Below are 72089 nucleotides of genomic sequence, written 5' to 3' on the forward strand. Positions count from 1 at the left end.
AAACCCTTTGCTTGCTTAACCTATGCGGCATCCTTGAATTCTTTCCTGTGATGTGGCCAAGAACCTGTAAACTACACCCAGCAACATTATTATCACTGCCCATTTTACAGATGAGGAAACCATGGCATGGAGAGATCAGTGAACATGACCTTAGTCACCCAGCTACAAAGTGGCAGAATCAGGATTCGAACCCAGGCAATCTAACTGCAGAACCCATTATATTAAAAAATTTTTCTTTTACATATTTAGATGCCTTAAAAAACAATTTCAAGGAGCAAATGTGGCTCAAGTAGTTGAGTGCCTGCTCTCCACATGAGAGTCCCCAGATTCAATTCCTGGTGCCTCCTTAAAAACCAAAAACCAAAAACCAAAAACCAAAACCAAAACCAAAAAAAAAAACAAGCAAAACAAATGAAAAAACCAACTCAGGGAAACAGACGTGGCTCAGTGGTTGAGTGTTAGCTTCCACATAAGAGGTCCCGGGTTCAGTTCCCAGTACCTGAAAAAAAAAAAAATTCACAGAAGTACTCCCATGTAGTTCACCTGATGGTTCTAATTTGTCCTAGGTTAGACATACCTCAGTTAGACCTTTTATCCAGAAATGTCTATAAAGAACAAGTTCCTGCAAAACTTATCTGTGAAAAAGATCCTAGCTGGAAAATAAAGAAAACAGGAATTATAAATTCCAGCAGTGACTTTAATTTTATCATATCCCCAAGGATTTACAAATCAATATTTTTAAGCAGGCATTTTGGAATCAGTAAAACTAAGTTAAAATCCCAGTATTTCTTCAGTAAACTACTTAAAAGTTAAAGAGTAAAGAGACGCTACAATAATTTCCAGTTGGTGTCCCAGTTTTCAGGATCTTCCCACTCTCATTGATATTCAGTTCCTCGAGCTGATGAACCTTCTTAAATACTATTTTTAGCACATAGTTCCTTATTCAGAAACTTTCAATGGCTTCTCACTACCAGCAAGTTAAGGCCCAAATTCTGAGCCTGAGTACTTAAGCTCCTCTATAATCTCGCTCCTTGACCCTCCACCAAATGAGCTAAGTAGTCCCCTCAGCAAGCCCCATGCAGTGCACCCTCCCTCTGCTGAACCAATGTGCTTACACAACCAGCGAGCGTCAATACACTTTTGAAGTTCTCATCCAACTAGAAGGCAGAGGAAAACTAGAACAAAAGAACAATTGTTTCAAAAACTTCTTATCAGTACAAAGATTCAGATAGCAGAGAAATAAAGTAGGGTTGGATAGAACTGCTCTGAAAATGCAAGGTAGCTGCAAAGGTCTCATTCAATAATCAAATTTTGAGATATAATAAAATATACTGTAGCTCTTTGAAAGCAATGATCATTGTATAGTTTATCAAATACACATAAAATACTGATAGTACACAATATCATTGAAAGAATTAAATGATGAGAAATTTGGTTTAAGGAAGAGATTCACAGCATGTAAAATGAACTAGCACTAAAATCCACAGATGTACAAGATCATGTGCTTTAGTGACTATTTTAAGAATATGAGGCTCAAATGATACCACAGAATGGGAGAAAATATTTGCTTGTTATCAGAATATATAAAGAACTACATATATAAAGAACTCTTACCATTCAAAAATATGAAGTCAGATAACCCAATTTAAAAAAAGGGCAAAGAATTTCAGTTGACATTACTTCAAAGAAGATACACAAATAGTCAATAAGCACATGAAAAGATGTTCAGTATCCTTAGTCATTAGGGAAATGCAAATAAAAATCGTGAGATATCACTTCACACATACTAGGATGGCTATAATAAAACAGACAATAACAAGTATTGGTGAGGATGAGGAGGAATTGTAAATCTATGCCTTGTTGGTGGGAATGTAAAATAGTGCAGATGCTATGGAAAACAAACTGTCAGTACCTCATAGAGTTACCATATGACTCAGCAATTCCACACCTAGGTATTACTCAGAAGAAGTGAAAACAGGCTTTCAAAGAAAATCTTGTACATGATTGCTCATAGCAGCATTATTCACAATAGTCAAAAAGTAGGAAAAAGCAAATGCCTAGATGATGAATGGATTAATAAAATATGGCACATCTATGCAAAGGAATATTATGCAACCATTAAAAAGGAATGCAGTAGAGTTACATGCTACAAAATGAATGAATTAAAAATTATGCTAAGTGAAAAAAGGCAGTCACAAAGAAGCACATACATGATTCCATTTATTTGAAATGACAAGACAGGTAAATTTATAAACAGAAAGTAGAATAGTGATTGCTTAGCACTATAATGGGTTGAGATGAGGTGGGGAGTGACTGCTAATGGGTATAGGATTTCTCTGAAATTTGATAAAAAAGTAAACTATGTTGATGGTTGCACAACTCTGAATATACACACTAGTGAAATACCACTGAATTGTACACTTTAAATGGCAAATTTTATGGTATGTGAATTCTATCTCAATAAAGTGGTTTTTAAAAAAGAATATGAGGATGTCTAAAATAATTGAAAAGAAAATACACTTAATTTTCATACAGACTCCTAAGAATGTCACCAAAAGTTTTGGGATTGGGCCACCCTATTTTCCTCTTCTCCTCTTCCACCTCTGCCCTTTCTCCCTTTTTTTCCCACGTTTGAAAACCTATCAGTATACTTAAAATATATTCTTTTACATGAAGAGATCTATCAAGAATTTCAGATCGTCCACTGCACTAAATTAGGAAACACCAAGGTGCCACAAGAACTGGTGTTTCTCTACTAAGCTACTCAATTTACTTCATGAAGACTTTTTTTTTTTAAGTCCTCTAATGTTTATTCCAATATTCCCAGGAAGGTATATAGACACTATCATGGCTTTTATTTGACCTATTTTTACACCAAACACCTTCAGTGATAGTTCAAAGCATAAACAAAAGTTAAACTCAAGTGAACCAAGCCATTTAGTATTCTATAAAACATACCCAAATCTTTCTCAATTTTTTCCAAATGAGGAAAACTAGTTGTATAGTATGTTTTAATACAGGTAAAAGTATAAAAAAATAACCTATCAACATGGTCTCCCACAACTTTCAAAGGTAAACTTAAATCTATTTTAAGTGCGTTTTAAATATAACTGAAAAAATCAACTGTCTATAATGAAGTCAGGAAAATAAGACAAAAAATACCTGTGATTGCTTCTCAGCCTTTTGGCTGAGATCAAGTGTAGTGTCTGTTCTTGTCAGTTTGATGTCTGGTGCGTCCTCTGTCTGAGGACAATATATTGAACGGATTTTTGGAGCTGGGAGATGGAATGGAGGCTTGCTCTGTCCACCCCACGCTTCAACCTGGTGTTGCTGTATCTCCAGGAACGGTGCACCAAAAAAGAAAAAAAAAGAAGAAAAAAAAGTAACTGTGGAATAAAAAAAAAAAACAATAGCAAACTTTTCTGAAACCAATATGTAAAATATGCTTCATGTTTAAAATGTTTTTGAAAGAATTAAAACTTTAATTTTTGAATAAAAATATAGATCAACATGTTTACCAATATTTTTTATTAGATGTGAACTAATTCAAACACTTTGTTTTCTAAAGATTTCATTAGTTTTTGAGTACACAAATGAATAAGAAACTGAAAGCATAACAGATTATGCAGTTCAGTGGTTCTCTTGAAAAATTAGGATAATTAATCATAAGTAAGTTAGTCCAATTATTTTTTAAATGGACAAATTCTGAATATAAATTCAAGTTTTTAAATGGTCAAACCCTTAGTACTTACAACAGGGTAAAACTACCAAATAGGGCATAAAGTTGACACAAATATCTTAAGAGTACTAGGATAAAAACATTATATATCCATTGACTCCCAGTAACATTACTTTTCTCCTTTTTAGTAGCTGCAGAAGATTCAGGAGTTGGTGGTGATGACAGAAAATACAAAACATGTCTAATGTTGTAGTATAATAGCAGTGGTCTAATTTAAAATATTGTTTCCACTTTTGAAGAAAAGCAGAAAGCACCAAGAGTCTTAGCAAATTTCATTTACCAAACCATCAAGTAACTGAGGAAGAGAATCTTCAAAAAAGCTACCCTACCCCTGGCCCAAGAAAAAAATGTTTTGCTGGCTGGAAAACCCTAAGGTAAAATAAATTTCAGTTTTTCACAAAAGTGAAAAATAAAACAAAATGGGTGCAGTATGGGTGCCAATCTGTTGTAACTTAAAAGCATGCAATTCTGAAACTAGTCACAAGTTTTAAGTCTGTATTCTTGATTGTGGCTCATACCTCAATCCCCTTCCAGAACATCTATCGTCAACACATCTCAATTTAAGAGGAATATGCAATGTTAATACAGTATGTAAACCAAACATAAAGAAGCATGTCAAGTGGCATTCCATCTGAAATGAATATAGTCTCTTTCCTCTACCTTTTACCCTTGGTAATGGAATATAAAGACCGCACCATTTTTGGTAGACATAAAAAATACGTCTTTGGCCTATGCCTCTCCCCCAAACACCACCACCAAGGTCTGAAGTCAGTTGTTTTTCTACATGTAACTAAGAATACTTTTTAAATTTTCAGAACTATTTTTTCACTGAAAGAATTATCAATTGTTAGCCAGGTCCTGAGCCTCAACAGACTCCAGCACCTACAATCTGATTTATTGGACTTACCACACTCAGCTAAGATGGAGTTGAAGAAGGACAATCACCACACCATGGAGCCTAGAGTGATTACAACTGAAAATGGGAGGATGGCAGCCAGCATCCATGTGGAATCTGAGCCTCCTCTTGACATAGAGGTGCAATGGACACAACCAATCCAATGTCCACATAGAAGAGGTGGCATTGGATTGGGAAAAGTGGACATGGTGGACGATGGGTATGGGGAAGGGCAGGAAGAGATGAGAGGTGGGGGCGTATTTGGGACGTGGAGCTGCCCTGGATGGCGCCTCGGGGGTGATCACCGGACATCGTGGATCCTCACAGGGCCCACTGGATGGAATGGAGGAGAGTATGGGCCATGATGTGGACCATTGTCTATGAGGTGCAGAGGTGCCCAAAGATGTACTTACCAAATCCAATGGATGTGTCATGATGATGGGAACGAGTGTTGTTGGGGGGGGAGAAGGGGGGTGGGGGGGTGGGGTTGAATGGGACCTCACATATATATTTTTAATGTAATATTATTACAAAGTCAATAAAAAAAAAAAAGATAACATAAGCAACATATTAAAAAAAATAAAATAAAATAAAATAAAAAAAAAAAAAGAATTATCAATTGTAAGACACTACTTCAATAATCCTAGTGCAAATTAAGTCAGCTAATAACTTCATTATCAAAAGCAGTTTGGAAGAACTTCAATGGAAATCACTTTTTAAAAACAGTTAATGGAACTATCAGGCATTCTAAATACTGAATTGTCAAGAGAAACCAAGGACAATCAACATCAGCTGCTTCAATTACAAGTTGCATGCCTGAATTTTAGAGAAATTTTAGATTTTTCCCTTTACTTATTTAGATTTTATTATTCAGAGACCAAATCAGAAAACAAATTAGGCCACTGGGATCTCATTTGGTTCCCTGTGATATTAATTTACGTTGTAGTAAATTATCTGCAGACTATTTGATGATAACAAACTCCTGTTAAGTGGTACAGATGAGAAGGAAGCAAGAGAAGGCAAAAACAAAACAAAACAAAGCCCAAATTAGGTGGTAATGGGAAAAGTAGGTCCTTAAAATTAAGGGATAGCAGTGTATCAAGGGGAAGTCAAGAGGTTAAAGACATATTTAATCTACTTTATACTTTGTGGAACCTCAGTAATCCTAATAATTTAAACTAATTGAGGCAAGGGAAGATAAATATGGTTCAGTGAAAAAAAAAATTTACTAATTGTAATCTGTTCAGAGTACTCCCTAGGAGCTAGAGATGCAACAGAGCTGTAAACAAGCAACTGGAAAGTTATACAAGGAATAAGGACAAGTGCTCTTCATATACCTCTTCATTCCCACTTTTAATTTTTTCTCAACACTGGCTCTTCTCTACACTGTTTCATCAGAGTAATTTGGGGGTCTAGGTGACTAAGGGGAAGTTTGGACTCCCTGCCTCTACCTCCTTTTTCACAAATGTCATACAAAATCAGAAATTTCTAAACCAGATTTACTGTTACCAGATCATAAGCCATAAAAATAAGTTTTGCATAAGCCTATTTTTCAAGAGATTTAGCCAAATCAGCATACAGAAATGGCTCTTATGAGGAAAAGGCCTGTCTTTTTTCATCACACTTAGATGTCTGAAAAGACCAAGATTAATTATTGTAGAGTATATGGCATCTGGAAAGACCTTGAGAAAATATTTTGAGTTTTATTCTTTGACCTTTACAGCTGGGAATAAGGATGGTTAATTCAGGTGATCTGTGGTTTATAGTAGAGGAAAAAACTGCTATCTTAAAATTGCTTTCCTATTCTTGCTTCTCATATGCCTCCAATGTTAAAAGAGAATCCAAGTACAAAAGTATTACTATATTTCCACCTTTTCCTACCAAACAGCCATATCCAGGACTGAGGCGCCTGAGGATTCTCCCATTGGCAATCCTTATTTCCTACTTTTGAGAATCCTTCACATGGTTTTTCCTAGTGGGGCTTTCAGATGAAGTTAAATGAGAATTAGTTAGCAAGAAAATGGTAATAGTAGAGAAAGTTGGCGAGGGGCAAGAATTTATAGTTTTCTCCTTTCCCTGTATTTCCATGATTGAAAAGTTCCAGAATTCCTAACAATATCAGGTAATATTCTGCTATTGAAGAAAATGGTACTTTGAAAATTATGTAATATCTTCTCAAGTGACAGTGTTCTGGAGTGGCTTCATGGCTTGTGTTGTTCTATTCTGTACAGTAACTTGTCTCTAATAAAACTAACACATTTCCACAGCATCTGACATCCTGAGAGGAGCTGGTTGTTTATTTCCAGAGACACACCACTCAAGTTGCAACTTGTACATAAAACTTTTATTTAAAAGAGTTTCAAAGTATACTTTCACATTAAGGAATGTAGCTTCTCTCTCAAGTCTCAGAGAAACAAATCTTGAAAATATTCATCAAATTCTTCTTCCCTATTAAAAAAAAAAGTATATAAATTAAACAGATTAAAAAATTACTGGGTGACACATTTTATGAGATAATAAATATAAATAAAATATTTTATTACCATATTGGGCAATCCCTTTATATTAATATATTTCCATGCTTTCATCATCAGTCAATGCTTAGCTTACAGAATAATCAGAACTATACCCACACTGGGTAAAATTAAAATATTTTATATTTTGATACCTCTCCCTAGACTTGTTGCCTAAGATATTTCTTTTAAGAATTTTGTGAAATGTCATTGCTTCTCTTTACTTTTTCAGTTGACATTATATCCTCTATTCATTTTCATTTCAAATTAAAGCCAGATCAAGAAATGGATGTTACTAAATTTAAAAGGGCAAAATAGGATTAGGCTGTAGTCTTTTTTTTTATTACTCTTAGAATAGCAAATAAGTGATGCATTACAGCAGTAATGATTACATCTAAAACAAAGAACAGACCTCTGACAGGAAATCTTACATCAAAATTGTCAAGTACTAACTGGGAACCAGAGTGGTAAAGAGGAAACAGCATGCTTTCAAGTAAGAGAGTATTTAAGCCCTAGCTCTGTCACTTATTAGCTATGTGAGCAAGTTATTTAACTTCTCTGGGTTTAGCTTCCTTATCTATAAAATATAGATAATTAAATTTCTTCAGAGAGGAATTGTGAGGATTATATCAATGTACAGTTCCTCTTCTTCCTTCTGGGCAATGAGGATCAGCTGGGTCTGTCAAATTGGACAGTCTACTAGTTTCTTTAGAAAATGTTCTTTTAGGTAAGATATTCACAATGGGACTCCACCATTTAGTTTTAAATAATTGTGAATGTATAAAAGCATTATAACTATGCTCAAATTTAAAGAAAAAAATAATTACATAATCAAATAAAGGTGATTTAAGAATTATCTGCAGAGAAGTGGATGTGGCTTAACTGATAAAGCTTCTGCCTACCATATAGGAGGTCCAGGGTTCAGTACCCAGGGCCTCCTAGCCCATGTGGCGAGGGCCCACGTGGAGTGCTGCCATGTGCAGTGAGTGTCACCCTGCACAGGGGTGCAACCCATGCAAGGAGTGTCTCCTGAGCAAGGAGAGCAGCCCTGCACAGGAGAGCAGCCCACCCAGGAGTGGTGCCGCCCACAAGGAGAGCTGACGCAGCAAAATGACGCAACAAAAAAAAGAGACACAGAGAAGAGACAATATGAGATGCAGCATACTAGGGAGCTGAGGTGGAGCAAGAGAATGATCACCTCTCTCCCACTCCGGAAGGTCCCAGGATGGGTTCCCGGAGCTGCCTAATGAGAATACAACAGACACAGAAGAACACACAGTGAACGGACACAGAGAGCAGACAATGGAAGTAGGGGGAGGGGGAGAGATAAGAGAAAAAAAAAGAATTATCTGCAATTTGATATTCCCCATGCTACCATTACTTTTCACTAGCATGACAACAAAGTGAAGGATTTTTAAGGTTGTAGTAATGATGTGGGCTATGGGTGGAAGGCTCTTTGTCTCTTCAGAGATAACTAAGTTGTTTGACTTGTGGGTGTGGAACGGTAAGAGGCTGCAGTCCTGCCCTTAGGGACTGGCAGCGGCTCCAGTCCCAGGAAATGTTTAACAATGCAAGGGCTGTAAACTTTAAGTATTTAGGGGAAATGCAAAAACCAAATATGCTAAAGGCTTATCTAGAATGTCTGGAGTCCATGCTAAAAGCTTACCTAAGATGTGGAAGATATATGCTAATTGAAGCCTATTGAGAACTGAAACAAAGGGACCATTTGGCCTTTCCTCTCTGTATAAAAGACATTTGAAAATCTTGTTCAGGGCTCGGGATTCAAACTGAAAGCTCCCGAGTCCGGCCGGCCGACAATAAACCATTTTTCCGACAATAAACCATTTTTCCTTCTCAAAATCATTCCTGAGTCCTGGCCTCTCTATACTCAAATAATTGAACTTCTCTTAAATTCCACAACAGTAAGAATTTAAATATTTGAAATTGGTTGAATTTCTCTGTGGACTTAAGATACTCAGTACTGGATCAATGTCAAGTTTTAGAAGCTCACAAAGAATTATGGATGATGAAATCTTTCCTAAGATTTACTCATGAATCTTTATTGCCTAAAAAGGGAAGACGACTCTAAGACTTACTTTGTCATTTTCAGCTACAAAGCTCTTTCAAGGAAGTTATACTGGTGAGAGTTTAGTTAGTATTTGAACTATGACAGCAATATTTTATTTCTACCAATAGCTTTTTATAATCTGATCTATAATGACCACACTAAAGGGAAACAAATAGGAACTTCTTCATTTGAATGAACAAAAATGTTAAAGTCACAGAAAAATTTTACCTCAGAGAAAATATCTAGTTGAAAACCTTTTTCCACCATACCTGAAATCTATTATTGTGAGGACATAGCATATAATTAGCAAGTGTTTCATAATCAGCTTAAATTAATGAATCACGATGGACAAGTCTCTTTCTATTAGGAATTACTATGCCTAGGGAGCAACACAATGGAACTAAATTTTCTTGAGCACTTACTGTATTGAAGGTATTATACCAGGTGCTATACATTCTTGATTTCATTTAATCTTAACAAACACTATGTGTGTGGTAAGTATTATTTTATCCTCTTTTTTACAAAATTCAAGTGGTGAATGTCCCAGGATATGACAAGAGTTGATAACATTCCGGCCCAAGGCCAGACAAGCAGCTTTTCTTGCAACTCCACAGAAGCGAACAATGAGCATACTAAGTTATCTGTCTTTTGGGTGCTAATGTGAGTATTGGCAAATAAAGTTTCACAGGAGTTAAATATTCAAGGGGCTCTCCTCTATGGTTTACGATAATCAGAATATCATGGAATAGGCTGCTCTGGAAGCTAGTTAACAGTCCTTCTCTGAAGGAATGTGAGCAAAGATCAGAGGGTCATCTGTTAAGGTAAGTTGGTGAAAGATTTATGCAACAAGAGGAAGCCGGACACTTGGCTGTTTATGGCCACAAACAATGACTGGGAATAAAACTGATCTCACCAAACTAGGTAGTCCCTGGCATTAAATAGACATTGATGATGCTAGATTTTTTTATTAACGGCTATCAAGAATGGTTGTGATCATCCTAAACTGATTTAAAGGGTATGCATTATCCATTAATGCTAGGACTTACTGTGATTTTTCATCTGTCTCTGGTAGTGGACCCTTCCAAAGTTCTGATTCTGAAGTACTTTCTTCCTCCTCAGAGTTTCCTATTCAAGAGATTTTTAAAAATATAAGTATTCTATTTAAAGCACATCTGAACTACATACCATTGCAATCAAATTAACTTTGAATTTTACTGCAGTTTAGTTTCAACTTTTACGGCTCTCAGAAAATTTAGTTTACTCTCCCAAACACAATAAATTTTAATAAATAAATAAATAGGCTGTGAAACCAAAGAGCCTTAGCAAAGAGACCAAGGATTTCAAACCTCACAAGAAATTTCTCTAAGTTACAGAGTTAAAGTAGCAATTCCAAAATGAATCTCTTATAATATGGTTGTCTTTGATTTAGTTTCTTCTTTCTAATGGTAATAAAAAATACATGCAAGATTTTTATAGAAAACAAATTTACATAAGGATCAAGATCTGAACTAATATGTAAGACAAGGTAATTAAACTATGAAAGAATATTTTCAGATATTTTAAAAACTTAATGCTGATTACAATAATCAGTGATGAAATAGGTATTCTCATACATTATTGAGAGTGCAATTCCTTAAACATTTTTTTTTTTTAAAGAAAATCTGGCACCATGGATTCATTTAAAATGTACATACCCTTTGACCCAGCAATGCTACTTTTAGGAATCTGATTATTTACTTAGAATAAATAAGTTATCTTCTCAGAATAAACACCTCTGATATACGTACAAAGATGGTCACTCCATAATAACAATACAAGAAAGCAACCTACATCCCCACAGATTAAGGACTAGGGATTGGTTGAATAAATACCACACAGCTGTTAAAAACAAAACAAAACAAAATCTCAGGCTATCTATACATGTGTTGCCAAGGAAAGATGTTTATACTATATCAAAGTTTTTAAAAGTTACAGAAATATATACAGTATCTAATTTAAGTTAAATATATGTATATATTAGTGATATGCATACAAATAAATGTATATGGTATTATAAATTTGTAAGGACCAACCAAATTTAAAAGTGATTGTATTTTCTGTGGGTCTGGGAAACTTTTACTTCTTACATAAACATTTCCAAATTGTTTGTATTTTAAACAATGAGAATGTATTACTTTTTTTTAACATATTACTTTTAAAATCAGTAAAACCAAAGATACTTCCACCTTGAAATATAACAAAATAGGTATGTTTCAAATGATCACTCTATAGTAAATAGTCCATTAAAATTCATGAAATACTGAAAAATGTATTTCGAGGCAGTAAAATTACATTCCATAAAGCAGCAAATACTTCCTCTCCAGTAATGGCTATTAGTCTAAAAAAGAAATGACATAAATTTGGCCTGTCAATACAGTATGACCTTACTTAAACACAATACAAAAATAAAGCAGCACTGATTTGCCACAGTGGTTCTAGCCTTTCACCTGTTGGACTTTGGTCCCTGAATCAGCATGAATGCCTGAACTTTGATCCTAATTGAATCTATTCTGGCATGAATTCTAATAAAAATGGCAAAAAAGCATGGCATTTCTAATGAACTACATATGAAGATTTAAAAAAATTATAAAGTCTCAGGAGTAAGACTCCTCCTCAATGACAAAAAGCACTAGAATTGCCAGTGTCCTAAACTGAACGTGTGAGAAGAAAGAATACAAGTCCTTACTCTATTTTCATGAAAACTTACAAACATGAGATAAAGAAAGCACAGAAAAACTAAATAGGCCTAATAAAGTTTTCACTATAGTGTTACCCAGTTGATGATGTCAGAGGACGAAAACTAGAAGGCCCTGAAAGTGAGCAAAGATGAAAAGACCCCAACACTAATTTCAAGGGGCCCTACAACCATCTGTTCCCGTTCTCTCCCAAGAGTACTTCCCACATACCAGCTTTCCTATATCAGTTTTTGGAATGCAGACAATCTATTTTTATTTTTAAAATTAATTAGTTTAGAATAGCATTATAAAATAATTCTATACAAAATAGCACACATTGAAAGAGTGGCCCATGTCCTTAAAGAACCAAGTCTACAAGTCTGGCCTAAGGGACCTTTAAAGTCCTTTACAACCTTATGAATCTATAATATCCTATTTCCCTGAAAGGTGAGAGAAACTACAAATCACTTCTGTGGAAACTGCTGCAACTACCAGAGGAGGGAGGAATGTTGCTAAGGAAATATAACTGCTGAAAAACAGGTAATACAAAATCATACTCTTGAATCAGTGTAAAATTTATGCAGAAATTATTGGCAGATGTGGATCAGAATTTAAATCACTGAGTTGGAAGCGGAATTGGGAACCTTATCTAATGCATGAATCTTTTATTATACCTCCAAAAACAAGTGGCCATCCAATCTGTGCTGATACACTTCACTGCTTCCTGAGGCAACTGATTCCTTTTTTCAGAAAGTTTTAATTGACAAGTTTTTCCTTAATTTAAGGCCAAAAAAACCTGCTTTCAGACAATTTTATCAATGAATATCACCAAAAATAAGTCTCCTATATAGCAGCCTTGCATATATCTAGTTTCCATGTTCACCTTCTCATTTTTCTTCCCATCCCTTTCTCCATGCTGAATATCAACAGTTTCTCCAAAAATTTTCCCATGATACAATTTCTAGTACTCTCAACACCACAGTTATTCTCTTCTTGATCTGCTTCAAGTTTTCAAAGTTCCTTTTAGGGTGCGATGACTAAAACTATTTTTTCCTATATGCTTTGAATAATGCAAACTGGTCTATCATCTTGGTTTTTGTGGATATTATGGAATAACTAAATAACTAGGTCTACTGAAGAAATGGCCAAAGTCTCCAATTATCATGATGATAGCAAATGGACAGGTCACACTTTACAGACTCAACTTCTGATCTGCTCAGTTCAAACACAGAATCTTTTAATGTCTATCATTTTTATTTTTTCTGACATACAATAAAAGTTGCAGGTTATCAAGGACTTACTTTTTGTCAGGCACATGCTTTACACATATTATCTCATTTAATCCTGATAATAATCCAACAAAATCCAATTTACAGAAAGAACTGAGACACAGACAAGATCAAACCATTTAATGTGGGCTTGAAAAATATATCTGCCAAAATTGGAGTATAAAGAATAGGTTACAATTGATTCACAAATGAACTGTTATTGATAATAAAGGGCCCAGATGTTGGAGTTATGAACCAGTGTTTATTTAATTCCAGCTCTGCCATTAACAATTTTACATGAGATAATTCATTTAAATTCTCTTGGTCTCAGTTTTCTCAACTGCAAAATGGGAAGAGCACATGCCTTTTATTTTTTATTTTTTTTATTTTTATTTTTTAAAGATTTATTTTTATTTATTTAATTCCCCTCCCCTCCCCTCCCCCGGTTGTCTGTTTTCTGTGTCTTTTTGCTGCGTCTTGTTTCTTTGTTCGCTTCTGTTGTCATCAGCGGCACGGGAAGTGTGGGCGGCGCCATTCCTTGGCAGGCTGCTGCCTCCTTTGCGCTGGGCGGCTCTCCTTATGGGTGCACTCCTTGCGCGTGGGGCTCCCCTATGCGGGGGACACCCCTGCGTGGCACGGCACTCCTTGCGCGCATCAGCACTGTGCATGGCCAGTTCCACACGGGTCAAGGAGGCCCGGGGCTTGAACCGCGGACCTCCCATGTGGTAGACGGACGCCCTAACCACCGGGCCAAAGTCCGTTTCCCCATGCCTTTTATTAAGTACTTGCTATTGTGGTTGAAAGAGTAGGCAATCAACACCTGCAAGTTAAAATTATTTTTCCCCATAGATATGGAGTTTTTCTTCAATTATTTGGTTTTAATAACTTTATATGTTAAATGGGTGAGAAGGTAACCAACTGTTATCCAAATGGAAATGAAAGATATAAATAGCAAAATATAAGGAGCATCTAAGCCAGATCACTGACTACCAGCTGAGAGGAGATCTGGGTCTAGCACACCTAGACAGCTGACATGTTTCTTACTCACTATGGTCAATGCCTTGCTCCTTGCAAATGGACAGAAGGTCACCTTGAGGTGTTTCTTCAAGAGCCAAACTAAAGTAGACATTCTTCAGTCTGGGTACAGTGTTCTCCTCTCCTCTACTACTAAAAGTGTGGCCTAGCTGAGGAGAGGTAAAAGAGGATGTTGAGTGTTATTTTGTGGGGGTGGGTGCAGACAGCTGGTGGGAAGGAAAAAATATAAATGAGTGAGTCAAAGCCTTTCCCCAAAAGATTTTTTAATAATGAAAAAATTGGAATTGGAAAAGGGGGATGATTTTTCCACATTAAATAGAAGAATTAGTTCCAATAGGTTTCACACCTCTAAATGCATTATCACATTTTTCCTTGCAATATAATGTTGGAAATAGACGAAAACTAAAAATAACTTTCCCATTTTAGCCTTTGCATACTTGTTTCTGAGTATGTATGTATCTACAATTTCATCCCCAGATAGCATTCATCCATCAGCCTCATGTCGAGCTAACTCTAAAATCTGTCACTACACTTCACCTAATTTAGAAACAGCTACTGACACACTAGGATTCACTTGGAGAGAAAGGAAGTGTCAGTACTTTAGGACATCTTGAATATGTTAAAAACAAAACTGGAAGAGCAAAATGGCTTATAAAGAATATGTTGTATTCTTTTTCTTTGTTTTGCTTTTTTTTTAAGGAGGTACCAAGGATTAAATCCAGGACCTCATATATGGGAAGCAGGCACTCAACCACTGAGCTACATCCACACCCCATGTTGCATTCTTAAATAAGAGGAATTCCTCCACTGACATTTCTTACTCCATTAAATTTTTAAACAGTAAATGTCTTAAAATTTATATTTTTCTTTGTGGAAATTTCTTGATTATTGAACACTTAAAATTTCTCCTTAAGAATTATACTACAATGATAATGATATTTATATCTGGGTGGTATATATATATTTGAATGTGGTTAATGGAGAAATTTTAGCTTTTATATATGTTACTAGAATAAAAAATTTTTAAAAATCATGGAACTGCACAACACAGTGAACCTTAACTTAACCATGGACATATAGTTAACAGTACAATTATAAACATATGCTTTCATCAGTTGTAACAAATATATCACTTCAATGCAGGGTGTCAATAATAGGATGGTATATGGAGGCCTTATTTTATGCAATGATTTTTCTGTAAACCCACTACTTCTTTAATAATAATTAAAAACAATTATACTAAAATGCTAATGATGTTTATATTGGGTGGTGGGATTTGGAGTAATTGTTAAATGTTTTTCCCTGACTTTGCCACAATAAATATATATTACTTTAAAATCAGAAGGAAAAAAATACTTTAAAAAATTCTTGTCTATAAACTTTCAAGTAAGACTAAAAGTCTCAAATTTATTAAATAATTTCAGATATTATTAAATGAGTTAGATACACCTTGAACTACACTTTATTTTTAGGCTTTCAGTCTGTTACAAGATCTTTAAAGAATTCAATAATGTATTACTGTTGACATTTAGTTTATCTGTTTGGTGTATCACAAATGGGCACTCCCTTCTATGAAACCACAGAACTGTCAGCTCTCAAAACTCTGCCAGGAAAAAGTTGAACATGCTTTGAGCTCTTTTTATTGTTCTTTAAGGGTAAAATTAATCATTTAACTGGCAGTTTCCCTCTTTGCTTTGGTTATTAGGAAGAACAGTGACAAATCTGTGATCTACCTTTGTAATCAGGCAGGACTTTATGTTATACACTTGCATCAATTTTACTTTTAGCTTTACTTTGCTATTCTATTATTTTTCCATTATTCTAATTTATTTATCTTAAAAAATAATCTCATTTATATTTTGTAAGTCATTAGGAATACTTTTTGGGATATTGCATGGAAAAGATAATGAAATATGCAGCAAAAACTCAATGAAACCTTATCTGTTTTAATCCAATATGGTGAAAACCACCGGGGGTTTTAAAAAACTGACCAGGGAGCATACGTGGCTCAGGCAGTTGAGCACCTACTTCCCACCTGGGAGGTACCGAGTTCAGTCCCCGATGCCTCCTAAAAAAATCAGACAAACAACAAGCAAACAAATGAGGGAGCCGGCTCAGGAGAGCCAGTGTGGCTGGGTGGTTGAGCACCGGCTACCCACATTATGAGGTCCTGGAACCCCAAAAAAGAAAAACAAACCAAAAAACCCAACAATCAGTTGCTAACATTTTCTTTGAAACACAGAAACCACACACTTCATTTGATCAGTCAGAATCACCAAATAAGAGAGGTCATTCAGTCTGGTGCAATATGAGCAGCATTCCTTAAATCTTAATCCTCCCTCCAATCCCTTTCCATTCCAACCTCATGCCTCATCTCTCTTGACATTCCATAATATGAAATTCATCTATATATCCATTGTATTTATTGATGAAAAAAAGTTATGTTCTCCTATACTAAAATAAGAAACTTAAATGTTCCTTAATTAGGAATAAATGATGTATTTTTTGTCTTTTTTTTCCTATGATTTTTCTTGCCTAGTACAAAAACAAAAAATAATTCACATCAGAGCAATACATAATTCATGGAAAAACCAAATTGTTAAAAACTCAAATCTATATATTTTTATTAAATAAATAATACTTACTATTTACAGAATCTTCTGGTTTCTTTGAGGATGAATGTCCTGAAAAGGAAATAGCATTGTTCTATTAAGAATCATCTTGCTGTAGTCGAAGAGCTGCAGTTGCAGGATTCTATCTTCTACATATTCTAGTATGTAAAATATAGAACCTATATATCCTATATATATATATATATATATATATATATATATATATATATATATCCTAGTTTGCTTGTAGTCTTATAGAAAAACACTTCATTATTTTCTGAACTTTCATGTTTCTTAGACTTATCCCCACAAATTAAAAGTTAGATTCTTTTAGACAGGGATCATATCATACCCTCTTAATATGGTTTGGAATTACTAGCACAAAACTTAAAAAAATAATAAGTGCCTATAAAAAATCTTATGTTGCTAAAAAAACTCATAGATTAGCTGTAATATAATATTTTCTTTTGATTATGGAGATGTTCAATACTTAAAAAGTTTAAAAATAAGTACTTGCTTTTTATAACTTTCCATCGTATTTATACAGGTGAGAATAAGGTCTCAGTAATTGAAATCACAAAATTATGTCATAAAACAAAAATTCTCAGCTCTACAATAGTTATCCAGTAAGGGAAACAGAAAGAGAAAAGTACCAAATATCTATTAATGTAATTTTTAAAAAATCAACACTATACAGAGCCTCTTGCAATAAGACTTCAAGGGAAAATTCTTTGAAGGCTGCTAAAGCAAAAAATGACAATAACACAGAGTCATAATTCTTCCAACCTCCTTGGAAAGGTGATCTCATAAGTCAAAGCTGTCAAATGAATAGTCCCTTTTAAGGCCAGACTAAGAGGATGAGGGAAATACAGAGTAAAGACTCCAAGGAGAGCAAAGCCTGGACTGCAGCCACTGCTTTTTGTTTTTGTTTATTCATTCCTCTATATTGCCAGTGATCAGAGAGCAAATAAAAAAATTTTTAGCTAGACTTCTGGTGGCAACACAAGAAATGCATGGTGGACTATGGCATTTTATTATTCTCTGTCATCCCATAATATGGGGAGCATGTACCTGCTTCTAAATATCTAAAAGTCTGTAAGGTAAAAATGAGGTTAGGCTTATTCTGGAGGCCAAAAGGCATAATTAGAACCAAAGGAAGGAAGTGATAGAGAGAAGTTTTAGCTAAATGTTAAGAGAAACCTAGGAGCAATTTATAACTATATGAAAGCATGAAGGATTATTGTGGAGGGTAGAGGGTTCTTTATTCCTGAAGGTGTTGCAGCAAAGGCAGAACCCCTAAATGATATGGAGAAGTACTTCACAAATTTTATTCTCACATGAATCTACGCAGGAACGTGTTAGAATGCAGTTTTAATTCAGTAGGTCTGCAGGAACCAGAGATTGGGCATTTTTAACAAGCTTCCAAGTGATGATGATGTTCCCGGCCATACTTTCATATGGTCCTTTCATTCTTAATTCCAGGGTTGATCTCTTATGTTTCTTTCAAATCCGAGAAAATGTGATAGAATTCATTGATTCATTCATTCACTCACTCATCTACCATTTACTGAATGCCTACAATGTGGTACAAGCACTGTACTAGGAACTGGAGACAGAGAGGTAAACAAGTCATATGGTCCCTTCACTCACACAAAATAAATTATTCCAAGGGTGCTATATATTTCTAAGGAAGAAGTATAGCATGCTGTTGTAGTGGGTAACAGAGCCCTAACTTTATCTGGAGAGAAGGATGACAGGGAGGGCCTTAGCAAGGAACTGACCTAAACTAGGGAATGGATAGTGGTGGGAGGGGTAAGAGCTTGAACTTTCTGCCAAGACAGTCTATCTAAGTACCTTTTTGTGCTAATAAGGAGAGAGGTAGAAAATCAAGAACATACGATGTTCTGAGAAGGAACGGCCAACAGTCCAAACGCTGCTGTGATAGTAAGCACTTATTAATTCAAATTGGGCCAAATTAAGATGATCTGGACAGAAGGAAACACATCAAGACCATGATAGCTGCAAAAGACCCCAAACAAGAAGATATAAAAGAGTTTTACACAGTTTTTCTACAAGTTTGCTAAAATCTGGTCATTCTCTGCTTTATATCATAGAGGCTGAAAAAAGAATACGTGGTGGACCCTCTTTTCTCAAAGGTGCTCTGAAGAGAGAATAAATAAGAAATGAGATATCTCATTTGCCACTCTGCTTTGACTTTCTATTCCTGAGGGTACTCTGAAATTTTCCAAATCTTTCACTCATTCATTCTTTGTTACTTCTGCCTCACATGTACAAGTGGATAGAAAGATAAACAAAAGACACAATTCCCTGCCCTCCTCAGGCCTTTGTGTAATTGCCATACATGTAATAAAGGAAAACTACCAGGGATTGAGATAGCATTATAAATGGGAGTCCTAATTTGGATTCATGGTGGGAGACAGAGTCAGGAAAGGGTTCCCAGAAGTGAGATTTGTGCTTAGACCAGATGATGAGTTAGGATGGGACTGGAACTTTTAGGAAGAGATGATGTAGTATCCATGTAGTCCCTAAATGGAAAGAAGCTTGGCATTTTCTAGAAACTGAAAGGCTATGTGGCTGGAGTATGAAAGTAAGGTTAAGAGTGGTGAGAAACAAGCCTTGTGTGGTATATGGAAGCCAGATCATGTAGAGCTTTTTAGCTTTGTCCAGGATTTTGGTTATTAACCTAAGAACAAAGGGAAAACATTGCTTTATGGATAACGGATTGAGGGGAGGGAGGCAGGATGGAAGGACAGTGGAGGGACCAGTAAGGAAAATATAGCAGTAGCTTAGATGAGAAAAGACTGTGATTTTAACCAGGTTGGGGAGAATTTAATACATATTCTGGAGTAAAATTGATAGGACTTGATGACCTAAATTAAACACGAAAAACGAGGACAAAGACATTATCAAGGATAACTCCCAGATTTCTGACATTCTCTTTTATGAAAATAGAGGGGTCATCTTCTGAAATATGGAACACCAAAGGAATATCAAACCACAAAAGGGGGAAAAAAAATCATAGGCCTATGTATGTATAATCTGACAGTCCAACACCATTTCTGATCCTGCATATTCAGCTACTAATCCCTTGTTTTAAAGGAACTAAATAGAGAAGCGGACTTGGCCCAATGGATAGGGCATCCGCCTACGACATATAACATAAGGGGTACAACAAAATCCTTAATTATGATATATTAAACATTTTACTAGCACGTAAGTCTGAACAAACTTTTTAAAATCAAATAAGGTTTTCAAATTTATTAATTAGAGTAGGGAAATGTTTCAGACAGAGACAAAAGGGCATTCTGCTTCAAATATCAATTCTCAATAAACAACTGAATAACAGTATCTGCCCCTCCCCATCCATCAAATTTACCAGGTCTAAAACTTGGTGATACTATATGCTGAAATACTTTGACTACATCATGATCTGCAAGAGGGGGAAAATGCAAGCAAGAATGCAATGCAGCTAATGATTTTCAGAGCTGATACAAGGGAGCCCTCTCCTGTCCAAGTACTATAATAACCTTGGCCAGAACTAATTCAATGCAGCATTGCCTACTTAGTTTAAGCCTGACTGATTTATTTTATGTTCACTAAGTTGTACCTAACTTGACTCTATGGTATTATGGGCTGGAAAAGCAACCAGAAGAAATCTTCCTGATAGCTACCTATGTACTTTACACATTCTTATTTGTGTCTCCACAATAAACTCAAGCAGAATAGGTATTCACAACATCCCTACATCTATGAGGAAAGTAAAACTCAAGAAGTTCAGTGACTTGTCCAAGGTTGTAAGTCTGTAAGTGACAAAGCCAGGAATTAGAATCTGGTTTGCAATATTATACCACCTGCCAAAAATGAATTAGAGTCAACCCAGTTCTTTAAAGCTCCTAGAAGCCACCATAAATTCATTATCTAAACTCTCCAACCAGTTTCCTTTCAACTATTATAAAACAAAATTCTAAATCCATTCACCAATTAAATTCTACATTTGACACGTCAGATGACATTTCATGCTCATAAATGTGAGTAGATATATATCTTAATTTTCTTTTACCTTTATCCTTTTTCTTAGAGGTTTCTTCTGCAGAAGATAATCTGGATTTCTTATGTGATGACTCTTCAAAATCTTTTTTGGTTTTATCCTTTCTTTTTTTTGACTTGATTTCTTTTCTCCTTTATGTTAAACAATATAAAAGAAAAGTTTTTTTCAGTGGGCCTTTACAAAAAAACAAAGGCCAGTGAGCAAAAAAATCAAATCAGTAAAAGTACTTAATTTTAATTTAAATTTACATAATAAGGGACTCTTCAATGAGTCTAAGCATTTTAGATAAGTATACCAATTAAAACAGTTCTGTAAGATAATGAAGTGAGGATATGAAACCTGATTTCCACACCATGACAGGTTATACAGACTTTGTCTGAACATCTTCAATGCCATGCGTGGCATTCACTGCTTTATCTACCATGTGCCAGGCACTGTGTCAAGCACTTTACATATATTTTCATGTCATCCCCACAATAACCTTAATACTGTCATTTTTACAGAGGGGAAAATCAAATTATTAACAAAGGTTAAGTAGTTTGTCTAAAAAGAAGCCCAGTAAGTAGATTTAAAAGCCTGTGATCTGAGAAAGTATTTGGCAATCATATATCTGACAAGGGTTTAATATCCATGATATATAAGGAGATCATACAACTCAACAATAAAAAGACAAACTATCTGATTAAACAATGGGCAAAAAACATGGGTCCAAAGAAGAAATACAAATGGCAAAGAAACATGTGAAAAAATATTCAACATCATTAGCAATTAGGGAAATGTAAATCAAAACTACAATGAGATACCATTTCACACCTATTAGACTAGACACTATCAAAAAGTCAGAAAACTGTAAATGTTGGAAAAGATGTGGAGAGTTAGGAACACTTACTCAAAGTTGGTAGAATGGTACAGCCACTGTGGAGGACTGTTGGGCAGTTCCTAAAGAAGTTGAATACAGATTTGCCACATGACCTGGCAGTACCATTGCTAAGCATACATCCAGAAGAACTGAGAGCAGTGACAGGAATAGACACCTGCACTCCACAGTTCACAGCAGCATTATTCATGATAGCCAAAGGATGTTGGATTAACAAATTGTGGCATATACACACAACGGAATATTACAATGGTAAGAAGAAATGATGTTGTGAAACATGACAACATGGATAAACTTGGAGGACATTATGTTGAGTGAAAAGCCAGGCAGAAAAGGACAAATACCGTAAGACTGTGCTATTATTAACTAAATACATTATGTGAAATATATATTATGTAAAATATGAATATGGGTAAAATTGCATCAATAAGACCATTTTTCTTTGAAGCTGAACAAATGCTGGTTAATAATACAAAATGTTAATATCAGGCAAAAAAAATTATACTAAGAAGACCAGACAGAGTACTGCATATTATATGAGTCCATTTATACAAAATGTAAATATAAATCAATTTGTAAAGATGAAATTAGATTAGCAGTTATGTAGGGCTGGGGAAGGAGTGCTAACGGGTGTGGAGTCTTTCTTTTTGGAATAATGAAATGGTTCTAAAATTTCTGAGATGATGAATGTACTACATTGTGATTATACTAAAAGCCATTGATTATACACTTTGGATAGATCATATGGTATGTAAATATATCTCAACAAAACTGCTTAATAAACAAATAAATAATTGCGTAAGATAGCCAAAAATAGCAGTTATGTACAGCAGGGGAAAGAGAGAGATTATAAGAGGGGACGAATTTTCTTGTTTGTCTATTTTTTGTTTATTATTGAAATAATGAAAACACTCTAATAATGACTGAAGTGATGAATGCAAAAGTATGTGATTATACCAAATACTATTGATTGCACACTTTGGATGAATTGTATGTTTTATTAAAATGCACCAATAAAATTTATTTGTTAAAAAGTTTTTCCAAAAAGCCATATAAGACAGAAAATGGGTTATTATGTCTACTAGATAGATACTACACATTTCTTGAGAAGACAAGCAATCCCAAAGAAAAATTAATGAAGAATATTAATATTAAACTCAAAGAATGAAAAAAGGTCAACTTTATTAATATTCAGAGAACTGCAAATCAAAGAAAAAAATAAGATATCACATGTTTTTACCCTGTAATTGGTACAAATTTTAAAGTTATATTCTACAGAGCTTTTAAGAATGAGAAGACAGGGACAGTCTTTTGTTGGTGGGACGGTACACAGCCACAGCATTTAAGGAAGGTTATCTAAAATTATCCTTTAAAATAAAAACACTGAGATCCTTAAAATTGTGAGTTCATTCTATAGAAAATTTTACAGTGAATGAAAGAATGAGTTTGGTCTACATCTATTGCCCTAGCATTGTTTCAGTGTATTCTTAAGTGAGTGAAACATATGTGCATGTGTGCAGGATGATTTCATTTCAATTAAAAAAAAAAAAAAAAGCCCATGCTCTGATCATCCATTATTGTACACCACTATAGGACACTGGTACCCAACACCACCACACCCAATATGAGAGATACATTCAACGTCTGAAATGACTTCTCTCAATTAACACTGTTGAAATGAGAAAGAAGAACTACTTTATGAAGATCTTCCATATAACATAAGAATATTATGGTGCCTGAACATTGGTTCTGAACTAAAAATCCTAAAATCCTTCTACCACCCTGAATAATAGTCCTTTGCATTTAAAATTGCTTGGCTAAAGTAGGACATGGTAAACTTCCAGTTACATGGCTTATGTAGTATCACATAGTAATGCCTGATATTTTCCACAGGCAACCAATTCAACCGTCAACCACCCAAGGTTACATTTAGACATTCAATGCAGGTTAATGATTATGTCTAACACTATTAAACATTAAGAATAACATTTAAAAAGACAATATTACCTGTGATGAAAATTTAATTTAAAGGAACACTCTGGGCATAACCCTGAAAAAAAAAAAAAAAGTTAGACTACCAAATCACTGAATTTGAATAAATATACTGCTATTCTCCTTTTAGAATCATTAAATCTCATTTTCCTTATATTCCTTTACTATAAGAGGGAACAAATAATCTGAAGAAAATCCGATCTGCTCTACCACAAAAAATATATATAGATAGATAGATAATAAAAATGGTATTAGTATGCCTGAGAAATTAAAAATATTCTAATATTACTTAATGTGCTGTCAATTTATTCTAAAATCAAAATGTGTTCAAGATTAACATCTGTTTCAATGCCAAAGATATTTAATAATAATAATGTGGGTATAGTCATTTCCTCTGAAGTTCTCTAAGAGTTTTCAAATGGAAAAGATCTCTTGAAACAATTCCACAACTGTGGCCTCTTCTTTTGCCTTAATCTCAGTTTATATTGGCTGGCTTTTCCTCATGAGCACTTCTGGAAGAACTCGGAAACATTCTATTTGTTGTGTGTTAAGTAATGTGTGGGAAAATCTTCACTTCTATCTAGAGTGGGCAGAAAACTCTGAAGGATTATTTACTTAGATGAAGGTGATTAACATGATGTAAGAGTAGGAGCAGATGACACATGAGGCTGGACTGATGGGAGGGGGTAAGAAGAGAAGAGAGGAAAAAAGAATCACAGATACTAAAAATGCATATTTGGGTAAACTGCTATATTCTGGGGTCTATTCCTCAACTTTTATGCTGATATTAAGAACAATTATGCCTTCCTTAATTTTTTCTTTATTGAATCTGTCAAAGAGACTGTATTTACTTAATATCCATACCACAAAATTATGGCTAAATAATTGGCTAATATGCAGTTTTATACCACCTTTTCTGATACATTGCATCTTAACCATATAATTAGGTGACATTCTCAAGTTAATGGAAAGAGATCATCACTCTAAAATTCCAGTTTACATTTGGCATTAGAATTGTTTCACGTAAGTGTCACCCTAATGCTGAGAATATAAAAAGTCTTTGAGATTCTGGTAAACTCTGAGGAAAAAGAGCAACTTCTAGGAAGATATGTTAAAAATTTCATTTGAATTTTGAATAGTCTATATATTTTTAATTCCAAACTATACATTATGAAGAAATCAATCATATTATACCTAAAGTTAACTTACTTAATTTAACAAGTGCATTTCTCTTTTCACCATGCTCAGTATAACCAAAATTAACTTCCCAACTCTTTAAGTCTTCTTTTATATCACAACATTTATTTCCACAGAAAAACTGACCTGCAAAAAAAGAAAGAATATTGGCTACAACAGTTGGTGGCAATATTTATTGACATAATCTGGTGCTATCTATAAAGTTTACTCTTAAAATATATAAATTTTAGCTATATAAAGTCTGCATTTAAAACAACTGACCACAATAATATTAGTATGCTCAACCACCATTTATCAAATCAAACATTCAAACTGTTTAAAAGAAAATCATCAAATTCTTGCTTGATAGATCAATTGTTTTTATTTGAAACAGAGTTTTAGTGACTCCGCTAGGGAATCTAACACTTTGGAAGGTCAGAGTACTAAAGTGCATAGTCACTAATACCTTGAAAGAACAAACACATTTTTCAAAGTATATGCACTTAGACCTGAGTGAATTCTTTTCAATATTTAACAGTAATATTAAAATTGACATTGTTAAGTACTAACATAATGGCGTTTAAAACACATTTTAAAATTAAAAAATTGAGATGAAGAACAATAAGTAATCAAACAGGAAGCTCTAAATTTTAGAATCCCCTGACCCTAAAATCAGTATATTATTAACATGTCTATTGTATATTAAAGACTACTATAAAAAAGGACTAACACTGATGATTCAAGAGGGGAAAAAAGGGAAGCGGACTTGGTCCAATGGATAGGGCATCCGCCTACCACATGGGAGGTCCGCAGTTCAAACCCTGGGCCTCCTTGACCCGTGTGGACCTGACCCATGCGCAGTGCTGATGCGAGCAAGGAGTGCCCTGCCACAGAGGGGTGTACCCCGCAGAGGGGAGCCCCATGCCCAAGGAGGTGCCCCGTAAGGAGAGCCGCCCAGTACGAAAGAAAGTGCAGCCTGCCCAAGAATGGTGCCGCACACACGGAGAGCTGACACACCAAGATGACACAACAAAAAGAAACACAGATTCCCAGTGCAGCTGATAAGGATAGAAGTGGTCACAGAAGAATAGAGTAAATGGACACAGAGAGCAGACAACTGGCAGGGGGGTGGGAGGGGAGAGAAATAAATTAAAAAAAAAAAAAGAGGGAAAAAAAAGAATTTACTTTGACGGAAAAAGACAAGACCAACCTTTCATTTGTGCAAATAAAAAAGGAATTTATACCACAAATAATATCCAATAGGAGCAAAATCCAAAAATTAGCAAACCCTTTTCATTAAAAAGCAATAAATTATCAAAATAAATTTTTTAAAATTATTGGTTCAAATGGCTAAGTTTTAAAATCCAGCTTTTTTCCCTCATCCCAAATGAAAACTTGATTTAATTTGTACATCCTAAGTGTTGTGTTGTTAAAAAAACAACAAAATTACAACTTTATGAAAGAAATCAGTTGTAGCTTTCCCTTTCCAGCTAATGCTTTTTTCATTTATATGAATTCAGAGAATGTCAATCAACTTTTAAAGGCAGCATTATAAACCAACACCTGAAAATTCCATTCAATGGAAGTACAAACTTTTAAAATTGTGATAGACATTTCAGAATTTTTCATTATTTTAGGTAAAAACACAAATTATAACTCTGAGCAAAGTAAAAAGTTGCTTTACATTTATTCTTTTCCTTTCTTCTCTCAAGTGCCTTCAGGGCTGATCCTTTATTATTTAAAGAAAAAATCCTGCTGTGTAATTCTGTTTATTACACATCCAATTTCACTCCTGATATAGAAATATTCAATTTATGGATGATGTATAAAAGCCACACTCATGACATAAATGTATTTTAATCATTTAAAAATGTAACCCTTATTTTCAATTTAAAAGATTTTTAAGCTATTAGTTTAAAAGTATTTCCTAAATGTTATTACATAGTTTTCAGAAACATTAACACTTAAAAATGCAATTATTCAATAAAGAGTTAATTTTATAGTATGAGACAACATAGAAATATAAATTTTTCAGAAAAGATTTATGAATAGGTCACTATACACATTCAAAAAAGCATTTACTGGTTGCCTACTTTTGCTTATACCAAATATTTGGGCTCAGTCTCAGTGACTCCCCAAAATGAGAACAAACCCATCCAAAAATTCTATTGGCTTCACAATGAAGTTTACATTCTGCTTCTGAAATGTGGATTTGTTTGAACTATAGTGATACCAATGCGACTTTTTTGTCAAGGTACTTAATTTCAAGTTACTTTGTTACCAGAGGCAGAAATAAAACAGGACTGCATCTCGAGACATAAGAAAAGGGTTTTGGATATGAAAAGAATATTATCTAAAATGTTATTTAATTTTTAAAAATCTAGTTATTTACTAGTGAGACTTTCTCAAAGAAGATTTCTCACCCCTGTCAGCTATTACTATCATTAGCCATTACCATACAAGTCACCACTGTTATGATTTAATGATTGCCCCCTAGCATCTCTCTGATTTGCCTGATTCCATTAGACTAGGGACAGGGGAGGGAGTGAGATCTGAAAAAAAGATCTCGCTAGTGGAGAATTATAAAGATGACTAAAACAACTTACAATCTATATGGTATTGAAGTAACATGGAATTCACAGAAAAGGACTTTAAAATCACTATTTAAAATATGATCAAGAACTTACAGAAAAACGGGAACTTAATGAGGAGAGAAAAGGAAGATCTAAAAATCAAATGAGCTGGGAAATATAATATCTGAAATTAAAAATGCAGAGTCTGCAGACCAAATACTACAGAAGAAAGTATTAGTGAACTGAAAGACATAGCAATAGAAACTATCTGAATTGAGGAACACGGAGAAAAAATACTGATAAAAACAATGAACAGAGGCTAAGCAATCTGTGGGACAATATCAAGTGGTTTACTGTATGTGAACTAGAAAAAAGAAAGGGTTAGAAAAAATATCCAAATTAGAACCAATGGTTGGAAAATGTCCAAATTTGATGAAAACTACAAACCCACAGATTTAAGTAGCACAACAAACCCTGAGCAGGAAAAACACAAAGGTAACCACACCAAGGCATAATATAGTGAAACTGTAGAAACTCAGCCATAGAAATAAAGGTAAATTACTTACAGAGAAAAGAATATAAAAATGACAACACAATTCTCATTAGAAACAATGTAAGCCTCTTTAAAGTGTTGAAAGAAAAACTGTTAAACTAGAGTCTATATTCAGAAAAAATATACTTAAAAAATGAGGGCAAAGTATTTTTTTCAGACTAACAAAAGATGTGAGAACTAGCTGCCAGTAGACATACAATTTTAAGAAATATCTTTTGGGTTGCAGAAAAATAATACCAGAAACAAACTTAGATCTATACAAAGAAATGAAGAGCAACAGAAATGGTAAATATATGGATAAATATTTTTTTTAATAAACCTTTTTCCTGTTTTTTAAAATTTCCTTAAAAGATAATTGAGTTTTAAATTAAAATTAATAACAATATATTGTGAAGGCATAATATATGTAGAACTAAAATGTATGAAAACAATAGTAAAAATGTCAGGAGGAGGTAAATGAAAGCTTATTATTGTAAGATTCTTAAATTATAAATGAAGAGGTATAATATCATTTGAAGGCAAGCTGTAATAAGATAAATATATATACTATTAATGCTAGAGCAACTGTTAAAAATAAAAGATATAGGCAATAGTAGAGATAAATGAAATATAATACTAAATCTGAAAGACAAGAAAAAAGAAAAAAGATGAGATAAATAGAAAATACATAGTAAGATGGTGGATATAATACAACTATATGCATAGTTACATAAGGATAAAAGAACACTCAAGTCAAAATGAGAGATTGCTAGATTGGATTTAAAAAATATCAGGCCCAAGTATATGCTGGAAAGTAATTTAAATTTAAAGATGAAGAGAAGTTAAAGGTAAAAGAATGAATACTATGATAACACTAATCATAAGAAAGCTGAAATCTTATACTGATATCCAAAAAAAGTAGACTTCAGGATAAAGAATATTACCAGGGATAAAGAGGGTCGGTCATTTCACAATGAGAAAAGACTCGATTCATCATGAAGACATAACAATCCTAAATGTATATGAACTGGATAAGAGTACTTCAAAATATATGATATAAAAACTGATAGAAGGGGAGCAGATGTAGCTCAAGTGGCTGAGTGACTGCTTCCCATATATAAGGTCCTGGGTTCAATTCCCAGTACCTTCGAAAATCAAACAAACAAATGAAACACCCAAATCTCATTGGGGAGCAGATGTAACTCAGTGGTTGAATACTTACTTCCCATGTACGAGGTCCTGGGTTCAATCCCCAGCACCTCCTAAAAAAAAAACCAAAAACAATAAAACCAAGAGAACTGAAAGAAGAAATAGTCAAATCCACCTCACTAGTTGGAGATTCAATACTTCCCTCACTCAGTAATGATAGAGTACTCAGACAAAATTGGTGTGACTCTAATAGCAGTATCATTCTATCTGACATAAATGACATTTATAGAACATGCTGTCAAATAGCAGAAAACACATTCTTTTCAATTGGATGTGAAACATTCAAAAGATAGATAACTAAGTCATAAAACCTTGATAAATCATAAACTACTGAAATCATTCAGAGTGTAACCACAACAAATCAAACTTCGAAATCAGTAAGATATTTGAAAAATCCCCAAATATTTGGAAATGAAACAACATTTCCAAATAGTCTGTGGATCAAAGAAGAAATCTAAGGGGAAATGAGAAGATATTTTAATTGCATGGTAATAAAAACACACATATCAAAGATTTTACTAATTTAACTAAGTTGTAATTTACATAAAATAAAACATACCCATTTGAAGTGTCCAGCTGAATTCATTTTAACAAATACACATCCAAATAAACACCAACACAATCTAGACATGGAACATTTCCATAACCAAAAAAAGTTCCTTCATGTTCATTTATAGTCAGTCTCCCCTGATCATCTGTTACTATAAACTTTGACTGTTGCAGAATTTCATATAAATGGAATCATATAGTATATATGACTTCTGTAACTCAGCATGTTTTTTTAAGATTTTTAAATTTATTCCCCACCCTTGCCCCCCACCATTGTCAGCGCTCAGTGCTCTCTGTGTCTGTTCATTGTGTGCTCCATCTTCCTTTTTAGGAGGCACTGGGAACCAAACCACCTCCCATGTGGGAGGGAGGTACCCAATGGCTCAAGGCACTTCTGGTCCCTTAGGATGTTTTGGACATTCATCCATGTCACTGTATGTATGAATAGTTGACTCCTTTTTTATTGCTTAATAGTAATACATGAAGGGACATACTAGAATTGGTTTGTCCAGGCTGGGGTTATTAGAATTTTTCTTAATGAAGATGATGAGCATTCACATATAAAACTTCAACAAGTATTAGCCCACAAAGGGAATCTCAATAAATACCAAAGAAGGAGTTTCTTACAGACCATATTTTCTGAGCAAAAAGTAATATTAGAAATCAATCATAAAAAGTTAGAAAATAAAAGAAACAGCATATTTGAAAATGAAAAATCACACCCCCAAATAATTTGTGGACCATATAAGAAATATTTATAAAAACTGTGAAATAGATAAACACTGATTATTATAACTTATCAATGCAACTAAATGCTATTAATACAGAAATTTAGAGCTTTAAATGCAAATATTAGAAAACAAGGATTGAAAATGGGGGAGCAGACGTAGCTCAGGGGTTGAGAGCCTGCTTCCCATGTATGGGGTCTTGGGTTCAATTTCAAGTACCTCCTAAAAAAAAACAAAAAATTAAGAAAATTTATGAACTAAACATCCAATTTAAGAAGTTAAAAATGGAAAAATAGATAAAACTAAAAAAGGAAGAGGAGAGGAAACAATAGAAAAAAGATCAACAATACTAAATGCTGGTTCTTTGAAAAGACTAATAAAATAGATAAACTAAAGAAAAAATAGCAATGTGATCAAAGAAACTGTAACAGCATTTAAAAATTTCTATGGAAATGCCATGAAAAACTTTATGCCAATAAACCTGAATATGTAGATAAATAGACAATTGTACAGGATATATAAATTACCCAAACGGAGTGTTAAATAAATAGAAAACCTGAATAAATCTATAACCATTAAATAAATTAATCTTGTAATCTAAAATACACCAAAACAAAAAGCACAGGGTCCAGACGGCTTTACAGGCAAGTTTCAATAAACCTTCTGGGAAGAGTAACCTCAAACAAATTATTCCAGAGAATAAAATAAACCTAACTGCATGTCAGCCTATTGGCATAACCGACTGAGAAAATAATTTCCAACACTTTTAGAACAAATCACACTGACTGTACAACCCTACTGCATTTCAACCTAAGGAGAAAAATAACTGTCAAGAAATTCTAAATGGAATTTAGTAGTCTTATTACCTTTGAAATAAGAGTACCAATATTACTACTATATGTATAATGCAAATTAAAGCAAACAAATATTTTAAATGCCATTAGGTACTGAGACTTCCAGAATAAGAAAGAGATACAAATATAAAGTTTAAAAAATTAAGTATAAAAAATTATATAGAGGGAGGGACAAGATGGCGGCAGAGTAAGTAGCTCTAGCTCTAAGAATCAGCTTGTTCTATAGGGCAGTTAGTAATCAGCCAGAGATACCTAAAGCACCTGTTTTGGGGGCCCAAGAAACCAGAAGAGCATCCTGCAACATCCTTGGAAGAATGGAAGGAGGAGACTGCCCATCTGCAGTGAAGATTTGTGAGGCCAGTACCCATCTTCCACTGGCAGTGCAAGTCACCTCAAGAGGTATTCTGTAGCTAGAGTTGGAAGCTCCAGTTCTCGAAAATGGGGCAGGAAGAGATGGTCAGGCACTGACTTCAGTTACTAATTAGTAAATTCAGCTGGCTAAAGTACAATCCTAAGAATATAGTTTGAACCTATCCAAGGTGGAGAGAGGCTGGTAGTGGTAATTTTAACTCTGACCTTAGCATGAAGGGAAGCAGGGCAGACTGAAAATCACAGCAATGACAGGGACCAGCTTCTTTCCAGTGAGATCAGTCTGCAGCTCTAGCCTAGGCTCCAGCCCCTCCTCTGGCAGGGAAGAAGCTAGGGAGACCTGCACCAGCCTCTCCAGGCAACTTCAGGCACTTTCAACCCACATGGACTGGTCTGGTGGGTGCCTGTGGTTCCATTCCCACCCTGTAAAGGACAAAAAGGACAGTATTACCTCAGCCTCTCAGGTGCTTGGAGCCCACATGGATTAGGTTGTTGGAATCTCCAAAGGTTCCATCCCCAACCTTGACATGGAAGGAGGGAGACCAGTGATAAATCGGTCTGCCTAGACAACCGTGGTTTAGTTTGTTGCCCAAACCTTCAGCTCCATCCCTGCCCCAGTCGGGGGAGTAAAGGGCCTGAATCTTCATCAGTCTCTCCAGGCAACTACAGACAGTCTTGGCCTACACAGCTTGTATTACTATATACAGCTGGGGCTATGCCCCTACCCTTGGCAAAGGAGAAATGTGAGAGAAGCTTCCTCAGTTTCTGGAGCACCACAGGCAACCTCTGCCTCCAAAGCTTACCGTACCAAGTAAATCCTTGGCTGTTACTCCACAGTCAGCAAGGGAGAAAGGACAAAAAAGCCCTAAACTAAAGAGAGAAACTGTGACCAGAATAAATACATCTAGTAAGCCAGATATCAAGAACCAAGAAAAAATTACAATCCATACCAAGAAACAGGAAGATATGGCCCAGGCAAAGGAATAATATAAGCTTCCAGATGACATACAGGAGCTGAGACAACTAATCACAGGTAGTCAAACAAATCTCCTTAATAAATTTAATGAGATGGCTAAAGAGATTAAGGATATGAAGAAGACACTGGGGGAAGCAGTGTGGCTCAAGAGAATGGGCTCCCGCCTACCACATGGGAGGTCCTGGGTGCCTCCCAGAGAAGGCGAGCTGGCGCAATGGAGAGGTGTGGAAAGCTGAAGCAACAAGATGACACAACAAAGAGACACAAAGAGGAAAGACAATGAGAGACACAACAAACCAGGCAGCTGAGGTGGCACAAGCAATTAAGTACCTCTCCCCCACATGGGAGGTCCCAGGTTCAGTTCCTAGGGCCTCCTAAAGAAAGCCAAGCATGAACAGAGAGCACATAGCAAACGGACAGAAAGCAGACAGTGACAGAAAACAGTGAGGGGTGGGGGAGATAAATAATTTAAATAAATTTTTTTTTTTTAAAAAAGACACTTGGGAGCACAAAGAAGAATTTGAAAGCATACATAGAAAAAGAACATATCTTAAGGGAAAGAAAGGCACAATAAACAAAATAAAAAATACACTAGAGGCTTACAACAGCAGATTTGAAGAGGCAAAAGAAAGGGTCAGTCAGCTTGAAGACATGGCCTCTGAAAGCAAACGTACGAAAGAACAGATAAAGAAAAGTGGAAAAAGTTGATAAGGATCTCAGAGAACTAAATGATGGCAAGAGATCTGCAAACATATCATTATTATCTCAGAAGGAGAACAGAAGGGAAATGGAGCAGAAAGAATATCTGAAGAAATAAAGGTTAAAAATTGTCCAACCCTATCGAAGGGCATAGATATCAATGTCCAAGAAGCACAACACACTCCCATCTGAATAAATCTGAATAGACCTATTCCAAGATGCTTACTAAACAGAATGTCAAAGGCCAAAGACAATGAGAGAATTCTGAGAGCAACAAAAGAAAAGCAATGCATACATATATAAATACCCAATAAGATTAAGTACCAATTTCTCATCAGAAACCATGGAGGCAAGAGGCAGTGGTATGATGTATTTAAGATATTGAGAAAATGCCAGGTAAGAATCTTATATCAAACAAGACTGTCTTTCAAAAATTAGGACAAGTTTGGAGGATTCACAGATAAGCAGAAACTGAGAGAGTTTGTAATAAAGAGACTGGCTGTGCAGAAAATACTAAACGGAGTATTACAGCCTAAAAAGAAAACACAGGAGAGAGAGGTTTGGAAAAGAATCTAGAAATGAAGATTATATCAGTAACAGTACCCAAAAGTGTAAAATGAGTGGTGAAAATAAAATATGACAGATAAAACCCAAAGGTCAAAATAGGTGAAGAACTGCCTTTACAGTAATAACATTGAAAGTTAATGGAGGGAAGCAGACTTGGCCCAATGGATGGGGCATCCGTCTACCACATGGGAGGTCCGCAGTTCAGGCCCCGGGCCTCCTTGACCTGTGTTGGGCTGGCCCATGCGCTGCGCTGGTGTGCACAGGGAGTACCGTGCCATGCAGGGGTGTCCCCTGCGTGGGGGAGCCCCACATGCAGGGGGTGTGCCCTGTAGGGAGAGCCACCCAGTGCAAAAGAAGGTGCAGCCTGCCCAGGGGTGGCGCCACACATGCGGAGAGCTGATGCGACAAAGTGATGCATAAAGGGAAATGCAGATTCCCAGTACCACTGACAACTACAAAAGTGGACAAAAGAAGGGCACACAGTGGGTGGACACAGAGAACAGACAACTGGGGTGGGGGGAGGGGAAGAGAAATAAATAAAGACAAATCTTTAAAAAAAAAAAAGAAAGTTAATGGATTAAACTCCCCAATCAAAAGACAAAGACTGGTGAAATGGATAAGGAAATCTTTGGCATCTAAATGCTAGACTCACCTTAGACCCAAGGATACCAAAAGATTGAACATGAAGGCTGGAAAAAGATATTCCATACATGCAGTAACCAATAACAAACAAAAAAAAACTAACATCAGACAAAACAGACTTTAAAAGCAAAATGGTTATTAAAGGCAAGGAAGGACATTATATATTAATAAAAGGGGTAATTCACCAGGAAGAAATAGCAATCATAAATGTATACGGGGAAGTGGATTTGGCTCAATGGATAGAGCATCCGCCTACCACATGGGAGGTCCAAGGTTCAAACCCAGGGCCTCCTGACCCGTGTGGTGAAGCTGGCCCATGCGCAGTGCTGATGCTCGCAAGGAGTGCTATGCCATACAGAGGTGTCCCCCGCGAAGGGGAGCCCCATGTGCTAGGAGTGCACCCCATAAGGAGAGCTGCCCTGTGCGAGAAAAGTGCAGCCTGCCCAAGAATGGGGCCGCACACACATGGAGAGCTGACATAGCAAGATGACTCAACAAAAAGAGACACAGATTCCTGGTGCTGCTGACAAAAATACAAGCGGACACAGTAGAACACACGGTGAATGGACACAGAGAGTAGACAACTGGGGCAGGGGGGAGGGGAAGGGGAGAGAAATAAATAAAAAGTAAATCTTAAAAAAAATTTTTTTAATAAAAAAAAAATAAAAATAAATGTATATGCACCTAACCAGGATGCCCCAAAGTACATGAGGCAAACACTGGCAAAACTGAAGGGAGAAAGAGATGTCTCTACAATAACAGTTGGGCACTTCAATACACCACTCTCTTCAATGGACAGAACATCTGGGCAGAGGATCAATATAGAAACAGAGAGCTTGAATAATATGATAAATGGATTAAACCTAACAGAAATATACAGAACACTGTACCCAAAAACAGAAGGATATACATTCTTCTCAAGTGCTCATGGATCCTTCTCCAGGACAGACCATTATGTTGGGTCACAAAGCAGATCTCAAAAAATTTAACAAGATCAAAATTATGCAAAGCACTTTCTCTGATCATAATGGAATACAGCTGGAAATCAACAACAAGCAGAAAAAGGGAAAATTCACAAACACATGGAGATTAAGCAGCACACTATTAAATAATTACTGGGTTAAAAAAGAAATTGTGAGAAAAATCAATAAATACCTTAAGTTGAGTGAAAACCAGAATACAACATTTATGAACCGATGGGATGCACAAAGGCAGTACTAAGAGAGAAATTTATAGCCCTAAAGGCTTACAATTAAAAAAAAAAAAAGCTTAAATCAATGACCTAACATAGCTGGAAGAATGTTGAAAAGAACAGCAAACTATTCCCAAAGGAAGTGGAAGGAATGAAAAGATTAACAAAGCCAAAAAACCTTTAGCTAAACTGACAAAGAAAAATGAGAAGATGGGAATAAGTGAAATAAAAAATGGTAACAGGGACATTACTATTGACCCCAGAGAAATAAAAGACATCTATGAACAACTGTATGCCAACAAATTAGACAATGTAGATGAAATGAAAAAATTCCTAGGAATGTACAAACAACCTATATTGACCCTAGAAAAAAAGAGAAGACCTCAACAAACCAAACACAAGAGATTGAAACAGTCATCAAACAACTTCCCAAAATGAAAAATTCAGGACCAGATGGTTTCACAGGTGAGTTCTACCAAGCATTCAAAGAAGATTTAATACCAGTCTTACTCAAAGTCTTTCAAAAAACTGAACAAGAAGGAACGCTACCAAAGTCATTCTATGAAGCCAGTATCACCCTGATACCAAAGTCAGATAAAGATATTTAAAGAAACAAAATTACAGATTCATTTCCCTAATGAATATGGATGCAAAATTCCTCAACAAAATACTTTTTAATCAAATCCAACAACACATTAAAAGAATTATGCATCATGATCAGGTGGGTTTTATACAAGGCACACAGGGTGGTTCAACACAAGAAAATAAATTAGCATAATATACCACGTTAATAAATCAGAGAAGAAAAATCCAGATCCTATCAATTGACACAGAAAAGGGATCTGACAAAATACAGCATACTTTCTTGATAAAAATGTTACAAAAGATCAGAATTGAAGGAAGCATGATAAAGGCCATATATGAAAAACCCATAGCTAACATTACATTTAATGGTGAAATACTTAAAGCTTTCCCGGTGAGATCAGGAAAAAGACAAGGATGCCCACTGTCACCACTGTTGCTCAATATAGTGCTAAAAGTTCTAACAAGACCAATCAGGCAAGGAAAATAATTAAAAGGCATCCAAATTGGAAAGGAAGGAGTAAAACTTTCACTATTTGCAGATGATATTATTCTATACCTAGAAAGTCCTGAAAAATCTACAACAAAGCTGCTAAAGCTAAGAAACGAGTTCAGCAGAATGGCAGGATACAAGATTAATCAGCAAAAATCAGCAGTGTTTCTATACACTAGTAACGTGCAATCTGAGAAGGAAGTCAGGAAAAAATGTCCATTTACAATAGTGACTAAAAGAATCACATATTTAGGAATAAACTTAACCAAGGACATAAAGCCCTTGTAGTCTGAAATCTACAATGCATTGCTAAAAGAAATTTTAAAAGACCTAAAAAATGGAAGAACATTCCATGTTCATGGATTGGAAGACTAAACACTGTTAAGATGTCCATCTACCCAAAATGATATACAGATTGAATGGAATTCTCACAAAAATTCCAATAGCATTTTTTTAAGAAATAGAAAACTCAAGTATCGAATTTAGTTGGAAGGGTAAGGGGCCCCAAATAGCCAAAAACTGCTTAAAAAGGAAGAGCTAAGTTAGAGGACTCTCTTTTCTGGATTCTAAATCATATTATCTAGCTACAATGGTAAAAAACAGCATGGTACAGGCATAAAGACAGACACACAGACCAATGGAACCATACTGATGGTTCAGAAACAGACCCTCATATCTATGGTCAAGTGATTTTTGACAAGGTTGTCAAGTCCACCCACCTGGGGCAAAACAGTCCATTCAACAAATGGTGCTGGGAGAACTGGATATCCACAGCCAAAAGAAAGAGGACCCCTATCTCACACGTTATACTAAATGTCCAATATCACTAGCTATTAGGGAAATGCAAATCAAAACGACAATGAGATATCAATTCACACCACATAGAATGGCCATTATTAAAAAAAAAAACAACAACAGAAAACAGTAAGTACTGGAGAGGATGTGGAGAAATATGAATACTCCTTCACTGTTGATGGGAATATAGAATGGTGCAGCCTCTGTGGAACAGTCTGGCAGTTCCTCAAGAAGCTAAATATAGAACTGCCATATGATCCAGCAATTCCTCCACTCTAAAGATATCCAGAAGAACTGAAAACTGTGATGCAAACAGACATTTGCACACACCAATGTTCGGAGTATCATTATTCACAATTGCCAAAAGATGGCAAACCCAAATGTCCATCAACCAGTGAATGGATAAACAAAATGTGGCATAGACATAAGATGAAACGCTATGCTCCTGTAAAAATAAATGAAATTGGGACACATATAACATGGATGAACCATGACAACATTATGTTAAGTGAAATAAGCCACATACAAAAGGACAAATAGTGCATGGACTCACTAATATGAACTAAATATGAAGAATAAACACATGTAGTTAAAACCTAGGAGATAAAAGGAGGGCTAAGAAGGGGTACTGATGCTTAATGCATATAGAAATTTTAATTAACTTGACTGTAAAAGTATGGAAATGGATAGATTTGAGGGTAACATAGTGAATAGAACTAATGCAGCTGGTTTATAAATGGGATTGTGGCTGAAAAGGGTATCTAGGGATGTAAATGCCAAATGAAAGAAGGCTAGAGAATAAGCTAGGGATTGAATAACTCAGTGAACCCAGAGGTAGATGAAAATTATGGTTAACAGTACAAATAAAAGAATGCCCTTCTATGAACTAGAACAAATGTACAGCACAATTGCAATGTTGTAAGAATACGGAGAAGCATGAGAAAAATACAATTAATGTAACTTATGGACTATAGTTAACAGCAGTACTGGAATATTCCTGTATCACTGCCAAAGATGTACTGTGTTAATAATACGGGGTATGGAAAAAATATACCAAATGTATGCTATAGACCATAGTTAGTGGTAGTAGTCTGATGATATTATCTCATAATCTGTAACAAATGTTCCACAGCAATGTAGTATATTGGTGGAGGGTTGTTGTATGGGAATTCCAAATGTGCATGATGTTTTGTAATTTCACAATCTAACATAAAATATATATATTTTTAAATTAAGTATAAACCATGCCATTTCAATTTGAATTGGGCATATCAGCATGGACTTGATTTGTTTTTCTCCTTCTAAAAAATACATATTTCCAAGCTCCGTTCATTGAAGTAATTGAAGAAATGACAATCCTGTAACAATGAGCATCCCTAATACCACTTTGTATCTTCTAATTACCATTTTTCACTAAAGGGTACCAAAACTATTTGGAAAAATAGCTAATTTAAGGTTTATGGCAAAAAATGTTTAAGATAATCATAGTTCATCAAGCTGTGCCAAAAAAGCAAGGAAGCTATCAAAGTTTACTGAGATCATGTCAAGAGAACACCAGAGCTACTTTGAAGATGTCATTGGCCAATTTCAGGAAAATTTGCATATAAAAAGAATGACAGCAATGATTGAAGCACATCAAATATATAAAAAACCATATTCATACTTCTTTTTATTTCCTGTTGCTAAAACAAATACCATACAATGGATTGGCTTAACAGGAATCTACTGGCTCACAGTTTCAGGGGCTAGAAGGCTTTCTTACTCCTAGGTTATCTTGTGGCTACTCAGCCATCAGGGTTTCTTGGCTTTTCCATCATGTGGCAATGCAAATGGTGGTATCTTCTCATTTCTCTTCTGGATTCTGTTGACTTCCAGCTTTAGGCTTCTTTCCAAAGCTTCTCTCCCTTCAGCCTCCTTTATAAGTCTTCCAATAATAGGACTGATTAAGACCCGTCCTGACTCAGTTGGGACACACCTTAAATGCAGTAACCTCATCAAAACTATTACAACAGATTCAACCCATCAGGAATGGACTACAATTAAGAACATGATTTTCTGTAGTATGTAACTCTAAACCACCACAGTCCACCCTCTGGACTCCAGAAAGACATGTACTTCCCACATGCAAAATAAATTCATTCTATCATATCAACATTTAAAAGCCTTAAGCCATTTTAGAACAATGCTAAGTCTCATCAAAATCAGTTATGAATGTGATCCACCCTGGGGCAAAATTTCTGTCTGTGGAACTGTGAAACCTGGAAAACAAGTATTTGCTTCAAGTATATAATGGTGGGACAGATATAGTATAAACATTCCAATTCCAGAAGGGAGAAATTAGAAGGAAAAGAGGGGTCATGGGTTCCCAACAAATCGAAACCCAGCAGGGCAAACGTTATTGGATTTTAAGGTCTGCAAGTCATCTGTGGCTTGATTCTTGGTCCTCCAGGCCAGATGAATTAGCAGCCCCACCCCTTCCAAGTGCTAGTGCAACAGCCATGCTCTCCTGGAACACTGGGGGTGTAGGCTCCATGCTCTCCAAGAATCAGGATGGCAGTCAGGCATTCTGTGAATACTGGGCACAGGTCCCACCATCTCCGAGCACTGGGATGGCAGCACTTTCCCTAAATAAAAGGACACAAGGTCTGCCCCCTCCACGTGCCAGGGCAGAATACCTGCCCCTTCCAAGTGCAGGGGCGGACTTGCTCTTTCCACACACATGGGTGGGTCCATTCCCTTCATCTGAAATCTCTTCCATCCAGACCTAGGCTTCTATGGTTCTGCTTCTGAAGTCATTCTTCCTTCAATTCATCCCTTCTGTGTCCCATTCAGTCCAGGCAGCAGTGTTCTGCTCATACAAATTTTGCACCCCCCCAAAAAAAGATATATTGCATGCAGTTCAAGTGGGCCCAAAACCATCAAACAATTGAACTTTCCATAGATTCTTCTTGGATAACTTACATTTCTAATCCTGATTTCCACCAAAATGGCTGACAGGCTCTATGTTTAGCCACACCTTCTTTAGCAAAGTGTTAGCTTAGTTAAACCCTCACATGGAACCTTGTTTTCAAAGTACTGTGGTGACTTGGAACTCAGTTTTTTCAAGTTCTCTACCACTGTATAACAATGCTCACCTTTTTTCCCACTTCCAATGACACTCATAATATTCTTCTAGGGCCTCACCAGAAGTACCTTTAACATCCATATATCTACCAAAATACTGTTCATGATGAATTATGTATTCACTAAACAATCAAACTTTCTCTTCAGCTAACACTCATTTTTGAGTCCTCACAATTCTTCCAGCCTCTACCTATTACCCAATTCCAAAGCCATGTGCAATATCAGCACCCCACTTTCTGGCACCAAAACAAATACCACATAATAGATTAACTTAACATCAGGAATTTACTGACTAAAGGTTTCAAAACTAGAAGGACTGCTTCCTCCCAGAGTTGGTATCTTCTGACTGGTTGGCGATCTTTAGGGCTCCTTGGTTTTTCTGTCATGTGGCAATGCACAAGGTAGCTTCTTCTCCTTCTTCTTCCTGATTCTGTTAACTTCCAGTTTCTGGCTTTTCCCCTTGGCTTCTCTCTCTACGGTTTTCTCTATAAGGCTTCCAGTAATAGGACTGATTAAGACCATTCCAGTTTAGTTGGGCCATGCCTTAATTGAAGAAACCTCATCAAAAGGTCCTATTTACAATGGGTTTGCACCCACAGGAATGGATTAAAATTAAGAACACGTTTTCCTGGGATACGTTACTCTAAGCCACTATAATACTTTAAAAAACTCACTGTTTACCTTTGAGATGTCTAACTTATATTTCAGAAATTGATAAATGGAAAGAATCAAGCTTTCATCCCTTGATAGTTCTTTTTTATCTAATTTTAACTCTAAGCATTTTCTGAATATCCTCAATTGAAAGTTCTATATGCAAAAATTCTGTAAAAACCATTACAGCATTAAATTCTGACCTTTGCTCATATTGTAGCACGAATATACCTACTCTAATCTTATTTTTATAAATAATTTATTGTAATATAGTAGGAATAATATTACCTAATGACTTCAATTCAATAACATAAAATAACCTTTATCCTGGTAAAAGTAAAGAAAAAAAATTTTGAAGAATTACCTTTTCCTGAAATCACTTCTTTTTCTATTCGCCACCTAAATCCAAACTAATGAGGAAAAAAATTACATTGTGTGCCAAAATAAATTTAAACATCACATTTCAAATTGTATATAAATCTAAACTTGGGGCCAACAATTGATATAATAACATTTACCAACAAAAAGTAAACCCAATTTCCATCAAGATAGCTTTTTCTCTTCTTACAGGTTTCCATTCAAAAAGAAATTTAAATCAATTTCTCTCTTAAAGAACTACTTTATTTTCAAACTATCTTAAAAATTATTGATGCCAGGCTGTAAGATACCTAAGCTAATAAATAACAATCTATTCTATGACACTGACCAACAATAGAGTTTATGGCACAGTAGAGAGGCAATATATTATAGTATAAAAGAGCATACATAGCCTTTGGAGTCAGACTGGGTTCACATCTCAGCTCTACCACTTAAAAACTGTATAATATTGGACAAATTATTTAATGTAAAATAGAGATAATAAGAGTACCTATACTTTTGGGTTAAAAGGTTTAAATGTGATAATACATAAAAAACACTTAGAATAGTCCCTGGTGCAAAGAAACTACAGTTGGCAAACAACAGCCGACAAGCTTACTACCTGTTTTTGTAAATAAAACTTTACTGGAACACGACCATGCCCATTCACTTATGTATGTCTATGACTTCATTCATACCATAACAGGAAAGGTCAGTATCTGTGACAGAGACTACATACCCTAAAATAGTTACTATCTACCCCAGGGGTTCTTAACCTTTTTTGTTTCACAGACCTCTTTGCCAGTCAGGTGAAAACCACGGACCCCTTCTCAGAATGTAGCGGCAGATAGCTTTATGACACTTAACCGGCATCAGGTCTGACAACTACCATAATTTCAAAGTATGGATGAGCATAAGCGATTTTTCAAGATATGCAACAACTTTAATGTGATAAGAAATGAATACTGCTGTAATTTATTGCATAAATTCATAAGTGAAGAAAGTGCTAGATTTCAGTGAGAAGTCAGAGAAAATAAAGATATTATACTTGGATAAGAACTGCTTCCTATAAATATTCTGCGGACATACCTTATTTTCCTTGTATTTACTGAGATCTGCTATGCAGTATTCCTTGAATAATTTATCATAGTATTTCTTTGCAAGCCTCTTTTCCCTATATCCATAAAAACATAAATATTATACATTTAGAAATCTAACCATAGTGTGCTTTTGGGAAGCAATGTGAAATAAATAACACATATGATATAAATATTAATGTTTTAAAATAGGTCTATTGCTTACATGTGCATAGAATATCTAGATATTAACTATTAATATTGGGTCTTTCAAGAGGGAAACTGGAGGACTGACAGATGGGATGGAAACTTTTCACGTTTAACCTTTGTAATGCAATTATATGCTTCTTCTTAAATTTTTAAAATATTTTGGGAAAATGTAATAACTAAAAAAACCCATTTTCAGATATTAATTTTGCCCAAAATATTTTTAAAATTTAAAAAGGCATATGATAGCATATTATAAGACAACACACAATCTTGTGAAAAATGTTATAAATTATTTTTTAAAAGACAAAGTCAAGCAATGAAAAGTCAATTATAGACCAGGATAGACAGGACAAAAGCATTTTATGTAAAATTCTTCTAATGGCTAAAATTACCAAGTCATGTCCATTTCATCCTCTTCATTCCATAGGAATCTATGATTTTCTCGAATAACATCCAAGTCTGTTTTGTCATTTTCCCTGGAAAATGAAATTATTTTAATTTAATAAACAAAAGAAAATTAGTCAAATTTAAGAGGTTAAATTTCCATGAGTTTTGAAAATGATTAAAAATTTATTTCATGAAGATAAAGACAGTTGTATATCTTTATATGTACATATATTTATAAAAACAATTTCAGTATTTTCAAAAGGCATTTATAAAGGTGCTGCTACAGAAACAAGTTAAATGAATGAAGAATCCATCTATTTGGACTCACCCAAGACAACTAACAAAGAGGTGAGAATGGACAACTACCACACCAAAGAACTGAGAGTTGACAACTGCAAGCAAGAGAGTCCCATCCGTCAGTCATACGGGATCAATGTCTCTTCTCAATTAGAGGTGGAGTGGGCATCACCATCCCAGAATCCTCAGGATTAGGGAATAAAATATGGACCAAAGTGGACTTACTAGTATTCTACTATAGACTTAATGTGATCCTAGCAATGGAAGAAATTATATCATTGATGTGGAGACTATGGCCATTGGAGGTGCTGAAGTCAGGAAGAGAGAAAAAGAGGTGTAATGTGGGGGAGTTTTCAGGGCTTGGAACTGTCCTGAAAGACATTGCAATAACAAATACAGGCCGTTATATATCCTGTCATAACCTATAGAACTGAGTGGGAAAAAGTGTAAACTACAACGTAAACTATAATCCATGCTTATTGGCAGTGCTCCAAAATGTGTTCATCAATTGCAATGAATGTGCCACACTAATGAAAGAAGCTGTTAATGTGGGGAAAAGTGGGAGGTGTGGGGAGTGGGGCATATGGGAATCCCTTATGGTTTTTTATGTAGCATTTTATATAATCTACGTATCTTTTAAAAGTAAATTAAAATTTTAAAAAAGAAAAAAGAATCCATTTCTAGCAATGGTTTCAAATATAAATAGAGTTAAGTTACCAAAGCTAGGATAAGAAACCTGAATAAATGCTAAATTTATAAGGAAAACATGAGTGAAAATAAGTTTCAGAATATAATCAAAAGTTGGTAATACCACTCAATACCACTCTATTAAAAAAAATATATGTGTGTGTGTGTGTGTGTATATATATATATATATATATGAAAGTTTTCTAAACATCATTTTACTACAGCTTCTTAGGAAGATGAGGCAAGGTAAGAGGAAAGTTAAAGGGGATGATCTCTCAAGATAAGATGCCAATAGTTGAGGGTAGAGCAAGCTGTTGTTGGGAAATATAGGCTAAATTGATAGGGGAGATAAATTTGGGGCAAATTGAGGTTTTTTAGAGCCCTTCCAACTCAGAAAATTGTTAAGTTAGAGAGAAAAAAAAGACCCATGCAAAACCAAGAAGTTCTGATAGAGGAACCTCAAATACTGGAAGGCATTTCAGGTGTGGGAAACACTGGAGTACGGTTTCTTGTGACGTCCTAACTTTTAAGAAGTCTTTGCAAACATTAAGGTTTAGAAAGTTCACTATTTCAAGATTCCTTGGAAAAAAACACTGCATGTTCAGGCATATGAGTACTCCTCACATAAAAAGTTATTGCCAGGGTCACAGGTGGCTTAGCAGATGAGGAGGCTACCTGAGGAGAGCATGTGGCCAAAGAAATGGAATTCATAGAGAACTACTTGGCTAGAAGCTGCAGATGGTCTCTCCACTTCATGATATAACAAGAAAACTGAGTTAGAAAGCAGGGGAAAGTTGCAGAATCAGAAGACAAAATAGCTGTGGCCTTTAACTAAAGCCATCCCTGCCATTCTATGTAAACTTGATGATACTTACCCCAAACGCCTGAAGTCTTCTTTTTTGCCACCATAGTATAAAATATAATCATTTACAAACTTTCTGTGCCTTTGATACTAACATGCAAAAAAATTAAGGATTTTATATACTTAGGAGTTGTTCTGAGCCCATGATACATTACTGAGTTTTGTTTTTTTTTTAAGTATAATATGAGGGAAGCAGATATGGCTTAAGCAGTTCGGTACCTGCCTACCACATAGGATGCCCTGGGTTCAGTTCCCAGTGCCTCCAAAAGAAGATGAGCAAGACAGCAAGTTGATGTGATGAGCTGGCGCAGCAAACTGACACAACAAGATGATGCCGCAAGGAGGACGCACAATGAGGAAACATAATAACAGACAAAACAAGCAGGGAATGGAGCAATTGGGTGCCTCCATCCCACATGAGAGGTCCCAGGTTCAGTTCTCGGTACCTCCTAAAATGAGTACACATTGAACAGACACAGAGCACAGACAGTGAGTGCAAATAAGAGTGGCAGAGGGGAGATAAATAAATCTTTTTTTAAAAAAGTATGAGTCCATTTTTTTTCACTTTTCAAATTTGTACCATATATGCTTATACATTAAAAAAAAATCTAGGAAGCTATGTATTAAACTGCTTAGAATGAGGATTGTTAGAGGAGTTTTCATTTCTACTGAAAACTGTTTATATTGTTTTAAAATTTTTTCAAGCACATCTAATAACTCTTGTGGTAAAATCTATCTCCACTGGGGGAGGAAAAGAGTGTCCTGTCTACTGCTGGACTGTATACAGCCTCAGACGAGCACTCATTTGAGTAATCATAATTTGAAAAAATAGGTTATAGTTTCTAAAATTTATGATAAAATTTAAATTTCATTATTCCAAAATATAATTTATATAAAATAAATTTATATAACATAATTTAGCTATTTCAGTAATGATAAAGCCTGTGGAAAAGAAGATGCAACTTTTATAACACTAAATCCTAACCATAGGCTTGCAAATTTAATAAATCAGATGTTATTTTTTATCATTTCTTTTAATATTAAAAGAATAATCCAGTCATGTTTATTTTTAATGCAGTATAACAATAAGACAGTAAGAATTTCATTTTTTGTTTTAAAAAACTCAGCGGAACTCTCTCTAGAACCAAATTCAGTTTCTATCATATTGTGACTGTACACTATTAAAGATAATGGTGATTTAACTGACCACAATATGTTCTAATAGACTATTTATACACTATTTAATCAGAACATGACATTTCCAAAACTGGGAACAAAGCAGTTAACATTTCTGGGGGATAAAAAGAGAGAGAAAAGTAAAAAAAAGAGCCTAGCTCTGGGTCTACTACTAGGTGGTCATGTGACCATAGCAAGTCACTTAACAAATCAAAGCCGAGATCAACACACTTCTTCTACAAAGGGCCAGAGAGCAAATATTTCAGGCTTTGCAGGCCATATGATCTCTGTTGCAAAAACTCAGCTCCACCACGGTAATATGAAAACAATCACAGACAAGTAAATAATGAGACTAGCTTTGTTCTTATAAAACTTCATTTACGAAAAAAGAAGGCAGGTGGGATTTCTACTTCCAGGAAGATGGAAGAGACATAGATGTGCTTCTCCCTATTTCTTCCACTAAGTACAAAAAAATCCTTAGACATTATATATAAAACAGACACTGTAAGGTGGAAATGAAAAGGCAGACCTGCTAGGAACCTCAGGACATATGTTAGTGAGTTCCTTGGATTTTCTGTTTGATATATAAACATACATATCAGATTTGGAGGTAAAGAAGCCAACAATCCATAATCGCCAAAGGAAGAAGACAAAAAAAAGTCCCTATAAAAACCTGCTTTCTCTAACCAAATGACTAAGAAAGGGGCAGCCTAGGAAGACAGAAAACTTTTAAATAGCAACATGCTCTACTCCAGCCAAATAAGCCAAGAGTACTCACACCAGAAAGATCCAGTGGGGAGCTTAGACTTTCATCACCCTTACCAGGTTGCAACTAGATACTCCTATATCCCCAAAGGAACAGTGTCAGAGAATGCAGAGTAGATTTTAAAATGCTAAAGGAATTAAGTGGCAGATGACATCCATGGGAAAGTTAGGCTACTGGGTTACAAGATGAGAAAAACAAAAAATATAAAATGTTGCATAAGAATACTGCTACAACTTAAAAGGATTGGGAATGATAAAGTGAAGCAGATGACTAGGTGGGGTGTGTATCTAAATGACCCTGTCCCCTTTACCCAAACCTGACCACAGTTGTAAATACTAAGAAATGCTTCAGGTCTTGCTTGGCCTCTCTTTCATCTTCCAATACTCAAAACAGTAATATGGATGGCCAGTAATATGAATGCTAACAGTTAATTTCATGAACTATAGTCTTATTGAAAAATTAAGCTGGGACTTGGCTATAACAGGAAAGCAAGTTATAGTTTAAGAACAGCCACAGGTCACGCCTGAGAGTTGAAGCCACAACAGGCCTGGGGATAGTAGGACACAGATAGACCTAGTTTTAAATACAAGTTTTGCAGATACTATAAATAGCCAAGAACCAGGTAGGAAGAGAATAAGAGGTGAAATGAAACTTAAGAGAAGAGAAGGGAAATGTTAAAAGCTTGGCAAAAACAGGCTGGAAAAAATACTGGCAGGCTCAAAGACCTTGTAAACCTATTTATAGAGCACTAGTAATGTGCTTTATTATTTTCTCCCTAAATCCTTCTTATATATAAATAAACAAGAATTGTACCCAAAAGTATTAATGGCAAAGTACCACTTCAATAAACATGTTTTAAAAATATATATAGAAGATGTATTTGACGTCACAAGACTTTAAGAAATAAAAAATAACAAAAATACTAGTTATAAAATTTTATAAATATAGAAAGGATACAGCATCCATAGATATGAGATGAAACCTTCTATTTCTTGCTTCCTCCCTGTTAAAACAAATTTTAAGCATATTGAAACATCTATGTTTTATTTTATATAATCATATTCCCAAATTCCTGAATTTACAAAAACAACTTAAACCAAGGAAAGTAATTTATACCATACCTATCCAGCAATTCTGCTGCAACTTGTTTATGTACCACCTTTCCATGTTTTTCTTTCTGAAATGGTTTTTTGAGCAGTAAATCATCTTCAACTGTCCTGGTTTATTAAGAATAAAAATTATTAAAAGACTTCATTTTTCTCAAAGGGCTAGTGCTTCTTAATTTTTTTATATTTTCATATTCAGAACATGTTTTTAAAGAATTCAAATCTTAGCCTAAAAAAGACGCACTGACCTTTAATAAGTCATTTTATATCTCCTCAAATAGCTTATGTAGCACCTGCATTTTATTTAGTATCTATACAATGGAGGAGATGAAACTAACAAAAGCAAGCTTCCTGGGTTCAAATACTGGCTCTGCCATTTATTACCTATGCAATCCTCTACAGATTACTTAATCTCTTTATGCCTTCCATTCCATGTCTGCAAAGTAGAGTTAACGAAGCTTTAGGTAATTTGATAATATGAAAAAAAGGGTTAATTATAAATGATCATTCCTAGTTATTTAGATAAATACAACCTTAGAGCAAAGAAGACTAAGTTTGCTCATATTTTGTTCTTACAAAGTAACATTTTAATGAAAAATCCTTGTGAAATATAAAGCACTATAAAATAAAATTTATTTAATTATGACTATTATTTTAGTTATTCAGGAGGTTTCCATATCCCACAACAATGATCCATCTCTGTTAGTATGCCTAATATACTGGTCTCAATATGAAATGATAAATCAATTTCTGTAAGTTTGGTATTATGAATCAGTCAGTCATTCCTGAGTTAATGGATAAAACTGAGTTTCTACACAGTGACACATGAGAACAATGCCCCTAAACACAGCAACTCCGTCAAGATGTAGCTTCCTTCTAAGGTCCAGGCTTCATCTGTTGTTTTTTGTCACTTCCAATTTAATAATATTCTCCACAAGCTTCTTTCCTTGGCTTCTTAATCTCATCTATGCAACCTTAAGAACTGTGCTGCACTACAGACTCATTCTTCATGATGATCTCCTTTTAAAGTCAAGTTCTGGAGAAGAGAGCAAGAGCCAACTCTCTTGGCTATGATTTTCAAAAGCAAAAAGCCCTTGGTGGTTGAATGAAAAATATATGCAATACAGACATCTGACAGCTTTAATATTTCCTTTTTTTCCCCATCATTTCCATAAACCACTTAACAACATAAACACTGTTTTCTTATTTTTCACACAGCTGTTCTTAAATCCAGAGTCAATTCATTACAAATCATTGAAAAAGCTTTTATTCACTAGAACATAGTTGTCTTCATGTGCAAACACAATCCAAAAACTTTCAATATTATTTATTTATAATTCATTTTAATCTAAAAGGATCAGAATTTCAGATATATAAAAAAAAATACTTACCTTTTTTTTCTTTTGCTAGATTCTCCACAGTGTTCATCATCACTAAAATCAGAGTCATAGCCTCCATGACCATGCATTTGGAAAGAAGTATATAGTCAACCACTCAGAACCTAAGTTGCCAATAGTTCAGGAAACAGAATAGTTCAACAATAAGTTATTTTTTTAAAGAATGTTTTATTGAAGTATATCATTTAAACATGAACATACATAAACAATAACTGTATAGTAAAACTTGTGAATTTACAAAACATGCATATCATCATACAAGGCTACCATACATCTCCCCCCCCAACCAGCACCTTGCATTGCTGTGAAACATGTTATAAACTATGAAAAAGCATCCTCAAAATATTTTTACTTATAGTAATATTTAGCTGTACCTTACACTTGGTGTATTTTTCCCCCAATCCACCCAATTATTAACACCCTATATTAGTATTACATATTTGTAATCATTCAGGAGAAAACATTCTCATATTTGTCCTGTTAACCACAGTCTATCATCTACCACTCGATTACCTGTGTTACACAGTTCCATGCTTTGTACAATCCCTTCAAAGTGTATATTTAGTGGCTTTCATTTTCATTACAGAGTTATGCTGTCATCACCTCAATTTTAGAACGTTTTCATTACTCCAAAAAGAAAAATCCCATATCCCCTTATACCCCCTTACTGTTATCCATTGGCACTGAAAGATATCTTGTCATTGTTGCAAAACATTACAATATTACTATTAACTATGGTCCATAAGTTACATTAGTTATAATTTTCTGGCGAATCACCATATTCTTAGCACTTTGTAAAAGAACTTTCTTATATTTATGCTATTAACCACAATCTTCATCCACCACCTAAATCACTACGACATACATACCCTAGATAATTCTCTAGGTTCCTTTCAATTGACATTTACTTCCATATACCAGCCCTTTCAGTCGCAATCACATTCATAAGTCAGCAGTTACACTGATTTTGTATTACTCTCCACTCTATTAATTTCCGTAACAGTAAGTTATCTATAAAAACCACAACAGTTTGAGGATCTTGGTAGAAAGATTGCTCTTCATAGGCTACCCAGCTATCTAAACTTTCATTCAATTTGAAATGAAAATACTGAACATTTTTCACCTTTAATTATCATTATGCAGACAACTGAGGCTACACTTTGACCTCTGTATTGAAAATCAGATCTAAAAGTTGTGTTGTGACTGCACAGAAGGTTCAGCAATGCTTTGCTTTAATTAGACTTGGAATAATAACAATTGCTATGTATTTATCACCAACTTGACTCAAGACACTGCTAAGTACTTTAAAAACACAGCTTCTAATTCTCCAAGTTAGGAACTAATATCTCCAATTCAGAGACTAAGAAAACAAGGACAAATGAAATTAAATAAAGCAAGTAAGTTGTAAAGCTGATCTATTTGTTCTAAAGTCCATGATTTCAACCACTTCAAATTGCCTCTCTGAAATATGCTAAATTTCTGATTTGCTATATTCCATTAGACTTAATATATTTGTGAACAGCACACTATACTATCAACCGATAAAAATTTTCCTGTTCCTTTCAACATATACAGAATCTTTTAAACTTATTCAAATTAACCTACTTTGCTCTTTGGCCTAGTCAGCTTTATCTTATTTTAGTTCATTTTTTTATTGAAATTCTTAGACGGGAGGACCTCGGTTATCATTTTTCTTTTAATACACGGATTGTGTCAGAAGAAGCTCCTGGATCCAGCATTAACTTAAATTTAGGATATAGATTAATGGGGGATAAGTGGATTATTTATTATTTGATGTCAAATACATTCAGGACTCAATAAACATTAAAAAGTCACATTTGGAAATGAAAGTTTCATCAACTGTGATAGCTTTGCACCGAGTATAAATACACAATTCCTATGGCTGATAGAAGCCTGTCCAGGTCATATGACATACCACATTTTTAAAAGTTTAATATTCACTAGAGCAAGAAAAAAGAGGGGAAAACTCCCTAAACAATAGAGCATTGGTCCTAGAACAGAAAACACCTGTTTCCAGTCATGGCTACCTTAAATAAGTCCTTATCTCCTTAGCTTCATCTGTTAAATTAGGTAGTTACATCAAATAATCCTTAAATGTTATGAGTCTTTGATCTTTCTCTAATTCCCTTTTCCAAATTAGGTGTGTGGATGTACACCTCTCCTCTGCTGTTTCACAGAATTCTATAGAAAGGTACCAGTCAAGGTTAGGTGACAGATTTCAAGCTTACTCTCCTTTACACTTGTCATCACCTTGCACACACATGGCTTTCGCACTTTTATCAGGTTAACGCCTTATTTCAGTTGCTTACCACCACATCTGTTCAATCCATACCAACCTCTTACTCCTTGTCCCATGTTCTCACTTGCTTTACAGCTTGATGGGGAAAACCGCAGTGTGGGGCTTAGAGATCTATTCTAAGGTCAGCCTATCTTAACTCATACGCTTGTTCTGTACTTTTGTCTTTCTTTGGGCGTTTTCCTTTACCACTTTGAGCCTCAGTGCCCCATCTATAAAATGATGCTATTAAGAGTACCGACTTCACAGGACTGGAAATACTATTATCACCATCATCATCTTGCTCCACCCACCCCAACCCCACTCTCCCGTTTCTTTTTTCCTGGAGGCTTCACCATCCCATACCCATCTCATCTCAACTCAGTTGCTCCACGAAAAAGCTGTCAACTCACTTCAGGCTACGAATCAACTGAAAATGGCCGAGAGAAATTCGAGAAGGGAGACGTCGGAGGTCTCCAAAATCTGAGATTTAAAAAACAAAACAGAACACTATAGCCAACCCTATATGAGGAACAAGTGTGAAGGTAATTTTCCCTGTCCCCAAACACCACCCACCACCTACCACCCTCCTCACACATCCCTTCCCTTCCTCCCTGCTTTGCCAGGTTCGCCCCCCGAGCCGTTGTTTCCGCCTTCTCTCTGGGCGGCTGCAGCAACGACCCACTGCCTGAACAAGCCGCTTTGCAGAGCCAACCCGTGGGTTGAAGTTGCCTAGCCTCCAAGCCGCAGCTGCCACCAGCTCCACGCCTCTCCCTACGGATCCCGGCTGGGCGCTGCTTCCGGTCTGTTTCGCCTGAGTGTTACACCTAAACAACACCGATCCCGCATGAGCTGGCCTTGTGCTACAGCCAGAACAGCCCCGGGAAGCAAGGGCGGCGGAAAAAAGTAAGGGCCGGAGCAAGAGGCAGAGGCTTGCGTTCGCAAAGCAGCAGCCCCTGTTTTTTCCTGGCTCTCCTTCCATTCCTCTTTTCAGAGCCCGTTCTCTGAGCTGCCCACTGCTCAGCCCACGCCCCTCATGTGAAAATATATTTGTTTTAGAAAAAAAAATCCTGACAGAATATCACCTGCCATCCTCTTTCTAGTAACCTTAGTAACGTCTCCTCGGAGCAGCCTTGCCAAGCATCTCAGCCTCCGATCTGCCTCCCCTTTTCCCCCAATAAAACAGTTCCCATAATTAGACCAAAAATAACTTTCCATCGTTTCACCACCCACACAATAGAGACCATTCCAAATGCACGTCTGGTGGCAGAGGAACTCATCAAATTTGTTAGGAAACTAAGAAATAATGAAAGGGAGTAGAAATTTTCCAAGATACCGGATTCTCTGCCGGATTCTCAAGCAACTTGGCACATATGAAAAGGGATCCAAAACAGATACTTGAAAAGAGGGGGGGGGCGGGGGGCAGGAAAAGTTAAATTATTTCAAGCTCCCAGTGTTTTGCCCCTTCTGAGTTATGACACCCTATTCTGCTTTCCAGTCTGGCTTCATGTCTTGGCTCCCTTCTGCATAGCAGCTATTAAAATTTGCTTGCTTCTCAGTACCTTACATGGTACCTTGGAAATCCCAAGCAGTAGTTAAATGTTTATGGAATTGAAAAGGCAAGACTCTGGCTTTTACAAAGGGAACATTTTTTAGAAAATCTTGGCACTTAATAAACACCTGGCACTTTACATCTTTTACATTCAACTGTAGATACCCATATCCTTACAGATTCAAAGCCCTCTTTTAACCCTGGCTGTAGATTTTAGATGTACCCTGCTTTGCCCAATGTAGTGGGTATGATCTTGAAAAGCTGCAACGTAAGTTAAATTATTATAAATTCAATTATGTACAGTGCAATTAGATTATGGTTCAATAAAAACAAGTATTTTAAAAATTAAAGAAATAGGAAGCCTCACAAATTATTATTATACTATATTGAATTATTTTGTCAAGCAGTTCCTTTTTTGGTAAATAGCTAACATATGTATTTAGTTCTTTTATTTGTTATTAATAAAACCAAACACACCTGTATCTTGTATCCAATTTACTTTCTACCAATATTTAACTTTTAATAGTGTAACCACTGACTACAGTGGTTGTTATTGTAATGGTTACTTTACTTTCCACCCCTTTACGTGATATTATAGTTGTTTATACTTGTTATTGTAATGGTCATTTTAGCTCAGTTCCACTCTTTGTTTATACTTGTTATTGTAATGGTTATTTTAGCTTAGCTCCACTTCTTACAGCTCCACCTCCCCTTGTTTGAGTCCATAAAAACCCCAAACTCAGACTCTGGGAGACAGATTTTAGGCCAATAGGCCTTTGATTTCTGTGCTTTGCTTTGCTCTTAGCAATAAACTCTCCCTTTGAAACCCAGGTGTCTAATATTGGTCATTGGAGTGTATCAGGCAGAGAATCCTTGCTCTGATCGGTAACAACAGCACTTTTCTACCATTCCTAGTACTTGTCAGTTGCTTCATTTTGCCCTTTAAAAAACCCTGTGCTGCTGTGTTATTAGCACCATTTTGCACCACATAAGGAACTGAGGTGCAGGACCTAAAGCCACAAAACTAGTGAGGGTCTAAAACCCCAGGCTACTTCTCTCCCCACAAGACCCAGTTGTGTCTCAGTCTCTCTCTTTCAATCTCTTTCTCTCTCTTCCCCTCTCTCCCTCTCTCTCTCACTTTTGGATTGTGTGGGAAGAAACTCCTGGTTCCAACATTTCTAAGAGTTTCAGATCTGTTGCTACCAGTTCATTCAGGCAAAGAGTTGTACTTTTTCCTTTGAGACAGTGATTACCGAAAGGGAGTAAATAGAAAATATATGCTAGGGATAAAGTACATGATATGAACTAAAAATAATACAGGATGGAAAACCTACCTGATCAGGAAATCTCAGGTTAGGAACTGTACCTCAACAACAAGAAAAAAACACAAATTACTTAAGTGCCTGCTCTGGGCAGGGCATTCTCCTGGTCAATAAGGTTACAAATTTGTAAAATAAAAAAACAAAAAAACGCAACTCCCTAAACTTTAAGGTTGAAAGGTGAGAAAGACTGATAATAGGAATATATTCTGTCATATGCCAAGTACCTACTAAATGGCATAATAAATCCTGGTTCCCAAAATGCGTTATTTCAATAAATATGATCATCTAAATGTGCTCATGTTGTGCAACTCAAATGAAGAAAATTACCAGTACTATGATAAATGATGGGAGTGGGGGAAAATTGATAACAGTGGTGGTGGTAATATCAAGTAATTTTCTAATATAAATGGTTAACTTTTCATTCTGCTAACACTTTATACTTTGAGCAGATTCCATTTCCCAAAGATGACTGCACCAAAATATCCCATTAAACACGTTCTCCTTATGATGTGACGTTGATGCCCTCCTTGATGATCGATAGCTATGGGCCCAAACTTGAATCCAGGTGGACCAGTGATTACAACAGAAATTATATTAATGCTCATCTTTATTAGTTATCAGAGAAATTACAGCAGAATAGCTAAATGGAAAAAACAGATAATAGCTAGTGTTGGTGAGGATGTGGAGTGACCATTTCTCTTATATGCTGCTGGTGAAAGCATAAATGGTACAACCACCTTGGAAAACTGACAGTACTTACTTATGCTGAACATACATATCTCATATATTCCACTCCTCAGTGTATACCCAACAAGGAAGTGTACATTTGTTCACCAAAAGACCTGAACTAGAACTCAAATGTGGCCAGTCTCGAAGCCAAACTCAGCATGTAAATGCAATGCCTTCCCCCCAGCGTGGGACATGACACCCGGGGATGAGCCTCCCTGGCAACGAGGGACCACTATCAACTACCAACTGATGATGCAACTGGAAAATGACCTTATACGGAAGGTTCAATGCGGATCAGCAGAATATCCCTGTCTACATAAAATAACATGACTTTAAAATGCTGTTTGACCTAAAGTAAGGGGGAAATGGAAAGGAGAAATGAGTTTATATGGCTACAAGTTTCTAAAAAAGAGTCTGGAGGCTGGCAGAAGGATTGCCCTCATGCACAACTGAGCAGAGTCAGAGAGACAGATAAAGCAGATACAACCCCCAGATATTGGTTCCTTTGAGGGCTAAAGAGACCCATGGGAGTTATGGTCATGGCTGATGGGGTTAACTACCAGGGCAGATGGCCCCTCTTTGGAAATGGTGTTTATGTGTGATGAATCTGGACTCAGATGGGATCTCCCTTCATAAGACTTTCATGCTAATGTGCTGGAGGTGCAGTTAATGTTGGGGTTTAAGATATATTTAGGGGATTTGAATCTCTGGACTGACAATGTGATAGCCAGGTCCTGAGCCTCAACAGACTCCAGCACCTACAATCTGATCTATTGGACTTACCACACTCAGCTAAGATGGAGTTGAAGAAGGACAACCACCACACCATGGAGCCTAGAGTGATTACAACTGAAAATGGGAGGATTGCATCCAGCATCCAGGTGGAATCTGAGCCTCCTCTTGACATAGAGGTGCAATGGACACAACCAATCCAATGTCCACATAGAAGAGGTGGCATTGGATTGGGAAAAGTGGACATGGTGGACGATGGGTATGGGGAAAGGCAGGAAGAGATGAGAGGTGGAGGCGTCTTTGGGACATGGAGCTGCCCCGGATGGTGCTTCAGAGGTAATCACCGGACATTGTAAATCCTCACAGGGCCCACTGGATGGAATGGAGGAGAGTATGGGCCATGATGTGGACCATTGTCTATGAGGTGCAGAGGTGCCCAAAGATGTACTTACCAAATCCAATGGATGTGTCATGATGATGGGAATGAGTGTTGTTGTGGGGGGGAGAGGTAGGGTGGGGGGGTGGGGTTGAATGGGACCTCACATATATATTTTTAATGTAATATTATTACAAAGTCAATAAAAAAATATGAATGGGGAAAAAAAAAAAAAAAAGACCTGAACTAGAATGTTCATAACAGCTCTGTTTGTAAAAGCCAAAAAATGAGGGGGGAAAAACAAATGCCCATCAGCATTAGAAGAGATAAAGTAATTGTGGTATATTGACACAATGGAATGCTGCACAGCAATGCAAATGAAAAAACTCGATGTGCACCAGCACAGATGAATGTCATAAACATAATGCTGAGCAAAAGAAGCCAGTCACAAAAAACAATACCTGAGACAGAAGGTCATTTACGTAAAGGACAAAAGCTTTTATTTGCTTTTAAAAAGTAATCTATCTTGTTACAAGTCAGGCATGGTTTATTAGGTCAGCTTAGGGAAAGTGACTGAAAGAGGGCACAAAGAAGAAGGGTGGCTTCTGAGAAAATGATAATTTTCTGTTTCTTGATCTTGGTGTTCATTACATGAGTGGTTCGTTTACACCTGTGATTTGTGCACTCTTTTGTATATATTATACTTCAATTAAAAGCTTACATTTATAAATTTTAGCCATTGGGATTGATATGTTGTGATTTTATTTTGCATTTTTCTAAATACCAATGGTATTGTGTATCTCTTTAAGGTGCTTATTTGCATCAATACATTGTCTTTAAAGTGTTTGAATATTTACCTATAATTTTGTTATTTTTGAGTTCTATGAGCTCTTACAATATTTTTGATACAAGTCATTTAACAGATATATGATTTTCAAAACTTAAAAATAGCTTACATTCCAAATGTTTGACTGATGCTAGAGGTTTTTAAAACTTGGACTCTAATTGGCAAAGGGAAGGTTTTGGCAATTAAAGTAATTTTGGCATGACAGAATAGGTTGGGGAGTGGATAGGTGGGGTTTCCTGGAGCCCCAAAAATCATGCCTCCTGAGGGCTTCCATACTCAAAGACAAATTTCCTGTAGGTACCAAGATGGAAACAGACAGGAGCTTCTGTAAGTGCTGAGAAAGACTCTAGTCTGCCTCCAAAATATTCAAAGAGCCCAGGTTTCAAACACTTGGCAAGGTCAGCCTGTACTTTCGTACATCGATAAGCCTTGATCTGGCAGAAAACAGTCCCACAAACTTCGTAATAAAACTCAGTCCTTGAAAAGAGACACAGCCTGAAAGCTATCTTTCACAAGCTGGCCAAAGGGCCAGTCACTTGCTTCTGTAAGTGCCTGGAGGTTACACTGAATGAATGCTGTGGTTGGAATGCACCATGGAGAGAGCAATATTCCAATTAGCCCAATAAATTGATTGCCATTTTCTGGGCTGTTCCCAGGAGGCAACAACAGAGACAAGATGTCTATAGAACCTGTATTTGAGGCAGTTCTGGGTAAATAGCCTTGTAAGTTAGAGATACTTTCCAAGTTAGATGAGATTAGAAGCAGAAACCAGGAACACTGAATTTTACCAGAAAACTGGGACGCTTAATTTTTGTCATACAATATCTGTGGGTATAAAGATTTCATGCCTTACTCAGCAATGTGCAAAGTAGAGAGACTCAATATCATAATGAAGATAAATGGGTGCTGTATCTCTAGATCATTTCTTTTTTTTTTTCCCCACTCTAATCCATATTTTATTCCCCCATCCTGAGGACCCTGGGGTGGCAATGTCCACTCCACCTCTCAAAATGAGAGGGGGCTTCGATGTAGATCATTTTTTAAGGACTCTGCTAGGCCTCGGGCTATGAATCATGGAAAAGAAACAAACCTCAATCAAGACTTACACACTAGAAAGGACACAGGCGCAGAAACAGGGAATTACAATACAGTGGGGTAGGTAGTAACAGAAATAGGCCCCAATGACTTCGGGAGCATGAGAGAGTGGCCTTGAGAGGATGGAGATCAGGAAACACCTCTGAGACAGAGAGGACCTCGTGTTCAAAACAAACCACAGGGTATACCTCTGTGCTCCAAATTGCTCTGTCTTTGCATTCAAAACAAAAGGAGGTGGAGTCCATCCTCCCAAGCCTCCCATGTTTATGAAGGACCCTAACAGTCCCTCTCTGTGAGGTGTGCTGGGGATTGAATCATGTTCCCTTCAAAAGGCATGTTCAGTTCCCAAACCCTGGTCCTGTGGGTGTGAACCCATTTGTAATGGGATCTCTGAAGATGTTATGAGCTAAGGTGTGCCCAAACCTAACTATGGCGGGCCTTCATCCAACGTGGTGGAAGTCCTCATAAGCAAAGGAAATTAGACACCAAAAGGAGAAGTCACAGAAAGCAGCCGGAAACAGGAACTCAATGGAACCTGGAAGAGAAAGGAGAAGACACCACCACATGCATTGCCATGTGATAGAAAGGCCAAAGCCCCCCAAGGATTGCTGGCCAACCAGGCAATACCGACCCTAGGGAGAAAGCAAGCCTTCTAGCCTCTGAAACTGTGAGCCAATAAATTCTTATTGTTACCCTAACCCATGTATGACATTTATTTTAGAAGCTAAGAAATGAAAACAAGGTGTAAGCAAGCACCAAATAAGAGATGACCATTGACACAATTTCACAATTTGTGAACACTAAGTTAAACATGTAGAGTGTGCTCATGTGGTCAAGTGAAATGTCCAATAGAGTAGGTCTGCTGCATATTTAAGGAGGGTATAATCATATAATCATTATTATGTGGTCAGGCAATTAGGCCAAAATGTTAAGTAATTTTGCTAAATGATGCCTTGATTAACAAATTCTCAGAAAACCTCTTTAACTAGTTTCCCTGTTTCTGAGGGTATTAGATGGGGGTAGAAAATGGAAATACTATGCATACAGAGGGGGAGAGGGGAGAGAGAGAGAGAGAGCATAAATAAATAGGTTTGGGGAGGTCAGGCCCCTTCTTTCTTTAGCTGCTTAAAAGCAACAGCATGCAAAGTAAGATTTCTATTCATAAATAGAATATTTTTCCTTGAAGCACTCTATTGTCAGGAATTTTGGTTAATTGTATAGGAGTGATACTACGTAGAAACACAAGCCAGAATTGCTAGAGTAACCTGTTTTTCAAGAGAAGTTGGAAATCCAGATTTTTTAGATTCAATGTCTTGATTTTTAATATTGGCATCTAATTCAAGTTTTTTTAAAAAGGCAAAACACCAAAACATTTCTGTGAGCTAAATTCCGCTTTACAGGACATAAATTTGTAAAGGGGTGGCCATTCCCCTCAGTAGAGGTAACGAGGTTGTCTTAGAATGTATCTCTTAGGGATAAAACAGGTTCCTGGTAAGTCAGGAGTGGGGAATCCTTCAAAGGAAGAATCAAAAGCTTTAAACACTCAAGAAAGGAGGCTCAGAAGAGTCACCACATGGGTCATAGCCAGGAACAACCCTTATGTCCCTAGGAAGTAATGTCTGCCTCAGCTGGGAAGACCAGGGTATCACCCAGACTGGAGAGATGAAATTCACACCCTTATGCCTCAAATTCTATTAAACATAAATATTGACAGTAAAATATGTTGTTGAAAATGTGCTACTTATGAATATAAATATTACTCAGCTGGATGCTGTGCTCTCACATGATAAGAATTACGCAGCAGCTGAGTCAACCCCAAGTTACTGGAGAGAGAGTTGCTAGAGGTCAGGAGTAGTGTCACTAGTCTCTCCTGGTTTCCATGACACCACACACAGTTTTCTCCCTTCCTCAGAGTCCATGCCTTCTAAAACTTCTGGTGTTCCCTGAGGCAGGGCCTCGATGTTCTTCTCTGCTTACACTATCGGCCATTCCCTTTTCTCAGAGAACCTCTTCAATGAGTTCCAGACTCCCATATCCACCCACCTACTTAACATCTCCTCTTGGCTGTCTCCCAGGCATTTCCCAAACTGAACCCCACTTCCTCTGTCTGTCCTTCTGAGGCCAGCTAGTAAGATAGGGAATCGATAAATGGATCTAAAACCTGGCAGAGTCCACGTGGACATCAATAGCCCCAAGATGGCTGCAGGAAGACACCCCACCCCCACCCCCCACCAAGATTCCGCCATTCAGAACAAGATTTCGCCATTCAGAACAATATTTCTTCCAGAAGCCAAGAGAAACCCTGGACATCCCCAAGGACTTTATCACTGGGCCTTCATGGGGGATTGATGGGTGGAGTAATCAATCAAAACAGCAAACAGTACCTCCTACCATTACCAAGGCGGTGGAATAATTAATGGGTTGAAAAGCAGACACAAGGCCTGAATGCTCTCTCGCCTTTGGACCCCAATTCTGGCCATCTTCTCCCCCCTGCTTGGATCACTGCTCAAGTAAACCTGGGGATTTATACTCTATAATGGGAAATTGTAGTCTGTAAATCAGCCCTCTTTATCACTTTTCAGCACCTTCCTCTCTACCTAGGACCCATGATCTGTTATTTTCTCCCATTTCTCGTCCCTCCCTACCTGAATAAATTACTGGTCTAACTCACCGAATGTGCTCTTGAAATTCATTTCTGCAGCATAGTCAAGAACCTAGACAAAATCCAGTAACATATTTGGCAAGGTGGCCAGGAGGTTATCGGTGAGTGAACAATGGCCTATGGCCTGTTTAATGCCTTCCTTTGGTTTTTCATTTTAAATGGGTTCACCTACAAGCCCCCACAGGACAGAATCCCAGAAGGGAAGAGGCTGGGGCATGAGAATTCTCCGTGTCCATGTGGCACGCCCAGGCTTGTTAGATATGACCCCAGCCAGAATAGCTGGGGAATAGGGCCGTGGCACAAATAATGAACCTGCGGAGACAGAGGTTCCCAGGCAGAAAGCCCTAGCACTGTGAAGCTTCTTTTTCAAGACCTTTTAGCAGCCGGAGGCTTTGCCCTCGGGCCTGGCTGCCTTTGCCTTCTTCAGCCTTTGCCCCTCCGCAGCAGCCCAGCAATGGTGAGAGCTGGGGGCTTGCCCCTCCCAGTAGGTCCACGCCTCTGCAAGCAGTCTTCCTATCTGACCACACCCAGCTACCTGCCGGATGAAGTAGGAAGGCAGTGGGCAGGGTCTGAGATGGATGCCATAGGAGTTTCCTTCCCCAGGGGGGTCACAGGCCAGGATCCCCTTGCATAATTAACCTTTACCCACATTTTTACCTTCCTACTTCTTGCTACTGAATCTCTTATTACAGGTTTGTGATAAAATGCTTTGGAATGTTTTTAAAACTGAAAACTGAAAATGCCTTTGCTAGCAAAGAAACTATAGCCTCAGGGGCCCAAGTTCTGTTAGCTAGAACAATTGATCTCTAATCACTTAATGGCCTTTTGATGGCTAGTCTAACTGGGAAACTCCTAGACAGTAAAGTCAAGAAACTAGGACTGCATCTGAGACCTCTGCAAGGATAGGAGGAAGAAGCTTTCTGCCCCTTCTCGGAGGAGGGAGCAATATTAGACTTGGAGGGCATGTGATCTATTTGATCTGTCTTCCAAGTCCAGAATGGCCCCCGGGAATGCCCAGCAGCAGGGGCTCTGTGATGCCCAGGGTGGCTGGAATCAGAAAGCAGCCAAACATTCCCTGAGATTTAACTCAGGAACTTCTGTTTGGATAACAGTGCAGTCAGCTTCAGACCCTGGAATATCAGGGGTGCTGAGAACCAGAGTAGTAAACTCTGAATGGCCCCCATTCCATGGGCCCGTCCATATAGAAGGCAGCCAAATATCCCCTGAGACTTCTCAGGCACTTTGATTTGGGGTAACTTCTCAGAACGTCTCCCACCAACTTGACTTGGGCACATTGATCTGATCTCCGGAATTATCAGATATCCCCCGGGACCTGGTCACCCACAGGAATGCCTGTAGGCCAGGCTCTGAAAATAAAAATTCTCAGGATGCTGAGAACAGAGCCTCAGCTCCAATTTACCTGGAGTGGTGAATGCTTTAGTCAAACTAGGACTCTGGGACACCAGATGGGTTGACTGAAAAGTGCTTCTTCATTCTTCCTAGAATAATGGGCATAGCCTCTAGCATACCAGTAAACTCGCCATAGGAGTCACTTCTCAGGAATCCGGAAATTCTGCCTACTGCTGGTCTACATGGCTGCAGGATAGCCAAGAGCAGCCTCTGTATGAAACCCTGAATTCCAGTTAAACCAGTGTAAGAAAAGAGGACAAATAGAGCTGAGGTCCAGAAACCTCATGTTGTGTCTCCTTAAAGAAATGAGGAAATAAATTTCAAACTTCAACTAACTCCCTTTAGGAAACAGTCTTCTCAATTTAAACTCAGTTGTGCCTATAGAAGATGTGAATAGAGATCAAGATCCAGACCAGTTACTAAACCTCTCCTGAAAAATAAGAATCCTCATGTGCCATCAATTAAAATTTAAAAATTCCTAAAAATGCTGAGTATAAAATTCTCTCTTCTGTTTTAATCTGTGCTTAACTCTGTGTTCAACTTTGTCAGTTTGCTTGCACCTAGGAAATCAGATTTGGGGTTCACCTGTTACAAATTGAGTAACCATGAAAGGTAACCTAAAAAATGAGTCTTTAAATGTCAATAATGTCTTGCAAGTGGATTTAACACATAATTCACTAGTAGAATTAATTCAACTGCTAGAAAAGTAGAGAAACATCACAAAGTTGTTAATAATAAAATTCTTGTGGCTTAGTTAATGAAGGTACCCAACTCACCTTAAGGTGAAAACTTACTAGAAACTGTAACTAAGTTAAGATCATTTATAGATGCCTTTATATCATAAAACAGTAGAAAGATAACTGAAATTATGTTACACATTGCATTGGAAATGTTTTAAAAATGTGTAAAATCAAGAGATAGACTTCAGCATTGTTAAACTCTCTTGTGCATTCAAACCAGGCCTTCAGTATCTTCGGGTTGCCTCTCCATTTGAGTAATTGGCTAGGTTGGTTTGTCACTGACCCCCTAAAATAATTAAGGTATCTACTACATTTCGGGCTGTGCTCCTGAAACCGATGGAGACTACGTTGCAGTTTCAAATTCCTGCAGCAGCCAACAATGGCTTGATATAGCCAAATGTACAATGGATAGCAAATCCAGACTGGCACTGTTTCAGAGTGCCACAAGGTGCTATGCACCAGGCCAGTGGAATACTAAAAACTACCTTTCTAGCTTCTCTCTAGGGTCAATGGTGCTGCAGCTTGCTGGCTGTGCAATGGACATACCAAGTTGAGCAGAGATCACCAGAGTACTGTGAGTAGTACTGTGAACTTAAACACAACTGGCATTATGGCCTGCTCCCCTGAAGAGATAACGTGTATGGTATTACAAACCTAGAACTTAAATCTATTAATTGCAGGTCAGAGAGAAACTCATGCATTGAGTAGTACATTAAATAGCATTAAGTACTACACCTATATCCTATTTTAGATATATACCTGATGATTATGGTGATATCTTTTCTATTAGACCATGTGCAGAGAAATATTATGCATGTTAAAAGCCTGGTAAACTTCATCTTCTAAGTAGTTAATGAACATACCTATAAGATAAAGAAATGGCCACCTTGCCCAGGAGAGTGGGGGCAACTGTCCTTTTAATTTAAAAAGTCACCACATTAACTTGAAAGCAACCTCTCAGTCTTCACCCCACACCAGATGGAAGACATGCTTAGCTCAGGTCTCCCTCCTAAACCTTATTCCAAAACCTGTCTGACTCATACCTTGGAGAGAACTGGCAGAGCCACATGCCATCCTACCAGGGCTAAACATTTTCCCAATGGAAGGGAAAGAGCAAACAAGGTGGCTAGGCCCACTTCAGCTTAGCCCCTTTGAGATGGTCCATGGGCAACTTTTCCTCACCCAGGACCTGGAAACCAGGTTCTGATCAAAACTTGGCAAGAAAACAGGCCTTACTCACAATTAGAACCTGAATGGAAGGAACTTTACTCTGCAGTTCTGATCACTCCTACAGCTATTAAAGTTAATAAAATTTCCAACTTGGTACACTAATCCCAAATGAAGCCAGCTGCCCAAAAAAAAGTGCCAGCTCACCAAAAGCACCTGACAGGATGTACAAATGCCAGCCATTGGATGGCCTAAATTACCTCTTCAAGAAAAAAAGCTAAGTAGTGTCAAAATCAGCTGTCCCCTCTAACTCTAGCCCAAATGCCTATTTCTAGGGAGAGGGCAAACCAGACACCCCTTTTAAAAATCTCTGTTTTCATCTCCTGTAGCTTAACTAAGAAGGACAATGCTTCTTCTCATTCATCTCTCTACCATAAGAACTGGGATTAGTAATTTATATCCAACCCCGTTATCTATTGCATTCTCTCCCTAGAGTTAACTAATAGCATGAAATAACTAAAAGAAGTATACTGTTTTGCATCAATTTTAGAAAAACGCAGCCTTTGCAGATACCTAACCTTTTCTACTTTTGTGGTCCAATATCCTCTTAGTGGGACCATATATCTCAAAATTCTAATCAAATCTATTTCTTCCAGAATCAACATCTTGTTAACCATATGAGGACTTCAACCAAATTCACCCAAGATGCCAGACCCATCTTCCTCCAACAGAAATAGAGCAGCCAGAGAGTTTTACACCTTGTCAGGTAGGGCCTACTGCCCCTAACCAGCAGGAAGTAATTATAGAAGAATGACCATCTCCCTTCAGCACCCCTTTAAGAATAAAGGTGTAAACTCTCTGAGGGGGAAATGAAGCCAGTTAGTAAGACAGGAAATTAATAAGTGGATCTGAATCCTGGCAGAGTCCACGTGGACATCAATAGCCCCAAGATGGCTGCAGGAAGACACCCCCACCCCCACCCACCTGCAAGATTCCACCATTCAGAACAAGATTTCCTCTGGAAGCCAAGAGAAACCCTGGACATTCCCCAAGGACTTTATCATTGGGCCCTCATTGGAGATTGATGTGTGGAGTAATCAATCAAAACAGCAAACAGCTGGAACTCCTCCCCTACCATTACCAAAGGGTGGAATAATTAATGGTACAAAAAGCAGGTGTTAGGCCTGAATGCTCTCTCACCTTTGGACCCCAATTCTTACCATCTTCTCCCTCTGCTTGGATCACTATGCAAGTAAACCTGGGGATTTATACTCTATAATGGGAAATTGTAATCTGTAAATCAGCCCTCTTTATCACTTTTCAGCCCCTTCCTCTCTACCTGGGACCCATGAGCTGTTATTTTCTCCCATTTCTCGTCCCTCCCTACCTGAATAAATTACTGGCCTGATGTGCTCTTGAAATTCATTTCTGCAGCATAGTCAAGAACCTAGACAAAATCCGGTAATACTTCCTTACCACAGTAAATAGCATCACCATCCACCCGGGAGCTCAAGCCAGAAACCTAGAGATTTCCTTTGTCTCCCCCATTGCCATTACTGATGCCCCAACTCAATCCATTAGAGTTATCAACTCTGCCGTAACATGGTCACACACCTAGTTAAGTGAGCTGAGATGGGAACTAGGCTTAAGATATCAAGCCCTCACAGTGATATCAAAAGCCCACACTGGCCACAGCCTTGCCCCACTGTTAAAAAACATTTTTCAAAAAGAGAAATTGTAACTGTTGTACAAATACAAAATAACATATGGCAAAGATTTTATTTAACTTACCAACTTGTAGCCAGTACAAAGTTATAACCAGTTAAAAGAACTCGAAGAACATATACATATATAGGCAATCATTAAAGACAAAATGAATTTTGCAAATAGATGCAAACCCAGTCAATAATCAATTGCACCTTCACCAAACAAAACTCACCTCATTTCTAGGGACAAAAATCATTTGCATTACTATCAGCCTTCTACAACTTACAAAGTTGTGAAATAGCTAAAAGACAGTGAAAGGCATATGTAACACAATAGGGTGCTATTCTGGACACTCAGCAATCTTTTTTTGCCTCTTTTATATCTCGGCTCCCCCCACAACACCCCTTCACCCCCACTCCCACCCCAGCAGTGAGGTGAATATGGTCCCCCCTGCTGCCTCAAGCCTTTCATCACCAGCATAGCTCCTAGGGGCAGTTCTCTTCAGGTCAAGGACCATTATTAGATGCCAGGGGGTGGAGGTGTAGCCAGCCAGCCATTCCTGCTACGAATACATATACCTACTAGGAGCCAGCATTATGCACTGAACACAAAGGAAGTCAAGGCAGAAGTGGCTCCTGTCCTCCGAGTTTCACTTCCCAAACGGGGACAGAAACAAGTAAACAAGCAAATAAATGAATTACAAATGGTGATAAATGCAGTGAAGGCAAACAGCTGCCCACCCAGAGAATGACCAAGAGGGGTCTGCTTTAGCCAGTGGTCAGGAATGGCTGCTCTGAGGAGAGAAATATAAGCTGAGACTTGAAAGATGAAGAGGAGTCAACCATTCAGAGCATGGGGAGAGGGGTGGCAGGAAGCCTGCCACACAGCCAATTCTACAGTCTGTCCTCAGCCTCTGCGCTGTCAGGAACAGGTCTGCAGCAGCAACAGTTATTGCTTAGTCCTTTTCAGGCCTCTGGGCTGTGCAGGAAGCAGGAAAAGCCAAGTCCTGTCTTCCCAGCAGAGTTACCAGCTGCTTTTGAGACCAGCTTCAAAAAATTTCAAGGGGAAGAGAAGGTCCCTTCCAAACTGGCTCATCCACCTTCTCCCCCACCTGCTAAGTGAAAAGCCTTTTTGACATGTGAACAACAGTTGAACACACAAAAAGAGATAAAAGGCTTTTAAAATGCAAATAACTGGGAGAGTTAACATGTTAGTTTGGCTGAGTAAAATCATCAAATCTTGCTGAGCTGATCTGGTTAGAAAGCTGCAAAGCACCTGGGTCTTCCATGCTAGAAGACAGACCTTCTAGGAAGGTGTAGGGCAATGGGGCACCAGGATAAGCGTCACCTGCTTCCCAGTTTGCTGTGGGCCTGGGCTGAAGGTAGCCCATCTACTGCTGTTCCAAAAGCATTCCATTGTGCTCCATTGCTCTCGCCAGGAGGTTGGCACGAGAAGGCAAGGCTGGGAACCATCTGCCTCCAGTTGGAGTGACAAGTACATGAGCTCACCGGGGATGGAAAGCAGAGGAAGAAGGTGGAGGAGAGTGTCCGGGGCGCTCTGATATGGGCAGGAGAGAGAAAAGGAGATGGAGAACAACAGAATCAGAGAGCCCACAGAACCAGAAGAAAAAAAAAGTTGTATCATAGCAACGGAGGGAAGCATTTAAAGAGAGAGGAAGTGGCCAATTATGTCAATGCAAAGGGACTGCTTCTCAAAATGTGGGATCATCCATATCAGAATCACTAGGGGGATTACTGAGAATTCAGACTCCCGCCCTGGTTTGGAATCTCTGAAATTGGAGTCAGAATTGGCATTTTAATAGATGCTCAGGGATTCTGAGGCTTACGTGGGAGTGATGTTAAAGTATGTGGGTTCTGGAGTCAGAGTTGGGTCCAATCCTATTTCCTTCATTTAAGCTGTTGGGAAAATTATTTAACCTCTCTGGGTCTAGGTTTTTTCATCTGGAAAAAAATTCCTACTTCAGAGTGTTGATATAAAAATAACCTTCATCTGGGAATCTATATAAAATATACATATATATAGGCTTAGCACAATGTCTGGAGCACAGTCAGGAGTCAATAAACATTAGCTGCTATTATTATATAAGAAAGGCCACTAGACTGGGGACAAAGGAGGTAATTTTTAACTTTCCAGATAGTTTCCATAGAGCTTGGGGGATTTCTGGGAATTAAAAAAGTAATATGTGGATAAAACATAGAAGCAGCAGGTAAAGATCAAAAGTTCAGGAAAATTTGCAGCAGAAAGGCATTCAAGTTGGTAGGCTGAGCTGGGTAATGGTGAGATAAAGGCTGTTGTTAAAATAGCCCTGGTGGGAAGGTGTTTGATGGGTAGAATAAGGGAAGTTTCAACGGCACAGGTGTTGAAGCCACTAAAAGGTTAGGAGTAAGAGCTCCATTCCAGAGAAGTTTGGAAAGAGTTTCAGAGGATAGGTAATGGGTGGATACTATTTAGAGAAGAAACTAAATCACTTCCCCTGAGATCAAAGGAAAAATTAGAGAAGTAGTTCACCAAGTAGAGACCGCAGTCCAATAGCAGCAGCATGCTGGAAACTTGTTAGAAATGCAAATTTCCAAGTAGACCTACTGCACTAATAATTCTGGGAGGGAAGCAGATTTGGCTCAACGGATAGAACATCCGCCTACCACTTGGGAGGTCCAGGGTTCAAACCCAGGGCCTCTTGACCTGTGTAATGAGCTGGCCCATGTGCAGTGCTGATGCTCACAAGGAGTGCCATGCCACGCAGGGGTGTCCCCCACGTGGGGGAGCCCCGCTCACAAGGAGTGCACCCCGTAAGGAGAGCTGCCCAGCATGAAAAAGCACAGCCTGCCCAAGAGTAGTGCCACATACATGGAGAGCTGACACAGCAAGATGATGCAACTAAAAGAGACACAGATTCCTGTGCTGCTGACAAGAATCCAAGCAGACAGAGAAGAACACACAGTGAATGGACACAGAGAGCAGACAACTGGGGGGGGGGCCGGCAGAGAAGGGAAGAGAAATTAAATACATACATTACATACATACATACATACATAAACCTTTCTTTTAAAAAATTCTGGAAATGTGGCTCAGCAATGTGGCTTAACAAGCCCATCAAGTGATTCTGATGCACCTAAAGTTTGAGAACCACTGAATGAGGGAGTAACTGTAGAGCAGGGGTTCTAAACCTTTTTTGTTCCACAGACCCCTTTGCCAGTCAGGTGAAAAATCACAGATCCCTTTCTAAGTACACACTATACCATGTTTTATTTAATAAATATATCACACCTCACAAACACATCTTCACAAGAATAATGTTTTTTTTAAATTTCAATTCAAGATTATAGATCACTTGTTAAGAATCCCTGCTGTAAAGACAAGGACAGCTTGAAACGAAAGTATGTAACATCCTAAGCAAGTCCATCTGCTATGTGTGAAGGTGGTAAGGAAAGCCATGGGAGGCTGAAGAAGCAGATGAGGAGGAAACTGCTGCAGGAAAGTGCTAAGGAGTCAGCTACAGATACAGTCAAGGATGCCTAAGAAAGAAGGTTATGTCTTACAATAAGAATACATCTCAGTCTTGACTAGAAAAATAATTCAGAATATTCAGAAAGCTATATGCACTGGGGTATTTACAATATTGAAAGACTAAACACCTAAATGTCCAGCATTCAGGGGAGTGTTAATAATTTACAATATCAAGATAATTATTAATAAGGTTGATTGTGAAGACTTTGAGACAATGAAAGAAAATATCCATGATACAATGTTGAATGAAGAAGCCTACCATTGAGTACATACAATATGATTATGAAAGTAAAAAAAAAAAGTATACAAAAGGAAAAACTGGAATTTTAAAAATAGGTAGGTAGATTGCTAGTGCCACTGGGACCAAGGATCTGGCAATTGAAGGCCAGTCATAGGCATGACTGTGGTTAGATACCATGAACTAGTGAGGGCCTCTGGAAAGGGTGGACTTTATTCTGGGAGATGATGGCTATGGAGTGGTATAGGGGACTAGAAGCCAGTTTCCTGCAGGGGCAATAGCTCAGAGCCAGAACAGATAGAATGAAAGCATTGAGGGTCATTCAGAACCACAGTCTGACAACTTTGTAGGTGGTAATGGGAACATGGGCCAGCATATTTGAATCTGGGCACTTCAGGAAAGGTGAGACCAGGGCAGCTATGTTGGATCAAGCCATTCTAGGAGATTATTTTGAATTGGAGACCTCAGCCCAAGTCATTTTATACATAAGGAAAATGATGTCAAGGGCTGTTTAACACCTTGTCCAAAGTCATACAGCTTTTAAGCTGCATAGGCCAAAGCTAAAGCTAGCTGTCCTGTTTTTCGTACCATGCTTCCCAGATGAAGGACCTTGCACCTTGGGCTAAAGAGTTGAGATCAAATGTGACCAGTAACAGGGGCTCATGATAAACTACTGCCTGGGAAGCAACCTGCTGAGGAAGGACAATGATGTGGGAACCAGACCAGAAGCCTCTAAAGCAAGATCTTTAGGGCACTACCAGCAACCTACAGGCATGTGCTAATTAGGGCCTGGACCATAGACCATGGTGAAATTAGAAAGGAAAGAATCACAGAGAGAATTCCACATTCCACACTCTTACCACAGCCTCCCTCCTTTCCCACTGTCACTTCCTCAGAATTCACTTCATTTACCTTCAAGGCTTTTTTGTAGACAACCCAGCACAAACTTGTAAGCAGTTTATGGAGGTTTTGGATATTTCTTTGCTAGGTCCTGCTTCTTACGTTCTTCAGGGCCTGTGCTACACTCACTTGGAAATAAAGGAGATCAGACCCACTGAAAACTTGAGTGGCTCTGAACTTATGGCTTTCCACAAATGATATGGTGTTTAAATAAAGAAGCTGAGAAAGCAGAGGTCCACAAGTGTTCTTCTCCACTTCTCCTGGTGCCTCAAGCCTTCCGTTTCCTTTGCTCCTTACAGAATACCCACTGGATTCATACAGGACAAACGTGAGGCATCATACCCGACCATTAGGACTGTAAAGAACCTTTGGGGGAAGTGAACATGACTCAATTGATAGAGCATCTGCCTACCATATGGAGGGTCCAGGGTTCTATACCAAGAGCCTCCTGACCCATGTGGTGAGCTGGCCCGTGCACAGTGCTGTCACACACAAGGAGTGCCGTGCTACACAGGTGTGCCCCCATGTAGGGGAGCCCCACAAGCAAGGAGAGCTGCCCTGGAAGGAGAGTTGCCCTGCGTGAAAAAAGCACAGTCCACCCAGGAGTGGCACCACACACACAGAGTGCTGACGCAGCAAGATGATGCAACAAAAAAGAGACGCAGTTCCTGGTACTGCCTGATAATACAAGCGATGCAGAAAAACACATAGGGAATGGACACAGAGAGCAGACAATGCGGGGGGGGGCGGGGAAGGGGAGAGAAATAATTTTTTTTTTTAAATCTTAAAAAAAAAAAAAAAAAAGAGAACCTTTGGGACCACCCAGGCTCACCAGGGAACACAGGTGGCTGAAAGTGAGAATAAGACCAGAACCCTGGACTCCTAATACCCAGGACTCCCTGAAATCCAACTTGAAACAAAATTCCAAAATTGCAAAAAAACAAAAACATTTTTTTCTGTTCAAAACTGTACTAA

At 37.2% G+C, this 72089-nt stretch overlaps 1 protein-coding gene and 1 non-coding gene across 12 annotated transcripts; one reads left to right on the forward strand and one right to left on the reverse strand.

Annotated features, from left to right (window-relative positions):
- The first annotated feature begins 3167 nt into the window (after positions 1-3167).
- On the forward strand, positions 3168-3358 carry LOC111761792 (U2 spliceosomal RNA). Its single transcript, XR_002795053.1, has one exon. It is a non-coding gene; the product is annotated as a U2 spliceosomal RNA (small nuclear RNA).
- Positions 3359-6956: 3598 nt separating this feature from the next.
- Positions 6957-52945, reverse strand: LOC101438501 (protein FRA10AC1). 11 transcript variants are annotated; one of them, XM_071215780.1, is made up of 16 exons: positions 52825-52911; positions 52523-52592; positions 52171-52208; positions 49808-49917; positions 48432-48527; positions 48268-48313; positions 45382-45458; positions 43528-43611; positions 42939-43023; positions 41857-41902; positions 24992-25105; positions 23798-23840; positions 20926-21044; positions 16878-16916; positions 10262-10340; positions 6957-7082 (listed from the first exon to the last, which is right to left on the reverse strand). In XM_071215780.1, exons 4-16 carry the CDS (start codon positions 49882-49884, stop codon positions 7040-7042), a joined length of 948 nt encoding a protein of 315 aa, XP_071071881.1. In that variant the 5' UTR covers positions 49885-49917; positions 52171-52208; positions 52523-52592; positions 52825-52911; the 3' UTR covers positions 6957-7039. The 11 variants fall into 11 exon arrangements, 10 of the variants coding, with proteins under 10 accessions (XP_071071881.1, XP_012376726.1, XP_071071880.1 ...); XR_009186140.2 differs by lacking the exon at positions 52171-52208 and adding an exon at positions 21803-21852 and having other exon boundaries at positions 52523-52945; XM_012521272.3 differs by lacking the exon at positions 52171-52208.
- Positions 52946-72089: the final 19144 nt, after the last annotated feature.

This window comes from Dasypus novemcinctus, chromosome 6, assembly GCF_030445035.2.
Source record: "Dasypus novemcinctus isolate mDasNov1 chromosome 6, mDasNov1.1.hap2, whole genome shotgun sequence".
NCBI lineage: Eukaryota > Metazoa > Chordata > Mammalia > Cingulata > Dasypodidae > Dasypus > Dasypus novemcinctus.

Bases quoted from the DNA above. Each gene is read 5' to 3' on its own strand.
- LOC101438501 (XM_004450016.4), bottom strand. From the start codon at position 49,884: ATGCATGGTCATGGAGGCTATGACTCTGATTTTAGTGATGATGAACAC. The intron at 43,024-43,527 runs GTAATTTTAGCC...TTATGGATATAG, and splicing joins GATGAAATGGACATGACTTG to GGAAAAGAGGCTTGCAAAGA. The intron at 23,841-24,991 runs GTAAGTTAACTT...TTTTTTTTTCAG, and splicing joins AAATGCACTTGTTAAATTAA to GGTTATGCCCAGAGTGTTCC.